Source organism: Delphinus delphis, chromosome 15 (genome assembly GCF_949987515.2).
Source record: "Delphinus delphis chromosome 15, mDelDel1.2, whole genome shotgun sequence".
NCBI lineage: Eukaryota > Metazoa > Chordata > Mammalia > Artiodactyla > Delphinidae > Delphinus > Delphinus delphis.
Window position 1 is genome coordinate 26,594,699 of NC_082697.1, and position 70,862 is coordinate 26,665,560.

Below are 70,862 nucleotides of genomic sequence, written 5' to 3' on the forward strand. Positions count from 1 at the left end.
CCCTATCCACCCAAAAAAGCCTGAAGCAGTCCCACCCTCTCCGGTCTCCCCAACTCTAAGTGCCGTTCAAATGCACCCTTGCCTCAGGTCATGGGTGAGGCTATACTCCACAGATACTGTGACTCAGGTCAACCTCTCAGGTCTTTTAAAAAGTCTTATTATTCTTTGCTGATGCGAAAGCAGAACTGCTCTGGTTAAAAAGGAAGTCCACACCTCAGAGACACTTAAGGAAGAAAGGGGCCCTTTTCCTAGAAGACCGCAGGGTGAGGTCTCTCAGGAAAAGAGCTCTGGGTTCACATCCCAGTCCACTGCTTATAAGCTGTGGGTATGTAAGTCACTTCATTTCCTTGTGTCTCAGTTTCCCCATCTATGAAACTGGGGTCGGTAAGAGTTCCCATCTCTATGAGGATTAAATGAGTCAAGTCACATAAAGAGCTTAGAACAGCGCCTAGCAAAGTCGGCGTTCAATACACACTAGTTGTTATTATTACTGTGACTCTTCCACCTCTCCCAGAGGTAACCCCATTGAAATAGTCCGGTACGTGCTTCACCACTGAATTATGGAACTTTAGAAGCATAAAGTGTCAGCCATTCATTCCGTAAACAATTATTTCACACCAACTCTGTGCTAGACACAGCATTGAAAGAACAAGGTGCTAGTTGGTGCTTTCAGGGAACCAGGTGGTTGGTTCCTGGCTGCTGAGTCCACATGCTGGGGACCCAGATGCCATCGATATGTGAGCTGCTGCCCTCCCAAGGGGCACTTTGCAGGAGCTAGAAAGAGAAGGCCCTTATTTTGAGGGGATGAAGCCTTCCAGGAGCACCCTCTGTAGCACTTTCAGGCTCCTCACAGCCTGCAAACCTGGTCCCTGCCTGGGGAGCTCATGGTCTGGTGGGGCAGGCAGTCAACCCCCAGTTGCCAGAGCTGAGATGGGGAAGCACAAGGGGCTGTGGGAGGCATGGCCTGGGAGATATCCCAGTCAACTAAGGGAGCTCAGGGAGGCCTTCTTGTAAGAAGAGGCGATTTGCCAACTGAGATGAAACAAAGTGAGGAAGGACAAGGCAGAGGCTCCTGAGCCTGAACATTTGCACATCTGGGAGGTACAAAGGAGGCAACTGCCACATCAAACTGCAAAATCTTCAAAATCTGATCATGTAAATTGATGAGGATGTTGGTGACAAATTGGTGACAAAAATTCTCATCCACCGTTGGTGAGTATGTAAACTGGTGTGGTCACTTGCGAGCTCAGTTCGGCGATATTGAGTAAAAGTGATCATGGGAATGCCCTATGTCCCAGCAGTTCACTCCCACGGACATACCCTGACAGTCCTGCCCTCAAGATGCCAAAGACACAGGCAGCAACACCGCGGCTGTGCCGATAGCAGAGCAGATTGAAAAGTACCGACCCATCCAACAACAGGAGGACAGAGAAATGAAGTGACAGTGGAGTGGTAGACAGCGGTTAACAGGAATGAACTAGACGTGTATGTATTCTGCTGGATACATGCAAAAATATGATACTGCTTAGGGAAAAACGCAAAATGATTTTTTTTAAAGTGTAAATCTAAAAAAACCACAATGTTAATAAATTTCTGTGTAGTAAAAGTATAAGAAAACATGGCCTGGAAGAAACATGCTCACGTCGTGTTGTTAACTGGGAGGTGGAGGGGTGGCAGGTAGTCTTGGAGAAAAGGGCAGGGACACTGGTTACCAGAAAGCTAGCACTACCTGTAAAGTTTTATTCTTTATAGAAGATGGGAGGGGGGAATTCCCTAGCGGTCCAGTGCCTTGGACTCCATGCCTCCACCGCAGGGGACTTGGGATCGTTCCCCGGTCGGGGAAGTAAGATGGTGGTGGGGGCTGGTTTTTTCTTTTAAAGAAGATGGGAGGGGAGCAAACACATCAAACTGCCGGGTTGTTAGCTCTGGGCGGTGGGAATAGGGTACTGGAAACAGAAGTCGCTATATTTGTGCGTCATTTTTACACCTCACGAAATGAAACGTTAGGCAAGCAAGGAGGGAAAGGGGCGTTTCCAGGCAGAAGGGCCAGCGCAGTTAAAGGTTGGGGGCTAGAGGTGCAGGGGTGCGCGGGGAACCCGGGGCGTCCGGGGTTGGCGGGAGAGGTGGGGGTGGGGCGGCGAGCAGGTCGTCAGGGAGGCGCTTCGCGAAGAGGCTGGGAGCCCGGGTGCCCCCGGCAGCCCCGGCAGTGACTTTGGGCCGAGCGCGCAGGGAGCGGCCCCGCACCCCGGGCTTTGCTGGGGCGCGCATCCGCCTGAAAGGGGACGTTCTGCCCCTTGCGGCCGCCCGGCGGCCGGACCCGCCGCGCCAGGCAGATGGGCCGCCCCGCTTCCCGCGCTCACCCCGTGGGAACCGACCGGGCGGGCGGGGGTATCGGGAGCCGCCCTGCGGGAGCGGTTCACAGGTGGGCGGGGGCCGCGGGCGGCGGCAGGCGGGTGCGAGGCCGGCCTGGGGCCCGGAGACAAAGGCTAAAGGCAGATGTTCGCAGCCAGATGTTCAGGGGATGGGGGAGCGTGGGAAAAACCGGCTTGCCTTCCCGCTGCCCTCCCACCAAAGCTTCTCCGGGCGGGCGGCGAGCGAGGTGCGGCTGGTGTGGCCACCGGCGGGGGCAACTGGGAAGCGGGGAGCCGAAGTCAGGGTCTAAGGGCTTCTCTGGTGGAAGCATTTTACCTCTAGCTGCCCCCCACCCCAACAGTCCCATCCTCTTGCTGTAAAGTACCAGTGAGACATCTCAGGACTCTGGTCTGAATGCCCCTCCCCCACGTGACCTCCTTCCCCAGGAGAAGGGGCATCTGCGTGTGGAGGTCGCAGCACACACCCCTGTCTGTCGGCATCACTACCACCACCACCACCACCACCACCACCACCACCATCATCATCATAGCAGCAGCAATGCTGGCTGACTTTTATTAAGCTCTTATCAGGGCTTTAAATCATTATCTTGTTTCATTCTCACAGCCACCCTGAATAGAGATGCTCGAGATGCTCTAGGCATCACCTCCAATTAAGGGATGATGAACACGGAGGTCCTGAATGACAAGTGACTTGGCGAAGGAGAGAGTGGCATGGACATATATACACTACCAAACGTAAAATAGATAGCTAGTGAGAAGCAGCCACATAGCACAGGGAGATCAGCTCGGTGCTTTGTGACCACCTAGAGGGGTGGGATAGGGAGGGTGGGAGGGAGACGCCAGAGGGAGGGGATATGGGGATATCTGTATATGTATAACTGATTCACTTTGTTATAAAGAAGAAGCTAACACACCATTGTAGAGCAATTATACTCCAATAAAGATGTTAAGAAAAAAAGAACAACAGTTAAAATTCAAAGCCGCATCTCCAGACTCCAAATAGAATGTTCACTTATCACACCATTTTGCTTCCCTGCCCCACTCACCAAAAAATCAAGGCAACTGATTTGTAATAAAGCTCTATATAAATCCTGGGGAAAAAAAAGGAGGATTGGGTGTAGGGCTAGGGTTGAAGTCTGGGGTTCTCAAAGCCTGTGGGTTCCCGTATATCACGCCTCCTTTAGCTTCCTGTGTGCTAAGTGCTTTGCAAACCTCATTGCTTCGTTCAATCAACAAATATTTGTGGAGCACCTACTGCGCCCCTGGCTCTGGGCCCGCGCTGGGATATTATAGTGAACAGAACAGACAGAACTCACTACCCTGTGGAGTTTATATTTAGGGGAGGAGGGCACACAATGAGCAGGGTAAGTGCAATATTATCTCCTCTGGTGATAAATATTATGGAGGAAAATAAGTCAGGAGACGGGGATATAGGGAGGACTGGGATTAGGGTGGGTTGCAGTCTTGGGTGGGGGTGATCAGTAAAGGCTTCTCTGAGAAGGTGATATCTCAGTAAAGAACTTATTCTCTCACTTCCTTCAGCTACTGGGGGCAAAACATTTCAGGCAGAAGTCACAATCAGTGTAAAAGGTCCTGAGGCAGAAAGGTGCCTGGTATGTTCAAGAGGCTAATGTGACTTTAGCTGAGTGAGCAAGGAGAAGGCTGCTAGGAAGTGAAGGTCAGGGAGATATGGGGGAAGGGGCATAGCTGGAACTCAGAGGCCACAGTGAGGACTTTGGTGAGATAGGAGCCCTGGGATGGCTTTGAGCAGAGGAGGATGGTGGCCCGACTCACTGAGCGGAATCTCAACAACTCTGAGCCCACTGCTGCAGGGTTGCTATCCTCGCTGTACTGGAGGGTTGTCCCTGCTCATCTCCGGCCTTGCGTTTCTCTGTTTGTGTGACAGCAGTCGGTTTAGATCAGAGTTTCTTAACTTTGAGGCTCCTGGTTGGGTTTCGATGTTGGGTGAATTTGATGCATTTTTTGGGGGGGAAAAGCTCCACAGCTTCTAACACATTGCCAAAGGGGTCTGCGAGGAATCTATAAAGTGTTCATAGCAGTCTTGTTCATAAGAGCAACCAATTGGAAACGATCTAAATATCCATCAAAAGGAGAATAGCTAAATACACTATGAAATACCGTGTGGCTCTGGGAAATCATGAGACAGCACTTTCACTTTCAGGAATTTATACTAAGGATATACTCAAATGTGTGAAATGATGTATGTCCAGGAAGAGCAGCCAACTGGAAAAAACCCATATGTCCATCACTAGGGGACTGGTTGAATAAAGGCTGTTCTCTCCATGTAGTGGAATATATACATGCAGCTGTGAAAAAATGAGGAAGCTGCCTTTATCCTGAAATACTAAGGTCTCCAAGTACTTTGTTAAGTAGAAAAACAAAACAAAACCGTTTGCAGAGTTGCAGGGTAATATGCATAGACTGCCACCCCTTGTGTTTAAAAAGAATAAAAAAGAAAATATATGCATTTACTTGTAACTCACTAGGAAACTGATCACCGTGTGGCTGCCTCTGGGCGTGAAAAGGGAGATGTCTGTACTTTTAAAATTATATACCATGAGAGTGTATTACTGATTCAAAAACGAAATAAAATTACAATGTAAAAGGGAGAGGTTTGGACCCAGAAAAGATTAAGGGAGAATGCTTGCTTTGTTTCTGGGGTTTCCCCCAGTCTGAGATTGTGTGGTAAGGAGACATCTGTGAACCAGTCTGAGGAACTCACCTGGACTCGTGACTGGACCTGAGAATCACTCAGTCACAGCCACCTGGAGGTGGGACCCGGGGCTTGGAGGTGGGAAACACCCTGTCAGTGGGCTGAGGGCTCCGAGGTAGGAGCATTTCTAGAATTTACTTTTTTTTCTTTAACATCTTTATTGAGATATAATTCATATATCATATTATACAATTCATCCATTTAAAGTGTACAACTCAATGGTTTTTAGTATATCATAGAGTTGTGCAACCATCACCACAATTAATTTTATAACATCTTCATTAACCCCAAAAGAAATCTATTAGCAATCACTTTCCATTTACCCCTACCTCTCAGACCCTGGTAGCCACTAATCCACTTTCTGTCTCTATAGGTTTGCCTATCCTGGCTCCTTCCTATAAATGGAATCATACAATATTTGGTCTTTTGGGACTGGTCTCCTTCATGTAGCATAATGTCTTCAGGGTTTCTCTAGAATGTACTTTAAAAAGATTTTTTTAAAAAATTTTTTTACTTTTTATTATTAGTTTTTTAAAAATATTTGTTTTATTTATTTATTTTTGGCTGCGCTGGGTCTTTGTTGCCATGCGCAGGCTTTCTCTAGTTGCGGCAAGTGGGGTCTACTCTTCGTTGCGGTGCATGGGCTTCTCATTGCCGTGGCTTCTCTTGTTGTGGAGCACAGGCTCTAGGCATGCGGGCTTCAGTAGTTATAGCACACGGGCTCAGTAGTTGTTGTGCACGGGCTTAGTTGCTCCGCGGCATGTGGGATCTTCCAGGACCAGGGCTCGAACCCGTGTCTCCTGCATTGGCAGGCAGATTCTTAACCATTATGCCACCAGGGAAGCCCTAGAATACACTTTTAAAATGCCCAGAGAGGGACTTCCCTGGCGGTCCAATGGTTAAGACTCCACACTTCCACTGCAGAGGGCACAGGCTTGATCCCTGGTCAGGGTCCCGCATGCCATATGACGCGGCCAAAAAATAAAATAAAATGCTCAGTTACTCCAGCAGGATGCATAGGGGTTGTCTCTGGCGTTGGGATGTGGGATCAGGTCGAGGACTCAGATTGAAGGTGGACCTTCCCCTTTCTGTGGCATGTACTTCTACATGACTTGTTGTTTCATAATAATGTATTCCTTATATTAAGGCTGATTAAAATGATAACACATATTCATTATAGAGAGTTTGGACATATAGATCAGCTCTAAACAAGATAAAAATCATCCTGTCCCCACACCTATAAACGCACAGAGATAACTTCTGAATATTTAAGGATTTGGGTAGGGTGCAGGTGAGGCAATTTCTGCACTGGGGAGCAGCAGTGTGTGTGTGTTGTGGAGGTGGTGTGGTCCAGGGATTTCCAAGATTCCACTTAAAGAGGTCGTGACTTTGATTTTCGGTTACTTGCTGTGAATGCCCTCCCCCTCCCCGCCTTCGTCTCTGTTTACTTATTGCAAGTTGGAACTATGCATTTATTTGGGGAATCATTTATTCATAAGCATTTTGCAGTAGATGCTCAACAGAAGGTAAGAGATAATGAAACAGACTCTATGACCCAGAAATAAATGTGTGTTTCATTTTTCAGTTATGTCACTCATGCAATCCTCAGTTATTAATCACCTACTGTGTGCCAGGCTCTGGCTAAGTCCTGGGGAGACAGAGATGAGTAAAGCCACCCTTCTTGGCTTCCCTAGGGACTTTCATGTGGCCTTTTCCAGGATCACTATCTAATTCAATAATTGTGATGATAATGATGATGGTAATGATCTAAAGTAGTGGTTAGGATTTCAGGCTGTGGGGTGAGGCAAACTGGATTCATGGCTCTGTGGCTTTGAGAACTGTGGTGCTCCGGGCACGAAGTCCATCTTCCCTGGGCCTCAGCGCCCTGTTCTACAAATGGATCCTAGCTGCGCCAACCGCAGGATTGTGATGGAGATGCACTGTGACAATGATGCAACGTGCTGCATCTGGCCTGGTCCCATGTAAACTGGTGGTGATCGCTGAGAGCTTAGCATTGACTCCACTCCCCCTTTGTCTGCAGTTCACTTAGCACCACTCCCAATGGAATCCTTCCAGCCACCAATGACTCAGGTACCACCACCTGCATTTTGCGGATGAGGAAACTGAAGGTGCAGTCAGCTAAGGAGGGAGTGAGAACACAGGCTTTCTCACTGTCTCACTCCCAGGTAGAAGGCGCCAGTGGGCTGCGGGTTGAGAGGAAGGGGTTCTTCTCCTTGACCCTCTCTCTCCCTTCCCTGGGAAAATTCAACAGGTGGTGGGGCCTCCGCTCTGGGGGGCCATTGTGTGGGGGGCCTGGGAGGGTCGGAGGGCCCAGTGTGTGTCTGGGAGAAGATGGATGCCTTCATTACCATGTGAATCCTGGGAAACTGCCTCCCAGGCTGGGTGGTGGGTGGGCGTGGGCCACGGGGCTGGGGGGCTGGGTGTTCTCAGGCCTGGACCACACAGCGGCTGGGAAGGGGGTCTGCGTGGAATCCTGAGGGACCCATTAAAAAAGATAATGGGGTTTCCCCTCTTGTTTAATTTCTTATTTTAGGACATCTCCATCCTGTGGGGCTTAAAAGAGACACAGATTGAAAACAAAAAGTTTTTTTGTTTTTTTTTTTTTCCCCCCTCTCAGTTGCAACTTTCCCATTGATGTGCTGCATATCTGGGCCTGAACAGTTAGAGTAGGAGACTTTCACAGCATAAAGCACAAATCAGCGTCTCTGTGGGGGCATTTCCCAGTGCTGTTCCCTGAATGGCTTTTTCATTCATGGAAAGTATGTCCTAGGTAAATCCAGGGTGATTAGCAAAGAGTTGCTGAGCAAATTGGGAGAAGCAGGTTTTAGGCTTAAAAAACAAGGTGTCATCAATTTGACTGGAGCAGTAAGGACTGGCCAGCATTTGGACAGAAGGCCGGCGGTAGAGAGAGAATAAGGTAATCAGAATCAAAACAGCACCCGGTGACTGGGTGTCCTCATCTGTAAAATGGGGCTGAGGCTTTGGAAGGACCCAGGCAGAGGGGAGCACAGACCATAGCACGAGACCTGGAACACAGACCTCCTCACACACAAGGGCAGAAAGTAGGTGGATCAGCGCACGTTCACCAGCTCGAACCAGCAGAGCCTTTCCGCAAACCCCTTCCCACAGTCACACGGGATTGTCCTCTCTTGCTCTCTCACACACACACCAATGCAGGCCCTGGCTCACAAGCGTTCTCACAAACACACACTCTTAAACATGTCAAGATAGATCCAGACGCATAAGCATGAGTTCACAACCACCACCAGGTAGAAACACATCTGCAGCTGTGCCCCACATAAGTTTTCCACATCCTCACGCTTACCCACACACTTCTACAAACTCACACAGATTCCACAAGAACACACACTCTTTCACCCTCACACACAGGTATAGTCGCACAGAGAACCTCTCAAGCAGAAAAGGGCCTGGCCCCTCCCCCCAGCTCCACATCATGGCAGCTGGCTTGCCGGCCTTGGCCCCTGGGTTTTCTCTACTCTCCCCCCAACCCCATCCCCCACGCCCCACGCCCCATCACACCTTTGACGCATGTGTCTTGTGTGCCTCCACCTCCCCTCCCCACTCCAGGGCCCCAGCTGGACCCTAGGGTAGCCTGAGAGGGGGTGGGCATGCAGCTCTTAGCAGCAAGGGGGGTGCCTACTTGCGGGGCACGGGCACATGGAGAGGCCCAGAATGCAGTGCCGAGGGGCTGGGCCTTCTCTTGGTCCCCTCTGCCGCCGCCCACCCTCCCCAATAGCTTGTCTCAGGAGGGCAAGGGTCTGGGCCCCTCCACAGGAGGGCAGGGTGCAGTGGGGAGGAAGGGCCCGTCACTGACCCCAGCGGGCCTCATCCGCCTCTCAGGCGTCCGCCTTCACATGCAGATGGCTTATTTGTCTCACCTGGTCTGCCTTAAAATGACAAAGAGGTTGGATGCTGTCTGGGTATTACAGAAGATGATGCCTGAGCAAAATGAGAAGGGGAAGATTGTCAACTACGGAAACAAAAGAGATGTCAAAGTAGTTTGCACTATAGATATTATTTGTGTTAAAAAATACATAATAGAAAATAACCCTGAAATCTATGTTTAGCTGTTAACAGCAGTCATCTCTGGGTGGCAGGAATACGCTGCTTTATTTTCCCATTTTTTTAAACACATATTCTAATTTTCTACAAGGCATGGATGTAACTTCTAGATAATAAAAGGTTTTTGTAAATGAATTTTGAATGACATGAAAAATGACAAGGGGGTGGTGGCCTCATGTGAACTCAGAGCTGGGGAAGCTCGTGGTTCCTGTGTGGGCAGCTCCCTTCTCTGTGCCTTTATTTCCTCATCTGTATGATGGAGACTCACCACATGGAGGATGTAAACACTTGGGATGGTGCTTGGCACACACTAAATGCTCAATAATGGCGCTGCTGTTCTTCTTCGGCCATGGCTCAAGGGCCCAGCCACTCCGCGGCATGTGGGATCCTCCCGGACCGGCGCACGAACCGTGTCCCCTGCATCGGCAGGCGGACTCTCAACCACTGCGCCACCAGGGAAGCCCCATCCATGAAGGTTTCTGTTCACACTGCCCAGTACATGTTGGATACCTCCTGGGTGCCTGCAAGGATGGGTGTGCACGAGGCCCCTAGGCTGGTGCACATGCAGGTTCACACACATATAGGTCTGCCGTGCACTTATGTGTGCCTTGGGCACACCCAAAGCTTGCCCATTGCACTAAGAGCACTGCACTCCCATGGGGGCATCAGACATATGCACAAGTGCCTGCAAACAAGATCACAGGCCCTTCCCTCCGAGCACACGCTGGGGTGGAGGAAATGCTGTTTCAATCAGTTATCTACACCAGCATGCTCTCATCCCTTAGTTCCCTTCAGCTCAAAGCTGCTGGGAATTTAGGCTTCTTTCCTGGCACCAGACTAGACTCAGGGCCCCTTCAGGGGTCTTAGGACATTTTTAAGGGTGGGAGTGGTATGGGTTGAACAACCTCCAAGGAAGAGGAAATTGGTAAGTAGAGTTGGGACACGTGGGTTCATGGCCCTGCCATGCTGCTGAGGGATATCTGGATGACCGTGGGTCCACTCTCTGGCCTGCTTTGATTTCTCAATCTCTCCTGTTCATCTGCCCCGGGGCCCTTGCCCTTTTATCACTCAGTGCATCACTCTCACTGACCTGGGGCCCCATCCTTGGCTTCCAGGCCTTCCCAATTTTAACGCTTAGAAAGGACTATGTCACTCCCCGGCTCAGAATCCTTCCTTTGCTTCCAACGCCTCCAGAATGAAGCCAAAGCTCCACGGCCTGGCCTTGTGAGATCTGCTCGCCTTTCCTTACCTCTCACTCTTTTCCACTTTGCTGGCCTCTTCCCTCTACTCAGACAGGGATCCTCTCTTGGAAACAGTAATGAAGGCTAAATGAGCTTCCTTTCCTCACTCCTCTTTGTTTTTAATTTCGAGTCCGACAGATTTGTGTTCAAATCTCATCTTTGCCATTTCCCAGCTCCTTGTGATTCAGAAAGGTTTTGGACCCTTTCTGAGTTTAAGGGGCTTCCTTTGACAGTTGGAGATAATAGCTGATACTTCTTTTTGCCAGGGATGGATTTATTTTTATTTTCAATTGTATTTGTCTTTGAAAAATTCAAAAATTAAAGAATATAAAGTATACAAAAGATTACATGTACAGTAAAAATTTCCTTCCAAGCCACCTTCATATTTTTCTTGTCGTCAAATTTACCCAAATTAGTATCTCTTTTTACACATCTTGTAGACTCTTCCATACATATAATCTATTGGGGACCTGCTGTATGTGCTTTCCATGGATTATTTCCATGGATTATTTCAATTAAATCCTCACAGCCACCCGTGGGGCAGACGAGGAAACTGAGGCTCAGGTACCGGAAGCTGCTTGCCTGAACCCACACTGTGGGTAAGCAGCAGACCCAAGGCAATGTGAGTGTGTCCATTTATGAAGTGCTTTCTATGTGCCAGTCCCCTAGGATTGTCCTAGACCTGGGACATTCAACAAGTCATTCAACAAATACTGAGTGCCACTCTTTAGGTCACTGGGCCAGATGCCAGGTTACAACGGTGGGGAGGAAAGCAAAGCTCAGCCCTCCCAGAGTTTTATCTCAGTGGAGATGGCCCATCGCTGTTGCCCCATTTTCTGGGTAAGAAAACCAAGGAACAGAAGGGAAAGAAACTGACCTGAGGTCACACAGTGATAAGAAAAGAGCTGGGATAAGCAGACGCATTTTACTGGTGGGGAAACTGGGGGATAGAAAAGAGAAGTGACTTGCCCAAGGAAACCCTGATATGTAGGCGGCTGAGTCGGCATTCCACGGCTTACAGGGTCTTGGCCGCGCCTGCGCCTGACCCCTCCCCTCAGGGGCCGGGGCCACTTCGGCCCCGCCTCGCCACTCGCGTCCGCCTTCCTGGCAGCCCTGGTGGCTGTTTCCTGCCTGCGTAGCTGGGCGGGCGGCCGGCCCATCTGGCGGCCCCCGCCGGGCGGCGCGGGGAGGCGGCCCAGACTCGCTGGAGCCAAGCGCCGGCCCGGGCCCCCCTGCCCGCCTGGAGAGACCAGGTGTGGCCGCGGCGGGGGTGGGGGTGGTGCCTTCCTTCCCGCTCGGCCCTTCCTGACGCACCCGGGCAGGATGCTGCCTCCTCCCCAACCTCCGCCTCCCATGACCCGGCCTGGAACGTGGAGGGAATCCTAGCGGTGGGAGAGCCGGGTGGGCAGGGAGCAGCAGGCCCCGCCTCTGGTCTCCACTCCTTATGAGACCCCGGGCAAGTCTTGCCCTTTTTTTGGCGTGGGGCCGGTGGCACCTTTCCTGCCTGAGGTCTTGACATTATCATTGACTTGACATTATCCATTTGTTCAGCCGTTTCAAGTCTGTTTCCCTGATCACAAGGTCAGCTGGGGAACCCGCGCTTGCCCTGTGTTCCCTGCTGTGTCTAGCGGCTTGACCGATGCCCAGCTCATAGATGGTGCTGAAGCCCCAAAAGGGCATCTCAGGGCTTTACTCCCAGATTTGGAGCCACCCAGGAGGGTCTTACCCATTTCACAGCTGAGGAAACAGGACAGAGTGGGTAGGTCTGCCCGTCACATTGTGGTAGGCAGCCCTGCTGTCAGACGCTGACCCTCTCCTCCAACACCACCACAAGACCGGAACCCGGAATTTTGCATCCTGACTTGCAACACCACCACCTGTGGTGAATATCATGATTGTGGAAGCCAGGCACCCTGGGTTCAAATCCTCCCCTTGGGCACTTAAATGTCTCTCTGCTTCAATTTCCTTTACCTGTAAAAATGATAGTACCTACCTCACAGGGCTGTTATATCGATTACATAAGTATTTCTAAAATACATAGCATAATGCTAGACACGTGAAATACAAATGAAATAATGTACTGGAGCTCTCAGCAGGGCTGGCCTTCTCCCTTCCCCTACATTAGACCCCTCCCACCTACCATAGTCAAGGGAGACTGAGGCCACAGAGAGGGACACCTAACAAATCAGGGGCAGAATATGGGGGCTTTGGAGCAGTTTCCTAAGAATCCACTCCCACTCCAGGGTGAGGCTGGCACTAGGCCCACCCAGGGCCGTGCCCACCCCCCCCTCCGGCGTGCGGACCCAATCCGCGCCCGGCCTGGTGCCATTTTTCCATGGGACTCTGGCTGTGGCGGTTCACATCTGGAGTCTAGACTCGGAGGCTCTGCGGGCCGGGCCTACCGCCCGGGCTGGGCCACCGCTGCCCGCTGTTTGCTCAGCTGAAGCTGGTTAATTGGAATTAGAGTGGCCTCTGCGGTGCCGGCTGGCCGGCGGGCCCTGGCCGGCCACTGCCGAGGTCTGTGGAACATCTGGCCGGGCCAGGACGGCCATTAGGTGGCAGGCGCCCGGCGCCACGGCCACCTCAGCCTCCGCCGGGGGCCGGCGGTGACTCAATGAGGCCTTTGTGGGCTCCGGGCTGCAGAACCAACCGTGCTGTGTGCCTGGGCTGCCTGCCCCATCTTCCGCCCTCAGAGTGGCCTTGTTCCAGGACCACACGGCCTCCCCTCTGGAGGCGGCTGGAGTCGGCAGAGATACGAGAAGTCCCTGAAAGGGACCCCCTGGACTGGGAGAGGCTTTTGAGATTTCCTACCCCTCCTTTCCAGAAGGCCCAGAGAAGCTGGTAGGGATCAGGCCCAGGGGTCTGCAGAGGAGTTGCAAAGTCCTTAGGAACTCTGGAATTTGATTCAGATGGCTCAAGGTCAAATCCATATCTATTAGGTAATCTGCCTCAACTCTCTCACTTGTGCAATGGGGCTGATACTAGCACCCACAGCCTGAGAGTGAGAATTAAGGGAAATCCTGTATTGAGGTGCTCGGTACATGTAACAGCTCCCCTTCTCTGCTCCTACCTGTGCTTTAGCTCCAAACTGTCTGGCAGCCCCTGTCATCTTCAGCCTTTAAACCTGAAGGTCAGGCAAGAGAGATCTCTGGGTGGGGTGCTGAAGGTCTGAGTCTCGGGCCAGCGGCCACCCTCCCCCACATCAGTTTCTCCACCCAGTGACCCCACCCTAAGCAGGCAGATGAGGGCTGTGCCCACCCCTGGCTTGGTCCACTGGGGGTTCTCCTACAGGCCAGGGCTGCTGTCTTCAGCAAACCTTGGAGAAACCCTAGCTCTGGGATCTCCAGCTATCGGGCGTGGATGGCCTCTTGGAAGCACTGGGCCCAGTCCCTCCACCCCCACCCCACAGCCCCTCCAGCGGCCCTGGGGGCGGCTCCTAGAATCAGGATCTTCCTGGCCTTATAGTAGTCGTTTTGGGAAGAATCTCAGGAATAGGCAGAATGGGAGCGGTGGGGCCTTCATTTCTAGGGCAACCTAGCGTCCAAGGGCTCTCCAGCTGAAGCCATGGGGACATCAGGATCACAGAGGATGACTTCTGCCATCCTGGGAATAAAATCCAAACTCTTTCCTGGGGCTCACACGGCCCTGCCCATTTCCCTGGCTTTGCAGATAATGATCCCCTTGCTGAGTCAGGTCAGCCTTTTGGTACCACGGCCTCCTCCCTGCAAACCTTTCCGCCAGTAGGTAATGCATCCAGCACCTGTCCAACACCCTCACTGCCCCCAAGTATTGGGAGCAGCGTGGCAGGAAAACTGGATGGCAGGGGAGAGGGCTCGAGGGCCCCCTCTTCTGGCCAGAGGGTATCCTGGGGGCGCTGAGCTGGCATACTGGCCAGGCGCTGGGTGGGCATACAGGAAGGAGGGGCCCAGAGGTCAGGGCCGCAACACAGGTTGCGACGGTCCACAGTCCCCTTCCTTACAGAAAAGTCCCTGGGTGGGAAGGTGAGACCTAGTAAACCCATTGTAAGATACTGGGTAAGAACCTTCCAGAAGCACAGTGGACTGCCTGGGCAATGGGATGAGTTTTTAATGTGAGGCAAAGTCAGTCCACAATACAAAAGTCTAAAAATCAGACCCACTTTTCCCACCTGGCACCTGGGGGGGTGGGGGCAGTTGGGGGCTTCCTTTGCGGGCAGGGATGGGGAGAGGCAGAGCGAGGCCAGAGATGCGGGAGAGGGAACCAGGCCCCGGAGGCCCTGTTGGAGGGAGCCTGCTGCCCCTGCCCCTCTCCTGGAGCTGCCGTTCCCCTTCAGCAGGACTGCGGCCGTGCGGGCCCGTGTGTCTGGCCCTCAGAGGGTCAGGCACCAGCCGCATCATTTCTCCTTCTTCTCCAGCCCCTTCGATGTCGAGGCCTCTGTTCCCTCTTTGGATTCTGTCACTGCTGCTGGATCCTTTGGATTTGACTCCTCATAACTGACCAAAAGAACAAAACAACAACGACGACACATTTAGAGGAGGGAAGAGCAGAATCTTTGTGCCCCACCTCCCACCATCGCGGGGAAACCCCTGGGCGCGCACATCCTCGGCCCAGCACCTTCCAGGACTTGGCCCGGCCCCGCTGTGCGCCCTCCTCAGACAGGCTGCCTGCTCCGCTTTCTCTGTGCCTGGTGGTGCCAAGAGGTGGCAAGGGCAGCGGCAAACGGGAGAGGTTGGACTTGGGCTTGTGAAGGCCAATTTTAAGCTTCTTGAACCTTCCACTGGAGAGAATGGGGGAAAAAAGGGGCAGCCAGGATGAGGCTACGGGAGATGCGCTGGCTCCCAGGGCACACGGCAGGAGTCAAACAGCTCAGCCCCAGGGGTGCGGGCAGGCAGGGGGCTGCTCTACTGGCAAGGGGCAGGGTGCCACTCTCCCAGGCGGACACCCTGCTTAACTCTTACTATGGGCTCCACTTACTGAGCAAGTGAGCTCACGCCAAGGACAACACTCACATTTCCTTACCAGATCGACCACACAAGGCAGGCACGTGCCCACTTACAGACGAACAGAGAGGTTTCTGAGAGAGGAAAGTGACTTGCCCAAGGCTATATGTATACGGTATACGGAGAGTGGTAACAGTGTCTACTGTTGCATGACAAGGGCTGCTGACACCCACTCTCACATGAGTCCCACCATACTGGTGAGGACACCAGGGTTCTGAGGCCCTGCTCCCCCACCCTGCGGCTGGGCACCGTGACTGCCTGGTGGTGGTGGAGGAGCTGCCTCTTGCCGCCTGTCCCTGGCAAACCTCCCTGCCCTGTACACTGGAGCTGGGGTGTCTGCCCTACCTTGGGCCCCAGGGCAGTGGGGGGAAGTGGGCAGGTGGGCACCCGCTGGGCATTACATGGCGCTGGGATTCTGCGGGCGCCGGCGGCGAGGGCCAGCTAGCTTCTGCTGCATGGAGTCCGCCAGGCTGGCTGGGGAGCCCGAGACTGTGGGGAAGTGGGTGAGCCTCGGGGTATGAGGCAGGATTTCCGCTGAGGACTCGTAGCTGTGTGAGAGACAGACAGAGAGACAGAAAAAAGAGATGGAGAGGAAGAGACTAAGGGAGGACAGAGACTTCTCTTCCAAGGAGCAGGGAGCAGAACTGGGTCTTATTTTATCTATCTCTGCACTTTCAGGCTCTGTGGAAAGAAGCCAGTGTTACTTGGAGAACAAAGAGAAAAAGATGCACCTACATAGGGGGACACTCTGCAGAAGAACTAGGATGCCCTAGATGTACACGTGCTGCTGCGGAAACATCTCTCAGACACACCCTTGTGTGAAAAATCAAGATGTAGAATGCTCCGAGAATGCCACCATCTACACAAGAATGTGTACACACATGTGTGCTTTTAGGTGCAGAGATGTCTCTGAATGTCCAGGGACAGAGCTGGCCTCTGGGGGTGGCTGAGGTCTGAGGGGTTGTCCCTCTCATGCTATGGAATTTTTTTTTTCATGCTGTGGAATTTTGACCAATGTGCATGTGTTACTACCTATTTAAAAAGAAGTAAATGAATTTAAAAAAAAAAGGGAGAGTGCCAATAAAAAGAAAAGTAAAACCAAAGATAAGGTGGAGAATTAGGGAGAGAGATGGGCAGAAAGAGAAGAGAGAGACCATTTGCTTTATCACCTCAATCTAAGAACCTCCTGGGGAGTGGGGGACAGAAAGGTGGGGCGCCCATGTGGGCGAACATTTAGAGAAACAAAGCACCAAGTGGTTAAAGGCAGGCACCCTCTGTCCTGGCTGGGGAGGTGGCCCCGAGTGGGGGCTGGGAGCCGAGGGTGAGGGTAGCGACTGAGCTCAGGGCTCAGGTCCACCCCTGCCCCCAGAGCTCCCCCAGATCTGCCCCCAGGTTCACCCCCAGCCTTGCCTCAGAGTCCACAGGGCTCTGCCAGGCCGGGAGCCACGAGCAGGCAGGTTGGGAGCCTGGGGCTCCTAGGAAGGGCAGAGGCAGGTACGGGGGAGGGGTGAGTCACAGGTCCCCCTGCAGGCAGCCAGGTGCACAGAAGGCTCGGCCAGGCAGGTGGAGCTGGTGGGAGGCCCGAGTGGGCAGCTTCAGTTGCAGCCGGCAGCTATTTCTGGGTCCCTGGCGGGCGGGGTCAGTGCTGCTGGGGAGCAGACACCTGTCGGAGTCATGCAGGCCTCGGGGTCAGGGTGGGGCTGATCATCGGTGTGGCAGGTGTGCGGATGGCCATGGGGAAGGGGTACATGTGCGACTGAGACAGAGAGAAAGCAGCTAGCTGTGGGTTACAGCCACAGAGGCAACTGAATGGGGATTGACACCTGACTTCTAACAGGGCATTTCCATCACACTAGGGTCCCCTCTATTACTCACATGTAGAAACTGAGGCCGGAGGAGGGGAAGGACACGCCTGAAGTCACATGGCAGCAGAGTCAGGAATGGGAATGCAGGGTTCCCCACAGTGGGGCCGTCTGGGGGGGAATCTACACCAGCCAGTTCCTTCTCAGGATTCAGCTGGCATCTGGGTGTGGGGGCTGCCTTGAGAGCCCCAAGGCCTTGCCCTCCCCTGGCTCCTGGCCCCCAGGAGGGTTCCGCTGGTGCCCACGGGTCTGGCACCCATGTGCTGGTGGAAAGGGCGAGGGGTGAGGCCGGTGGTGGGAACAGTGCTCCCCTGGAGACATGTACCAACAGCCCTGGCAGGCTCCACTAGCTGCCTGCAGGTGCACCTGTGCCCCCCGCCGCCTCTTACCTGAACATCTCTGTCACTTCTCCCTTGGCCAGTGCCACCAGGACAGGAAAGCCGATGCAGGCGGGGACCAGGTACAGGAGCGCAGGCTGAGAGAGAACACAGGCTGGTGAGGCAGTGATGGGCAGGGCACATGCTCAGGGCTGTGCCCATCACCCCAACCCTCTCCCGGTGTGACTGAGGGACACTGACCGCCCAGGTTCACAGAGCAAGTCAGTGGCTGGGCCCAAACCCAGGGCTCCTGACTCCAGACCAGGGCTGTTCTTCTCTGGGAGGGAACACAAGAAACCCAAAGAAACTCAAGTATGCAGGGCTTTAAGGGCGCCCATGAGTCTGGATGGCAGCATCCCAACTGCCCAGGACATCAGGTTCAAACTTGCAACCTCCTGAGTTGGTCCTATTCCCAGAGACCCTGCTTGCCTAGGTCTGGGGCTGGAAGTCTGCACTTTTAACAACGCTCCAGGAGATGCTGTTAGAATGACAACGATTATGACATAGCTGCTATGGGTGGAGTACTTTCTGTGGCCTGGATTGAGGTCATTGGCTCCACCGGGATTCATGCCCAGGTGGTCTGGGCCTGGAGCCTGTGAGGAAACTCCTGGCGAAGCTGGGTCTGGAGGACGGGACAATTACACTAACAGGCCCTGCTCCCAGAGCACCTACTGTGGGCACCGAGCTCAGCCTCTGGGGAGCGCTTCAGTCCATCTCCACACCCGCTGTGACCATCCTCCTTGTGTACGGAAGGAAGGCTGATGCTTCGGGAGGAGAGGGGGTAGCCCAGGCCTTGGAGGCCTAAATGGCAAACTGGAGGTTGAACTTGGGCACCCCCCAGACTCCAAAACCATTCTCCTTGCAGCATCTGAAAGCCGGACCTCATGCTACCGATCAACCCTCCATGGCCCCCAATGCTCCCAGCAGCCTGAAGTCCCCATGAGATGTGACCCCTGCTTCCTTCTCCAACCTCACCTGCCCTGCCCTACTCTGGCCACACTGGCCTCATTTTGGTCCTCCTTGTCACCTGAAGCTACAGGACCTCTGCATGTACCATTTCTGGGATGTTCTCCCACCTGTGCCTAGGTTCCTCCTCCATCAGACCTCGGCTCAGCTGTTACTTCTGTGGGGCAGCCTTTGCTTGCATGGAGTCAGGCCCTCTTGCTGCACACTCTCAGCTCCCCCACTCCCCCTGCAATTCTTCACAACATTCTCTGGCAACTTGGACTGAAACATCCCTGTGCCGTTATAGGCTGGAGTTTCTCTCCTGTTACGCTGTGAACTCCATGAGGGCAGGCTCCACAGCTGTCTTGTTCACTGCTGTATTCCTGGTACTCAGAAGAGGGCCTGGTAAATACTAAGCCAATGGCTTCCTCACAGATGCTCACAAAATTAAGGGGGTGTCCTGGAGATAACTAGGGTGAGGGTGAAGGAGACATCGTTCCAAAGGCAAAGCCAACACCTGGCTAGAGAACACGGCTCCAGAGTCTCCTGAGGCTGACCATCAGACCATTTCCTGGCTCCTGCCATGGGTGAGCTGTGAACTACCCTACTTCATATATGTTATCCTTGAAACTAATAACACCCTAATCATTTGGATCTGAGTTTTACAGATGATGCTATTAAGGTTCAGAAGGAAATGACTTGCCTGAGGTCACACAGGGTGTTAAGTGGCTGAGTTGGGATTTGAACTTGGGCAGCTGAGCTTCTTCTCCTGCATCAGGTCTTTGCTATGAGATAGGCTTTGGGCCAAGAATGATAGAAATCACAACGACAAAGGCGTGCACCAAGACTTGTGAGAGGCAGCCAAAGCAGTACTCAGGGGAAAATCTGTAACCCTAAGTATATTTACTAGAAAGACTGGAAAGAAACAATCTCAGTTTTCAAATCAGGAAGCCAGAAAAAGAATAAAATAAACACTCCCAAAGGAGGAAGAAAATAATAAAGGCAAAGCAAAAATTAATGAAATAAAAATAAAACAAATACAAACTGATTAAAATTTAATTTCTGAAAAATAGATCACTTTTATAGATGAAGAGACTGAAGATCAGAGGAGAAAAAAGGATCTGCCCTAAATCACACAGTTGGTCAGGATACAGACCCAGGTTCCTCTGTCTCTAAGTCCAGTATATTTTCTTCACCAAGGCCAGGCTGGGCCAAATAGAAGGCTTCCCAGGAGGAGGGTGCGTAGAAGTCTGGTCCCACCATGGCCTGCCTCATTTAAGAGTTGGCAGCAACTGAGGGGCTCCTTTTTTTTGTTTTTCTTTCTTTTTCTTTTTGCGGTATGCGGGCCTCTCACTGTTGTGGCCTTTCCCGTTGCGGAGCACAGGCTCCGGATGTGCAGGCTCAGCAGCCATGGCTCACGGGCCCAGCCGCTCTGCGGCATGTGGGATCTTCCCGGACCAGGGCACGAACCCGTGTCCCCTGCATCGGCAGGCGGACTCTCAACCACTGCGCCACCAGGGAAGCCCTGAGGGGCTCCTTTGGGAAGAACTGAGTTTGCTTAGTGTCACAGGGATACAAACCTATTCTTTTTTTTCCTCTCAAGGCACCAGGGAACCTCTCCAGAGAAAGTCAGTGCTAAGGAGAGGATGGGATGTACAGCTTGGGGCAGTGAGCTGGGGGTCAGGACTCCTGCCTCTCCATCTTGCCTTGGCTTTGCTGTGTGACCACAGATAAACCACTTTCCTTTCTGGGCTTCCCTCTCCGTCCGTATGATGAGGACACCTGATCATCATTAAAGGTCTTTCTAGGAGGCTGCTAGTCCTGGCTTGGAGCGCATTTTTCTTTTTTTTTGCGATACGCGGGCCTCTCACTGTTGTGGCCTCTCTCATTGCGGAGCACGGGCTCTGGACGCGCAGGCTCAGCGGCCATGGCTCACGGGCCTAGCCGCTCCGCAGCATGTGGGATCTTCCCGGACCGGGGCACGAACCTGTGTCCCCTGCATCGGCAGGCAGACTCTCAACCACTGCGCCACCAGGGAAGCCCTGGAGTGCATTTTTGATAGAAGCCAAATGGGAACACAGAGGCAGAAGTGACCCCTACCTAGGGAACTGCTCGCACTGGGACTGCCTATGTCTTGGAGAGGGAGAAGGAGCTCAAAGAACAGGTGTCCCTTGTGTCCCAATCCCCATCCCAAAAAAGATTTTCAGAGAGATGCCCGTGTGGGTGACTGAGAACAGCTGGGCTGCTGCTGGGGAGTAGCAGAGGCCTGAGACCAGGAGTCTAGGGCTCCAGCCAGGTCTCAGCTTGACTTGCTGCATCACCCAGGGAAGGCTCCTTTTCTCTCTCCCACAGAGAGGACCACCTCTCCCACCTCTGCCCTGAGCCTGTGTGAGAGCTCCCACTGGAGCCTTCTCTGAGTCTAGCCCAGGCAGAAGGCAAGCCTGCCACCTGGTGGCCCTCTGTGGAATAGCTCTGGGCTTGGACTCTCACGGGACTGACAGCTGGAGAAGAGACCGCTAAGGAGGCCCAAGCACTCTCTGCGCCCTCTTTGCCAAGGGCATGTCCCTCTTAGCTTGCGGAGCTTCCAAGGCCATTTGGGGTAGAAGTGAATGAGAGGTGCTTCCCCACTGGTTCTTGGTTTCTCTATGGGCCAGGGGACCTTGGACCTTCTGTAAAACATAAGTATCAATTTCACAGACTTTGTAGATATAAAAATATTGTAAGGACTAAATGAGTTAATGAGCGAGAGGGTTTAGCACAGTGCCTGGCACAGAGTAACTGGCCAGCAGCTCTTGTGATTAATTTAAATGTGGCTTCCCTGTGGCCGGTGCCCTGGAGAAGCTGGAAGGGAGGGGGAGGAGGGGAGGGTGGAGGGGGGTACAGTAATGCTAACTGGGCCGGCAATTCTGAGCACTTTACTTATATTAACTCATTTCACCCTCAGACGACCCCAAGGTGGCTACTATTATTTATCCTCATTTTCCGTTTTCACGAATCAGTGAGGAATCCTGAGTATAACTTCAGCAACTTGCCCAGAGTCCTGCAAAAGCAGATGGTGGAGCCTGGATTCACACCAGGGCTCCCTCGGCCTCCACTCCACACTGCCTCTCCCATGGCCGGGGGTTCAGAGCCTGGGCTTGGTCTTCACGTGACACAGGTTTGAATCCTGGCTCCACCACACACTTGCCACATAGCACCTGAACTCCAGTTCCCTCATCTGTTCACAGGATCCTCCTGAAGTACTGAGCAGAGCCTGACACATGGGGAGTGCTCTTACTTCCAGTAGAGAGCAACCTTGTCTGCTGGCTTTCCCCTGCCCAGCTCCTCTTCTCCAGGCCACACGGACAGCTTTCAGCCCCAGCCCAGCCTGGTTCACTCTGTGGCAGCTCAGTACCCATCTAGGTGGGAGAAGGGGGCAGAGCCTGGCCTGCTTGGGGAGTGATGGAAGGGGGGCCCTGACATCCTGTCACTTACCTGGTGGGTGGACAATGGGCTGAGAACCCCAACACCCACCTGATCCTGTTCTTCTGTCCGCTCCCACTACCGAGGCTGAGAAGCCATGGCCACATTACAGCTGGGGCCCAGGGACACTGATCTGTCCCAGGAGATGTGGGCAAAAATCTGCTAAGAGGACTCGGAGAAAGGTGTCATCTTCCTGATGAAGGCGACAGGCATGCTGGCATCCTTCCTCCTCCTCCTTGCCACCAGTGTGCATGTGCTGCCTGAAGGAGGGCGTCACCTTGCAACGACCACAGGTGAAAAGGCCAAGAGAAGCACAGACACGCCTGCTCTACACCACTGGACCGCTTGCATGTGGGACGAGTATGTGCCCGTCACTTGCGGTGAAAGCACTCCCGATACACCGAGGACAGTCATGCTCACCTGGGCGTGTTTGAAGATGTGCATGATGAAGATGGTCAGGCCCAGGCCGAAGATGTAGGCTGCAAAGCTGGTGTAGAAGTAGGTGTGGGTGTTCTTCTTCAAGCTTCAGTGATGGTGTGGGGAGAGAGGAGGGTGAGATTGAGGCACTGCAGAGCAACAGTGAGGAGGGGGGGAGCTGGGGAAGACCCTGGAGGCTGTGTGGGGTGGCTGAGAGCTCTGGGCCGGGGGCTTGGAGGTGAGCATGCACTCTGATTCTGCCCCAGCTAAGTGTCTTTGGACCAGTCACTTTCCTTCTGTCAGCCTCAGTTTACTCATCTGCAAAATGGGAAAACCACGAGCCATCTCCCTAGTGGTTGCTGAATGCCAAGTGCTATAACCTAGAACAGTGGCTAGGAAGCTCAGGCCAGCAGAAAAATCACCTGGACAGCATGTTAAAAAAATAGAGCTGTATGGGAGTTCCCTGGTGGCTTAGCGGTTAGGATTCTGGGCTTTCAATGCCGTGGCCGGGTTCAATCCCTGGTCAGGGAACTGAGATTCCACAAGCCACGCAGCACGGCCAAAAAAACAAAACAAAAACAAAACAAAAGAAACACCCAGAGTTCTAGGTCCAATTTCCAGGGAGTCGGATCTAATAGGTCTGGGGCTCTGCATTTTTTTTTTAAAATTTTGTAATAACTTTATTTATTTTTGGCTTTTTTTAAAAATTGAAGTATAGTTGATTTATAATATCATATATAATATACGATATGATACGATATATATATCGTATTATATATATAATACGTATTATTATTATATGTATAATATACGATATAATAATATAATTACTTTCAGGTGGAAAGCACAGTGATTCAGATATATATATAAATATATATATATATATATTCTTCTTCAGATTCTCTTCCCTTACAGGTTATTACAAAATATTAAGTATAGTTCCCTGTGCTACACAGTAGGTCCTTGTTGTTTGGGGCTCTGCATTCTGAATCTGACACAGGTGGATCATGCTCTGAGGAACACTGATACAGAAACTGGACAGCAAAGTTCTTTTAAGCGCAGAGGAGCTAATAGTTCAGTAACCCTCTGTGAATACTGAATGGATGCTGATTACATGGATAGAATGCCAGTGGCTTTCTGGGCGATTCACCCAAGATCAGCTTCAGAAGAGCTGACCCGTGCAACCTGGCACTGCCATCACTTGATGCCCTTTCACAGTGGCAGCTCAGGACCTTTGCCTGTGTCCAGCAACATCTGTGGAATGAATGAGTACTTCTGATGCCCTTCCCTCCTCACCCTGGCGGCTTCTGGGCCTGGAGCTGCAAGTACACTGAGACCTGTCCTGTTGTGCAGCCTGGAGGGTAACGGATTCCCTTTGGGAATGTCACGCAGATTCTGGAACCATCTCGGAAGGACTTGCTTATCCTGCAAGTCCAGGCCAGGAATGAGCTCCTTCCTCCAAGGGTGCTGCCAGCTGACTCTGTATCTCTAGCAAATGGCCGGGAGACTCTCGTGGGTTGCTCTTTGTATTACCTCTGAACATCTAGGGGCAGAGCAGCTGGCACAGCTGTGCTTCTACTTACAGACTGGCCAGGTCCCTTCCAAAGGCTCCACAGTGGCACTACCCAAATAACCCAGATCTACGTCAGTGAGCAAAAGTTAAAGTTTCACATGCGACTTGGATTTCCACGCACTGGCACTGAGTTTCTCACGACCACTTTCAACACTATTGCTGTTTTGGCAACTACTGGGCACAAGGAGATTAAGAAAAGTTCATAAACCACCTCAAAATTAAGCGCACACACAGCAAGCCCTCCACCGGGAAGGCTGAGCACCACCTACTGGTGGCGGGCCCAGATGACCAGGTGCATTAACTCGGTGTGACCTTTTCTGAGTTTTAAGGGGTGGCTCAACTTGGCCCCCTTCCCTTGCCCTTGTGCTCACTTTCTACAACGGACTGAAAATGTCTGAGTAAGGAGAGGGTGTGGAACAGCTAGAGCAGCTGGAACACGGTGACCTGACCCCGGCTGATAAAAAGCGATAATGATGATGACGGTGCCTGCAGCTGGACTTCCCTGGGAGCCGCTGAGGTCAGCCTGTGCTCAGCACTCCCTCCACATCTTCTCGGTCAGCCCCGGGCAGGAGCTCCTGTTTACTACTAACTTAAGGATGAGAAACCTTCCCTCAGAAAGGTCAGTTCACTTGCCAAGAACACACGGTAAGAAAGCTCTATGGGTACCACCAGGACCCTCTGGGTTTAAATCTCACTCTGTGATTCATACCTCCCCCACCCTCTCCAGGCTCTTTGAACACTTAGAACCTCAAGATGCAAAACGCAGATAAAATTGGAATTGCCCTGGCTGCTGTGGGGGTGGAAGTTGTGGTCCCAAGTTCTCTGTGGTCCCCAGAGAACCTCCCTGCCCAGGGGAGGCCCCTCACTTGTGGAACCTGAGCATTAGGGTGCCTAAGCGGCTTACCTGATGTCAAAACGCAGCAGCAAGGCGATGAAGATTCCTGTGGGGAGAAAGCCAGGTTAGACAGTGGTAGAGGAGGAGCAGGGTAGTCAGCTAATATGCAACTGGGTCCCCACTTGTTCTCAGCCACGGAGCAATCAACAGGGGCCAAGGGTGTGGCTGACGCTGCGAACTGCCAGCAGAAATCCCGTTCCTCTACCTTCAGGCCACCTGGAAAAATGAGACGGGCCCAGGATTTTGCTTTGGTCTGCGACCACGCTGACCTGGCACCTCAGAGCACCATAGTGTGGCACACTGGGCCCACCCTCCCAAACATTTATAGGGTGCCTGAGCACTAGGCACCATACGCAGTACAGGGGGAAGCAAAACCACTGCTCTCAAGAGCCCAGCCGAGGGGGCAGGGCATGCTGACCGAACATTAACAAAAATCAGTGTAAATAAGCGGAAAAGAAGAAGTAAAGCTGTCACTGTTTGCAGATGACATGAGACTATACATAGAGAATTCTAAAGATGCCACCAGAAAACTACTAATCAATGAATTTGCTAAAGTAGCAGGATATAAAATTAATTCACAGAAATCTCTTGCATTCCTATACACTAATGATGAAAAATATGCAAGAAAAATTAAGGAAACACTCCCATTTACCATTGCAACAAAAAGAATAAAATACCTAGGAATAAACCTACCTAAGGAGACAAAAGACTTGTATGCAGAAAACTATAAGACACTGAGGAAAGAAATTAAAGATGATACAAACAGATGGAGAGATATACAATGTTCTTGGATTGGAAGAATCAACATTGTGAAAATGACTATACTACCCAAAGCAATCTACAGAGTCAGTGCAATCCCTATCAAACTACCAATGGCATTTTTCACAGAACTAGAACAAAAATTTTCACAATTTGTATGGAAAACACAGAAGACCCCAAACAGCCAAAGCAACCCTGAGAAAGAAAAATGGAGCTGGAGGAATCAGGCCCCTGGACTTCAAACTATACTACAAAGCTACAGTAATCAAGACAGTATGGTACTGGCACAAAAACAGAAATAGAGATCAATGGAACAGGATAGAAAGCCCAGAGATAAACCCATGCACATACGGTCACCTTACCTTTGATAAAGGAGGCAAGAATATACAATGGAGAAAAGACAGCCTCTTCAATAAGTGGTGCTGGGAAAACTGGACAGCTACATGTAAAAGAATGAAATCAGAACACTCCCTAACACCATACACAAAAATAAACTCAAAATGGATTAAAGACCTAAACGTAAGACCAGACACTACAAAACTCTTAGAGGAAAACACAGGCAGAACACTCTATGACGTAAATCACAGCAAGATCCTTTTTGACCCACCTCCTAGAAAATGGAAATAAAAGCAAAAATAAAAAAATGGGACCTAATGAAACTTAAAAGCTTTTGCACAGCAAAGGAAAACATAAACAAGATGAAAAGACAACCCTCAGAATGGCAGAAAATATTTGCAAACCAAGCAACTGACAAAGGATTCTCTAAAATTTACAAGTAGCTCATGCCGCTCAATATCAAAAAAAACAAACAACCCAATCCAAAAATGGCCAGAAGACCTAAATAGACATTTCTCCAAAGAAGACATACAGATTGCCAACAAACACATGAAAGGATGCTCAACATCACTAATCACCAGAGAAATGCAAATCAAAACTACAATGAGGCATCACCTCGCACCAGTCGGAATGGCCATCATCAAAAAATCTACAAACAATAAATGCTGGAGAGGGTGTGGAGAAAAGGTAACCCTCTTGCACTGTCGGTGGGAATGTAAATTGATACAGCCACTATGGAGAACAGTATGGAGGTTCCTTAAAAAACTAAAAACAGGGCTTCCCTGGTGGCGCAGTGGTCGACAGTCCGCCTGCCGATGCAGGGGACACGGATTTGTGTCCCGGTTCGGGAAGATCCCACATGCCGCGGAGCAGCTGCGCCCGTGAGCCATGGCTGCTGAGCCTGCGCGTCGGGAGCCTGTTGCTCCGCAACAGGAGAGGCCACAACAGTGAGAGGCCCGCATACTGCAAAAAACAAAACCAAAACCAAAACCAAAAAACCCCCCAAAACCAAAAAAACTAAAAACAGAACTACCATATGACCCAACAATCCCACAACTGAGCATATACCCTAAGAAAACCATAATTCAAAAAGAGTCATGTACCACAATGTTCACTGCAGCTCTATTTCCAATAGCCAGGACATGGAAGCAACCTAAGCGTCCATCGACAGATGAATGGATAAAGATGTGGCACATATATACGATGGAATATTACTCAGCCATAAAAAGAAACGAAATTGAGTTATTTATAGTGAGGTGGATGGACCCACAGTCTGTCATACAGAGTGAAGTAAGTCAGAAAGAGAAAAACAAATACCATATGCTAACACATATATACATGGAATCTAAAAAAAAAAAAAAAAGACTCTGAAGAACGCAGGGGCAGGACAGGAATAAAGACGTAGACGTAGAGAATGGACTTGAGGACACGGGGAGGGGAAGGGTAAGCTGGGACGAAGTGAGAGTGTCATGGACATATATACACTACCAAATGTAAAACAGGTAGCTAGTGGGAAGCAGCCGCATAACACAGGGAGATCAGCTCAGCGCTTTGTGACCACCTAGAGGTGTGGGATAGGGAGGGTGGGAGGGAGATGCAAAAGGGAGGAGATATGGGGACATATGTATATGTATAGCAGATTCACTTTGTTATACAACAGAAACTTACACACCATTGTAAAGCAATTATACTCCAATAAAGATGTTAAAAAATAAAATCAATGTAAGACTGCCTGTGAAAGGGTGCTTCCTGTGTCATGGGAAGGTCTATCAGGGGATGAGACCCAGGCTGCGGGGAGGTGGGGAGGAAGGAGGGCTTCTTTGAGGAAGTGACACTTGCCAGGGAGAGGGAACAGCGTGTGCAAAGAGGAAAGAGGGCTCAGGAGGTGTGGCAGGGCTCAAGGAGCCAGTAAGGCTGCAGCCCAGAGCAGGAGATGCTGGGGATGGACCAACCATGCAATGCAGGGCTCCATGGGTACGAGGAGTGGAAGTCAGGGGACACACCGGAAAAATTCTAAGTGGGAGAATAACCTAAAAAGATTTTGAGAAAAACCTCCATGGCAGTTGCTTGGCTGGAGGGAGAAAGAGCAGGAGCAAGCAGCCCACCGGAGGCTCTGCAGGGGCTGAGGCAAGGACGGTGAACTCTGTCCACCCACTGCACTATCTGCACTTCAGAACCGAGCCCAGTCACGCTGGAAACCTGAGTCCCTGAGACACAGCCAGCCAGTCCGGCCTCTGCATGTTGCACCCACGTCCATCTGTGTGTCTGTCTCCCTGACTTATCTTGGGGCTCAGACAGAGCAGGGCTGAGCCTCATTCAGTTGACAGCAGGTTCTCAGTAGCCAAAACATTCTGTGCTCATCAGAAGCACTGACTGGCAACATGTGATTAATTTCAAAGAGGAAAATGAGTTAGTCCCCACTGAGGACTGTGAGTAGGGAGCTGGTGGGTGGTGAGAACAGACAAATGCTGCCGTTCTGGAAAAAAAACTGGGAACCCAGTGGCCCCTGGCAGCTGAATTCTACAACTGTTCTTCAACTAATCCATGGGCCAGAGCTCCCAAGAGCTTTTACTCATAATCATGCAACTCATCCTCAAAGCAACAGCCCACAACCCATTCTTCCCTCAAGATCATCCCCGAGGCTCTGTGAGGGTGCAATAACTCACACTGATTGTGACTGCTGAAAAGACTCAGAGACACAGGAATATGGGGACATGCAGAGATGTCCCATGCAGGCCTCAAGCCCAGAACCACCCAACAAGGACAATGGGGAAGTCTGCAGGTGCCTGTGACAGACCCTCCCCTGCAGGGCGAGACGAATGCTTTATGGGACTCAGTTTCTTCAGTCCCTCCTCCCAGCACCACAAGCTATGGGAACACCTGGCTTCAAGACCATGGCCCCACGGCCTTAGGCAAGTCTCTTTGAACCTCAGTTTCCTCATCAGTGACATGGAAATACCCTCTACCTCATCGGGCTGCTAGAAGTAGCAAAGATAACATATTAGAAAACACCCAGCATAGTGCTTGGCCAACAACAGGTGCTTGACAAATGATAGTTCTGGGACTATCTTATTGTTATTACTGTCATAAAAGCAGTTCTGATAATATAACATTTTTTGCAGTCAGAGAGACCTGGTCTGAGTCTTGGCCCTTTTGCTTCCTAGTGTGTGAATTTACCTTAAGTCCCTTCATTTCTGAGCCTCAGTTTCCTCACTGGCACAAGAGAGAAAGCCTTTGCTTCACCATCATACGTATCACAAAAGGAAGGTATCACAACACAGTGCCTGTACCATCCCAGCTTACTAGCAGAATTGCTATTATGTCCTACACTGGAAAATAAAGTGGCTTTTAATTCGTTCCAAACTTTCTTCTTTTAAGCAAGCACCAGGGGTGCTTCTAACCCTCTGACTCTGAGCCTCTGGGACTAGGGGAGTAAGAATGCTCTTTGGATGTTCCGTGCCCGTCACCAGGCCTGGATCTCGCAGACACACAGAATCCAAGCCTCAGCCATTTCAGCTGCCCTCAGAGAGGGAGCTCAGCTTTGCCCCCAGGTAGCTCGGGCTGCAGGCCGCCAGGGATGTATGTCCAGGCTCAGACCTCCACACAGGGCACCTGTCCCTGTGTCCACAGGTACGCTGACTACCACCCACACACGGATAATGGGCTCAAAGGCCAGCTCGTGCAGTCGAGCAGGTGCGTGCCACCCGTCCCTCCGCTAACACTGCAGACAAAGGAGCCCACAGCCATGGTGCCCGTGTCCACACACAGCGCACGTCCCCCCGGAAGCCCTCCCAGCACTGGGGAGACGAGGGCCTGCGGCAGGTCTAGCACACCTGTGTCACCTGAAAACACTGGGAAGGGGTGTGCACACATGCACGTGTGTGAGGGGGTCAGATTCCTTCAACACTGCCACAGAATGTGCTTGCTTAGAGTGTACTGCAGTCTGTCATATACATTTGTTTCTGTAGTTCCTGAGTAATGTCTGCTCACCCAGTCAGAAGCTCCATGAGGGGCAGTCTTGCTCACCCTGTCCCCCCAGTGTGCAGCCCATGGCCTGGCCCGGGACCGGCACTCCACAATGTGTGCTGAGGTAGACCCCTTCACCAGACCCCTGGGCAGGGGGCGGGGGTATCTCCCAGCCTAATCCTTTCTCCTTCCCTCTCCTGGTGGGTAAGGCTGTGTTTCACAGGACTCCTCCTTCTCCAGGGAAGCCCCCTCCACCCTTTGCACTGTGGCCCCCACCTCAGCGTGGTCACCTGGAATGACGATGTCTCCGAGTCCCAGCATGGCAAAATTGTCCGCTTCCAGGCCCTTCTCCAGCAGATCCTGGGGAAACACCACTGCAGGGGGAGGCAGGGATGCGAGGAGGTGGTGAGAGCCCAGCTCACTCTGACTCCTAGCCCTCCACCTCTGGTGTATGGAACTCACACACTTGCATTTCTGGGTGGGGGGATGGGAATGGGGAGCTGAGAGGATGTCGAAGGGCTGAAGGGCAATGTCTCCATCTGGACTCACAGCTGGTTAGAGCAGGGAAGAATCTAGGATCATCTAGGCTAAAGGTTTAATGCCTTTATTCAGCTGTAACTCACATGTCATACAATTTCAATGCCCTTGTATAGCCAGAACTCTGGTTAAATGGGAATGACCCTAAAGCCTAGTATATAAAAGATGAAACAGCCCACACGGTGCTGGCATCTAATAGGCTATGCATCTCACTGCAGCTGGGGTGTGGACAGACCCTTGTTCTGAAGCAGGGAGAGCTTGGGCTACAGGCTGTTTCTGTATCTGCTGAGGGTGAAGAGGTCACATACCTATAAATTCCTTGCTAGAGCTCCTTACTCAGAAATCCTACTGGCCAGCTTGTTTGGATAAATACAGATTGAGAGAAATGCCTCCCTGTATGTCCAGTTATGGCAAGGGGCAGCTGTAGCTGGATTTCATCCATAGGGGCCTGGGGCAGAGAGCAGTTATGTATGGGCTTCAGGGTCAGACTGTGTGGGTCTGAATCCTGGCTCTGCTGTGTGACTGCACAGTTTACTTAACTGCTCTGGGTCTTGGTTGTCTCACCTATAAAATGGGTATAACAGCTGAACTGACCCCACAGGACTGTGGTGAGGATTAGGTGATTTGCACACATTGTTAACGTCACGCCTTCTTTACTAACCCAGTCCTGCTTTTGTGTGTGGCCGCCCTCCCAGGGGATGAATCAAGTGTGGCATAAGGCTAAGACAATCAGGACAACCTGGTCCCCAAATTCCTGACTTCCCTGGCAGCTAGGAGTGGTCACGTGACCCAGCTCTGGCCACTGGTACGTAAGCAGAGGTAAGCTGGGGGTTCTGGGCAAGCTTGTGCTTCCCTAATGAATTGCAGAGGCCCTTCCTTGCTTGCTTCTTCCTGCCCTGAATGCACAATCAAGTGATTTACAGCTCTCCTCATCTGATCCTCCCAAACCTGGTACCATTCAATTCTGAGTGGCAGATGTGGAAACCAGGGCCCAGGGAGGTGAAGCCTCTTCCCTCAGGCCACGCAGCCAGCGAATGTCACATCTGGGATTCAAGTCCAGGCCTCCTGACTTCAGCATCTGTCCACTTAACCACTCTGTTAGACTGCCTCTGAGCTCCACTCCTAGCAGTGGAGGGCAACGGACTTTCTCCCCAAGCCAGAAAACCAAATTTCAAGCACCAGAAACCAGAGGTGACTGTCATTTCCCTGCTCAGAGTCTTCCAAGGGCTCATCCACTGCCTGCTGGGCAGTGTCCAGGCTCCTTGACATGCCATCCTTGGCTTCCCCATATCCGGCCTCTTTTCTGCTGCTCCCCTAAACTCAGCCACATTCCCTCCCCGATTCTCTGCTCCCTCCTGCATTTTCCTAATTGTAGCCCTTGGCTGAAGCTGTACTCTCTCTTTCAAATGCCCCTACTGCCCCTGCATGCTTGGTAAACACATATTCATCCTTCGTGACCCAGGAGAGCTTTCCTGACACCTTGGCTGGCTTCATCCATCGCAGCACGTAGGGCGCAGCTGCTCTTCTTGCTGGCTTGCCCAGCATCTGTTCTCTTGCTCTGAAGAACTGCCCTCACCGTACACCCTTGGTTCTGGGAGGCTGCTGATTCAAATACTCTGCCCTCAGGCACTGGAGAGGGCAGTGACCCTGTTTCCACCACTCCCGGCTGGAATGCCGAGCTCACGGGCCAGGCCAGCCTCCATGGGTTCATCCGAGCCAAAGCTGGGAGAAACTTGTTTTCCTCTAGGGTCGCTGAGCTGCGACTGCAGCAGCTAGGAACAACGAGTGGCCACCAACCTCTCTCCAGCTCACAGAGAGGACCTGTGTGCATCAGGGGAGAGTCAGACCGTGAGGAGGACAGTCATTTCTTCACTCTTGGGGCTGACTCCACCCCATCGGCCCGCTGCCCAAGCAGCACTCCTTGTGGAGCTGTGATGTCTTCCTGACAGGATCCCCCTGCTTCCTTCCATCATGTCTGACTGATTCCGTTCCTCCTCTTTGGGTCTTGTGATGCCAGGAGGTGATTCCTGATTAGTCTAAGGCTTAAACTCCAAGCTCATCATGCTTTTCCCATTCCCCTTGATGATGAATGACAGAATTGGGCCCGTGACCCAATTCTGGCCAGTGAAATACGAGAGAGGCTACAGGGGAGATTGGGGGAAAAACACCCCTCTCTGATGAAAGAGAGACATAAAGTTCCCCCTTTCTGCCCCTGAACATGTTGAGAATGGTGGGGTGGAGGGCTGAGGTGACCCTGGCTCTTGGCAACGCCACTGAGGGCCAGAAACCCAACTCTAGATGCTCTGCCACGGGGCTTGCTGCAGTGTGAAATAACAACATTTCCACTTTTTTTTTTTTTTTTTTGCCACGCAGCACGGCATGCAGGATCTTAGCTCCCTGACCAGGGATTGAACCCGCTCCCCCTGCAGTGGAAGGGCGGGGTCTTAACCACTGGACCGCCAAGGAAGTCTCCACGTTCTTTACAGATGCTTGTAGGTGGGCTTTCTAATATTTATAACAATGGATACACTGAAGAACAGGATCAGGGCAGTGTGAGAGGCGTGGGGCAGACAGCACCTGAGATTTATGTGCCAAAGGGATCCAGGGAGAGGGCTCCAGGTCTTGGCGTGGGGGATATCCTCCTCTGGAGGCCCCTGCCTGCCCTGCACAGGCTGCGTCAGACACCCCTCTCTGTGCTCACCCCCATTCCACAGAGCGTCCCACAGAGCCATGCACTGTGACCAGACAGCCGGAGGCCAGGGCCTGGGAGGAGGATGGCTGTGCAGGAACACAGTGGATGAATCAAAGGGGAGAAGGAAACCAGGCTGGAGACACAGGGGAGCTTGGAGAAGGAAGAGCTAAGGGAGGGTATGGACCAAAACGGGGACCACGAGGGGATGGGCCACCAGGGTGGGGGCAGACGGGCTCCCCATGGTGGGGTGGTCACTTACATTTTATTGGTGCCTCAAAGGACTTGGCCACTGTCACCATCACATTGGTACCAAATACCTAGGAGGAGGAGAGAGGAGTCTGGAGGGAGGTGAGGGCTGGGTGGGAAGGAATGGCTGTGCTTGGGCTTCTCAACGTGCTGCTGCCTGGGACGGGCGGGAAAGGGGCAGGGAGCCAGGAAGGGCTCCAGCGCAGATGTGAAGTTGAGATGAGGTGGCCACCGACACTGGCCATGTGGACACTTCACGGGGTTCCTTGTTCTAGGTAGCAACGAGGGGCAATTCCAAGGAGTTGGTAAAGGGCCTCTGATGCCCCCGGCCAGGCATCCTATGTTAGTTCAGGGGTCTGCCCCTCCCAAGAGAGAAAGTCCTCCAGCACCACGTACTTAAGGGGAAAAGAGGCTGCCTGAGGCCACGGAAAGGGTGCCTGAGTCAGGCTGCCCTCGATCCCTCAGCGGGGCCCCTCAGAGTGAGTGTGGCACGTCTCTTAGCCCAGGGCTGGCACGCAGCCTACGTTCTCACAGTCAGTACCTTGCTCACCAGCGTCCACTCATCTGCTTTAACCACATTTGCCTCAACGTCTGAGCCTCAGCTCACTTGCCGGAGAGACACAGGATAAGCAATACCCCTGCTGGGGCCACCATGAGGAAGAGAGGGCGGCTGGAAAGCCCTGGGCATAGGGTGGGCTCTCAGCAAGTGAGGACTCTGCTCTCTCATCCATTCCACAGCTGAGGGCACTGGGCCCAGAAAGGACGTGCTCTGGGATCTTACTTCCAGGTCAGGGCAGCTTCCCTCTATCAGACGACCGCTGCTTGGGCCAGAGACAGGGGAGAAGGCGGCGAGGGGGCCCGGTAGCCAGACATCCTTTGCGTCCCTGCCCAACTCACCCAGAAGACATCGTAGATGAAGAGCCCGCCCAGCAGGATGCAGCCAGTGCTGACGTTGTTCAGGTGCAGGAGCTCCACCCCATTAAGGGAGAAGGCCAGGCCGAAGAGGTTGTTGGCAATCCAGTGCTGGGGAAAGATGTGAGTGAGTCCAGCTCTCCTGCCCCCAACCTGCCCCTCAGGTGCTTCCCCCAACACTGCCCTGGGCCCTGGCTACGTACCTTCCTCAGCAGGTACCAGACACCAACGATGCTGCTCAGGCCCAGGCACACCAGGTCCTTGGTGTCAAACTCATAGTTGATGATCTCTGGGCAGAGAGGCCGGGTAAGTCCACTCCCCGGGGCGGGGCTGCCCCTCCCACCTGTCAGCCCCTGGACGGAGGAGGGCATGGCTGTGGGCTCTGTCAGAGATCCACAGGTCGGGGGTGCTCACTGGAGCCCCCCCACCCAGCCCCTCCAATTTCCTAGAGGAGGGAATGGAGGCCCAGAGAGCACACAGGCCTGACACAGGGTCAGTGGGAGATGGCTCATGGTGCTGGAAGCACGGGCTCTGCGCTTGTAGCTGGGCGGCCTCGGGGGAGGCAGTTCCCTCTCTGAGCTTCAGTTTCCCCACCTGTAAAAAGGGGATCACAGCACCTCCCTGATAGGACTGCCGTGGGGAGCAAGTGAGACGGCCCTTACACAGCGCTCAGCATGGAGCCTGCACACAGTGGGTGCTCAATCAATGCTGCCTGCACCGAGCCCAAGGCTTTTGCAAGGTCCCAGTTCATTCAGGAATCTTTCCACTGTGCCACCAAAGGAATCAAGAAGCTTGCTGGCAGTGCTGTGTCAACAGCACAGGAGGAGGAAGGTAAGAGAGGGAGGCCTGGAGAAGCAGCAGGCAGGAGGACCCCAGGGTGCTCTGGTGGGGAGCCTGTGGCAGACGTCCTGATGTTAGACCTCTTCTCCACCACCTCCAAGTGTCCTACTGAGGAAGCTCAGAGAGGCGGTGGAGCTTGCCCAGGGTCACAGAGCACAGCATTTCCTTTCAGATTCCAGAATGTAGCAGACTGCCGGTTGGCCCCAGTTGTTGTTCACTCCTTTGTGCTAACAATACCCTGATGACTTTCCCCTGGACACAAGGCCAACTAGCTCTCGGCCACATTTTCTAGCTTCCCTTTAGCTAAATGGGCCCGTGATACAGTTGTCTCTCCTTCCTCCGGGAGGGCCCGTGGAGCAATGGTGCGCTCTTCTGCATCCGCGGGCCCCCGAGTGTGGCAGAGCACAAGACAGGTGAAAAGACTCAAGTCACTGACTGGGTGCAGATGCCTAGAAATGCACAAAGGAATCCTGCTCTCCAGGATCTGCATATAAAATCGCTGCTCTCCAGGGACGAGGCAGAACATGCTAGGCACATTCACAAGTGCGACATTCGCAAGCTCAGACTTTGACACGAGAGAAATACCTTCCATCTGGCCGAGCCGTTGATAATCCTGTCACAGCAGTAGAACCCACAACCTAACTAACCCACGTGACCCAGGCTTTCCCCAATTCCCTGCAGTTTTCATTTTTTCGAAAGCCACGGAACTTCCCTTTCAAATCGTAGGTGGGGAATAATCCCACTAAAAACTGACATGATCAGAACAGCCACGAGAGCCAACTGTTTACTGTTCACTGTGAGCCGGGCAGTGTGCTGAATGCCTTCTACTCATCACTTACTCACAGTCCTAACAACATGCCTATAAGGGAGGTACTAGATTATGATGTTCACTTTACAGATGAAAAAACCCCAACCAAACCACTCAAGGCTCAGAGAGGTACCGGTGTGCACCCAGCGGCAGAGCTGGGATGTGATCCCAGAGCCCACCTTTCCCATCACTCGCTGTACCGGGGAGTCCCAGTATTGGAGAGACAAAGTTGGGGGTGGGGGAAGACACCCAAAGCAGGGGAAAGTGGGCAGCACTCACCTTCCTTGTTCTCCCCAGAGCCCTGGGTGAAGAGCAGCTGGTACTGTCGATTTGGGAAGTTGGCTGGAAAAAACTTATTCATGAAGGGGCTGGAAGGAAAGACAAAGCAGGTTGGCAAACAGAGCCCCCATGGGCAACAGTCACTGACGCCCTCCCCAGGCATCTGTTTACAAGCTGTTATCTCCCAACAGCCTCACAGCTGCCCTGAGAGGTAGGTGTTATTGTGCCCATTGTACAGATGTGGAAACAGGCCCTCAGAGGGCAAGTGACTGCCCAGGTCACATAGGAAGTCAATATCTGAGCTGAGACCTGAACGTAGGTCTCTGGACTCCTAGAGCTTCCATACTGCCTCCTAGTTATCACCCAAGAAACACAAAGCAGAGGCAGACTTTCACATAAAACAGTTTTTAGGAGAGCAACGGATTCCAAAGTCCAGTTTATGTACCATCTATATCAGAGCCCCTTGTCAAGAATGCATATTCTGGCTCAAGCCTGAGTAGGGCAAGTCCTCATTCTTGAAGGAGACCCACTGAGTCTAGGCAGATGGCAGAGCTGAAATGAGGTGCCAACCAGTAGCCTGGGGTGAGATCTGACTCCTTAGAGGGTGAGCATGCCTGGGCCCCATACTGCTTAGGATGCTGGAAGGCTAGCAGCCGAGAGGGGCTCATTAACCTCAGATGGTCCTAGATAAACCACTTTCTCCTTGCCGGCTCCCCCGCAGCCAGAGGCAGCTGACCTGGCCTGGTCCAGAGTAAAGCAGAGGATGCGCCAACCATGGCCAGGCCCACAGAGGGAAAGGAGATCTGCAGCCCTCTCTCCTGGGCTGGAGGCAGAGAGGTAGATGGGTGAGGAGGCATGAATTTTTTTTTTAAACAAATTCATTTATTTATTTATTTTTGGCTGTGTTGGTCTTCGTTGCTGCGCGTGGGCTTTTTCTTTAGTTGAGACAAGTGGGGGCTACTCTTCATTGCGGTGCGTGGGCTTCTCATTGCGGTGGCTTCTCTTGTTGCGGAGCACGGGCTCTAGGCGTGCAGGTTTCAGTAGTTGTGACACACAGGCTCAGCAGTTGTGGCTCGTGGGCTCTGGAGCGCAGGCTCAGTAGTTGTGGCGCACAGGCTTAGTTGCTCTGCGGCATGTGGGATCTTCCCGGACCAGGGCTCGAACCCGTGTCCCCTGCATTGGCAGGTGGACTCTTAACCACTGCGCCACCAGGGAAGTCCCATGAATTCTGCTTTTGACTCTAGGAACGGAAAGATAAACCCCTTGTCCCAATTCCTCAGAAGTTTCTTGTTTATTCCCAAAGCCATTCAGATGTGTTCAATGTGGCAACTCAAAGCTGCAGCATTCCTTTGCATTTTGAGGCTATTAGAGACTTTCCATTAAAATGTCCATCCAGGGCTTCCCTGGTGGCGCAGTGGTTGAGTCTGCCTGCCGATGCAGGGGACACGGGTTCATGCCCCGGTCCGGGAAGATCCCACATGCCGCGGAGCGGCTAGGCCCGTGAGCCATGGCCGCTAAGCCTGTGCGTCCAGAGCCTGTGCTCCACAACGGGAGAGGCCACAATAGTGAGAGGCCCGCGTACTGCAAAAAAAAAAAAAAAAAAAAAAGTCCATCCAATCACTCTTTCAAAGGTAGCCTGTTAAACTATTTTAAAGTTTTTGAAACCCCATAAAAATCCAGCACATTCCTCTCTCTCTCTAGCAGTTAGCAGACCCAGAGCCAGCCGGAGTTGACTATAAAGTACACTATTCTGGTGATTTGTTTTAACTATTTCCTTTAATTTTCAGTTTCCCAGAACACTTAGCTATGTTGACATGAGGCAATTCCTTCTAGGTGATCCCTTAAATATTATATAAACTATGCCAACACAGATAAAGCATAAACAGTATAATGTGAATTATTGTTACCTGCACCTCTTACTTCAATAATAAGCATGGTGTCAGCTTTGTAATCCAAATAAAAGGAATTAAATATGGGAAAAAAAAGAATGCATATTCCTGGACTCCCTTCCAGACCTATTAAGTCAGATGACCTGATGGACACCCCACTCCATGACCTGTCAGGCCTGGGATTTTTACGAACTCAGCCGGACTTGATGAGCTAGATGAATCACAGCCCCTTGGGTGGGAGCAACCTCACATTCACTCCTTCCGTGAGGCCTCTGTTGCTCACGATGGGCTTGGCCTTGTCTCTGGAAGCATTCTCTCTGATTACGCAGCATGGTCCACTTCCTGGCCAGGCAGGGAGCAGAGACTTTCTTTTCTGGATCACCTTCAGAGAAGGAACAGAAAACTAGGGGCTTCTGCTCAGCCTGGTGCGGCAGCATCGTGGAGTGGACACAAGCTTGGGGGGCCATGTGAGGCCATGTGAGGCCCTGGGCGAGCCACTTTAGTGGCTCAGTCTCCTTGGTTATATGTGGGGATAATACCACCTGACTCAAAGGGTTGCTGTGAAGGTAGGAGAGAAGGTGGGGAGAAGTTTAGCCCAGCACTGGATCCTCAACAGGGGTCATAAGAACTGTGAGTGTCCATCATCGCTGGCACTTGTCCAGAGCCTGAGCTCGAAAGCAGTTGGCAACACCAGAACAGACCGACAACGACTGATGGGGTAGGCAAATCCAGAATGGTGCTCCCAGCTGTAGGAAAATGGACCCAGGCCGAGTGGTACCGAGGGCACGGTGGTAAAGGCAGGGAAAAGGGAGCTGTCCAAGACCCTGGGGCTTGGAGGAAGAAACTATGGATTAAGAACCATCTCTGGGCCTCAGTTTCCCCACCTGTCCAACAGCCAATCCCTCCCAGTCTGCAGGGCTGTGGCGTGAATGATGAGAGGGCTTCGTGATTATGTGGAGACATGGTCAGCACAAGGATGCAATTGGGAGTGGGTTTCTACAAATGGGCTCTGAGCAGGTGGGAGGCAGCAGCTGGGATGGATGAGGCTGGAAGCTACTTTCAGCTCAGTTTGCTGAATCACTTTTAGGGAGTTTGAAGCCAGAGGGTGTGTGCAGAGGCAGAGAGAAGGCCTGAGGCGCTAAGCCCTTCACTCCAGCCTGGCATGTGCCTTAGGAGCTCAACCAGCAGAATGCAGTGGTTACGAGTATGGACTCTGGAGCCAGGCTTCCTGGGTTCAACGCCTGGCCCTGCCACTGAGCTGTGTGACCTTGGCAAAGTGACTTAACTGTTCTGTGCAACTGCTTCCTCGTTTGGAACACTGTAACGTAGGGATATTAAGAGGGTTATACGAATGCCTGGCACCCTGTAAGCTTCACTGCAGCTTCAACTCCAAGTAGGAAGTCTGTAGACTGATGTCTTTGTTATCTCAAGAAAAGAGGGGCTGCTGGGTAACACATGGTAAGAGCCAAGCAACCTGGCCGGTGTGAGCCTGCCTTGAGGGCAGGAGTCCCGACTTATCGCCTTCGCTACACTCATGCCAGGCTTGGGGCCTGGGAGGCAGCTAGGAAACGCTTGCGGAACGCCTCTGAATGCGGGCTTTTGTAGCAGGCAGAGACTCCTTCCGGCCCTCGATGGCTCATGCCAAGCCTAAAGGCCACTGCTTCCTGCTGGGAAATCACATCCTGGTGCACTCCTCCCCTGGGGGTGAAGGCAAGGGTCAGTGAAACAGGTGATGTGGCCTCGCCCCCCTGGGGTGGCAGAACCTCTTCGTCTAAAGGTCATCTGGGTGGGATATGAACTTAAGAGGTGATAAAAATAAGCTGTGGTTCCCTTGGCAGGAAGGATGTTGGCATGGGCTTGAGTCTTGGTGACCGTACAAGGTGAAGGCAGGCTGTGAGCCCTCGCCTTCCTCCAAAACCTCAAGCTGTGCTATCTTTGCAGGGAGGCTTGAGGCGGCCGCGGGAAGTGGAAGGAATCCCACGAGCGTCTCTGCCTGGGCTATGCAGCTCCGGGCTCAGCTTCCACAGCCTCTCAGCAGGCCTCTCCTCTGCCAGTCCTCGGGAGACCACAGGCCCACCAGAGAGGGTGCCCAGGCCCCTGTCTTTAAGTTCCCTCTCCCCCTCACTTTTGCCAGACCGGAAAGACTACCTGGCCGTGGAGTTAGACAGACCTGGGCTCAAAACTTCACTCTGCTCCTAGCAGCTACGAAGCTCTCTGAGCCTCAGTTTTCCTGTCTTGAATCTCCAGACCTTGTTTGGATCCTGAGGCAGGTCTGAGTTTGTGGATACATATAAACAATTCATCAAAATCCTAACAACACTGTAGACCTCTCTGAGAAAATATTTAAGAAAATTCAATTTGATTGAAGAAAAGTCAATTTAATTCTTAGATCAACTACCTAAATAGCATGATTAAACTATGCCCTTCCCCTTTTCTACTAAAATTATTTTCATCTGATTCAGTTCTTTTCCATGTACATTTTACAGTAATGAGTTCTTTCATCCCAGCTTTTAGCCCGTATCAATTTTTTTCAGAGGATAGCTCGGACCCTGAATGGTGAGTTCCCTTTATGCCCATGGCCACCCATTATTTTCATAAGGTCTAATCTTCCCAGGTCAAACTGTGTGCTCTAAATCTTATCAAGAAAATGATTCTTCTGTTAATTTTTAGTCACTAACAAATTTTACCATGTGCAGTTTTAGTTGCTTTGGTTCTATTTTCTTTGATAATTTCTAACAGTAAGAATTATGAATTGGTTAAAAGACAGACAACTGTTTCTTGGCTAATCCACGGGAAATTTGGGACACTGTTCCTCAGTTACTATTCTAAAAGGGAAAAAAAGGTCTCTGGTGCCAAAATGACACAGGCTCAAAATACCCTGCTCGTACTGATCGTAGGATTGTTGAGATAAAGTGAAATGATCAATTCCTCAGCACACGGCTGAACAAAATATACTGGGTTCTTGCACTCTGAGGTGGTGGCTGGGCTGTGGGGAGGACTGGGCTCTTAAGGCTCTTGTAGATGCTGGGGGGTGGGGGGAGATGGGCTAGAATTGGGGGGGGATCCAAACCAGCATGGGAAGTGACTGCTCCCACACCGGTCCATCAGGAAAGGACAGGTCTGTCCCTTGAGGAAGGGTGACTGGGTCTGCCACTATCTTGCTGGGTCCTGGTCAGTCAGGCTCTCTGGGTTTCCACCCTAAAAGGATGGCGGGGCTGGCGGGAGTGGGGGCGCTAGAACAAGGCCTTGTGGGTGAAGGTAGGTGTAGTTGGAGACAACACTGAACTCAGTCCCAGCTGTGTGAACTCGGGCCAGCCGCTCACTCTCAGTGCGCTTGGCACTTGCTCTGGGCAGGTCACAGACGTGCTCGCTTGATCCTTCCCACGCCCCTGCGAGGAGGTGCTCGCAGCATCTCCATTTTATAGGTGAAGAAACTGATGCTAGGAAAGCTTGAGTAACTTGCACAAATAACAGAGCCTTGGTTCCAGGGCCATGTGCCTTTTGAGCCTATGCTCCTGACTTCCAGGGTCCCGCTTAGAGGAACGAGGCTAAACTCCCCCTGGCTCTGCACGCTTCCGCAAGGACCCTGCTCTTTCTCTCTGACTGTTCTGGGAGATCCCGCCTGCACTGTCAACGTGCACAGGCCTTCCAGCTCCTGGCCTGGCATCTCCCTCCTACACCCTCTTCCGGGTTTCCTACCCTTCGGAGTTGAGTCCAAGTTGTGTTCCTGCCTTCTGGAAACTTTTCCTGGTCTGCTGACCACCTCTGTGGTTCTCAGCCCGAGGCTGTACCTCCTCAAGAGACCAGATGGAAATAGACTGGGATGCTTTTGTAGTCACAGTGAGGGGGTGTGCTGGGGGCGCAACCCCCATTTGGTAAGCAGCCCCGCCCGAGGACCAGGGGCTTAGACCCTTCATCCCCACTGAACTGACACAACGTGCGGCAGTCTGAGCAGGGTGGCAGTGAAAAGAGGATGGGCTCTGGGGCCACAGAAACTTAGGTTTGAATCTTGGCTCTGCTGCTTATCAGCTGTGTTGTCCTAGCAAATTTCTTAACCTCTCTGAGCTTCAGTTTCTGAATGTAACAGATAATAATAATAACAACGGCTAACATTTATTGAACACACTGAGTGCCAGACACTGTGCTAAAAGCTTTCCACATGACCCATAAGGAAGGTACTATCAGTTTTCTTCACGTTCAGGTGAGGAAATTGAGCCCAGAGAGATTAAGTAAACTGCCCAAAGTCACAGGGCTATTAAGTGGCAGAGTCTGGATTCAAAGTCAGGTAGTGAAATTCCAGAGCCTGTGCTCCTAACTTCTCTCGATACTGCCTCGCTCTCTTATGAGCTGAGACCACGTGTGAGAGGCCAGCTTAGTGCGTGTGCAGCAACTATGACACCTCGCAGGCGGCAATGGCATCACTCTTCTCAGTACTGTGACAACTACCATGACATTACTGTTCACAAATAACTTTCCCAACAACCGTGGTGGGAAATACCCACTGGATATTCTTACCATTCCTTGTAAAGAAACTGTGGCCCAGAGAGGTTACGGTTCTTGTTCTAGGTCACCCACGGTATAACACAGGGGAAAGATTCCCTTGGATTTTACAGCCAGGATTCAAACCTGGCTCTGAATGACGCCAAAGGTCATGTTCTCATCCGAGACCCTGTACTTGCTCTTGCGAAAGCCGCTTCAAATGCCGCAGAGATGCCTTCTGACCTGATGGTGTGCGACAGGGCCAGGATTCCCAGCACGAAGAAATACATGGACAGCAAGAGGTTGATGTACTCCTGGGAGAATATCTGAGGCAGAAATACAAAGAGAAACAGGAAGTCAGGGTTGCCAGTGGCTATGGGGAAACCAGAGTCCACGCTTCTCTTCTGGAGTTGGGGAATGGTGTCAGAAAGACTCTCAAATGGTACTGGGGGGCCTTCTAGTTTCTATGGCAACAGGGAAAAGGGAAGGAACTTCAAGCCCTCAGATGCACCTCCCAAAGGAGTCTGTAGGTTTGCGCTTGGTGGCTCCATTATTGGCAGACAGGCAATATTGTGTGCGTGTCGAGGGTCCTGCATGGGGGAGGGGAGTCTGAAGTTCAGAGTCCCAAGAGAGCCGTCTGAACCTCAGAATGCACTCTTCCAAGCCTCCTTCTCTCTGCTCAAAATCTAGGGAGCCCCCTACAGCGGCCACACAGTTGAGTCATCTGCACCCTGTTCCATTCTCCATGCTCTTCTGGATGAGCCCTCCCCCAGTGATTCTGAAGCTCTGATGGCAGGCCCTCACAGCTGCTTCTTGGTCCTGTTATTGTTAGGTGAACCCAAGGAACGTTGTCTCTCGCAGGGCTAAAGCCAGTGGTCACATGTTGTTAATTCTGGACTTCAGGCAGGCTGCGCCATATGGCTCCATGGTTGCTGCACTGTCTTTTTTTTCATAAATTTACTTTTATTTATTTTTGGCTGTGTTGGGTCTTTGTTGCTGCATGTGGGCTTTCTCTAGTTGCGGCGAGTGGTGGCTACTCTTCATTGCGTTGTGGCGCGCGGGCTTCTCACTGCAGTGGCTTCTCTTGTTGCGGAGCACGGGCTCTAGGCACGTGGGCTTCAGTAGTTGTGGCACACGGGCTCAGCAGTTGTGGCTCACGGGCTCTAGAGCGCAGGCTCCGTAGTTGTGGCGCATGGGCTTAGTTGCTCCACGGCATGTGGGATCTTCCTGCACCAGGGCTCAAACCTGTGTCCCCTGCATTGGCAGGCAGATTCTTAACCACTGCGCCACCAGGGAAGCCCTGCATCGTCTTCTAATTTGTTACCGTGAGGCTTTCTAACTGGGAGGGAATAATGTGCTGTGGTGTGGGGTCTGGGGCCACTGGCCACTCTCAAGTAGGGACCTGTTTAAACCTCTGTCTGAGCCCCTCGATCTGCTGCTTAATGCCTCTCAGCAGCTTCCCTCTGCTCCCACGAGCTCAAGGCCCACATCCTCCCCCTGGCCTCTCGTGCTCTCGTGGTGACCACCACAGGCCTCCTCAGCCGCTCCTTCTCGTTCTCCGTGCTGTGGCCACACTGGCCTTGTTGTGCCACATTCCCACCCGCGGGCAGCCCATGTACATGCCTCTCTGCTGCCCAGGACGCTCTCCTCTCCTCACCCAGGTTGCCAAGCAGTTTTCCTTGACGTGACCTCCGTTAATTCAGCTCATGTTTACCGACTGTCTGCTACGTGCAGTGCATCGTGCTCAGCACTGGAATAGGCAGAGAAGTCCCTGCTCTCATGGAGTTCATGTGCCAGTGAGGGAGACTCTCACGAGATGAACATGCAATACACTGTCCGGTGGAGATGGGCGCTAAGAAGAAAAGCAAAGCAGGGCAAGGAGGCCGGGGGTGGGGGTGGGGCATCACACAGGGGGCCTGGGAAAGCCTCCGACACTGACTTCATTTAGGAGTAGAGCCCTTAACGAAGTAAGGGAGCGGCTGTGAGGATACCTGGGGGAAGAGCCTTTGAGGTGGAGGGAAGGGTGAGTGCAAAGGTCCTGAGGTGGGCATGCATTCATGTGTGCAGGGGACGGTGAGGGCCTGCGGCCAGGAGCCAAGGTAGGAAGGAGAGTGTCAGGAGACGAGGCTGGGAAGGTAAGAGGGAGATGGACCGTGAAAAAGGCTTTAGCTTCATCTGGGTAAGACAGGCCGGTACTGCAGGGCTGAGGGCAAGGCTGTGATCTGATCTGACGGCCTGAGAGGATCCCTCTGCTGCTGTGTGGAAGGCAGACTCCACAGGGCAAAAGTCAAGGCCGACAGCCCAGCGAGCGAGCTGCATCCAGGAGGATGGTGCCCTGGGCTAGGGGGCAGGAGGGATGTGATGAGCCAGGGTCGGATCCCCGATCAGCTCTGGACTAGCGAAGTGGGTTGTGCCCAGGGCTGCGTGCTGAGAGGAGGGAGGAACCCTCCTAGTTCGGCCGAGCAGTGAGGTGGGTGAGGTGCTACTGTCTGAGACTGGGGCGTGGGCAGGAGCAGATTCTTCCGTGCTCTTCTGGTGCTACAGACCCCGCCTTCACACCACTTTCTAGGACTGTCACTTCGCATTTATCTGTGTGACTGCTTGACCGGTGTCTGTCTCCACCACTTAACAAGAAGCTCCCTGAGGGCAGGGGTGGGCCAGCTGTTTTCCTCACTGCAGTGTCCCCAGCACCCAGCACAGGATCTGGTGTGTGTCTGTAGAATGACCGAATGGACAAGCACATCAGTGGCTACAGTGTGAATGCTGCTACCCACACAGGCGTGTGGACCGTGTTTACCCGTGAAGACATGGTGTCCTCTCACACAGTGTTCTTTCAACGTGGGTCCTGGGGAGAAATTTCTCTCTGGCCACACCTTTGAGCTTCTGGTCGGCTTGACTGTGTGGACTATGAATTGTACACCAAGTCTCACTTCCTTTGTGCTTTGGCTGCTAGAAAATCAGAGTCACGCCTGTGGTCAGAGGCACTTCTGGCAAGAGTACAAGTCTTTAGACTTTAGAGCATGGGGTCTGGGTATGGTCCTCACCCAGAGCTTCACTGTCTTTTCCTATTTTATTTTTTCTCCTTTACCCCAGTTTCTTCCTTTATTATTTTTCTTATGCTGTTGGATTTAATTTTTATAAGTTGCCTCAAAGCAATCAGGTTTAAATGAGGTGGGATAAGGTAAATTTTATGATTTTGAGAAATGCAACCAACTCCAGTGCCCCAACCAGGAAAGGAGGAGGAAAGGGGCAGAGTGAGAGCCACTGTTAAGCAAACCACAACCAGCGGTCAGTCTGGAGTTTGGAAGGGATCTGGTGGCCGTGCTATCCAGGCAGCTGCCTTTCAGACATCTCAACAAGGACACTCTGGTGACTTGGGAGGAGGTATGCTGTGTCCTCTGGCACAAGGCAGGCTGGGGCTTACCTGCCTGGAGAGGAGGACAGGCTGAGCAACAGGCGTCCGAAGCCTTAAATAAAAATGTTCACACCCTCTGCTGCCAGAAAGTCCTTTCTGGGGAATCTAGCCTAAGGAGAGAATCCTAAATACTAAAAATGTTAGATGGTCCTGAAGCAAAGGCCTGGGTGTATATTCCTAGCACTTAGCACAGCAGAGACTCGAGAAATATCTGCCAAAAGCCAAGTCGGAGGCAATGAGCTAGATGTGTACAGAGCCACAGAGAGATCTCAGCAGCACAGGGGAGAGGAGAAGGCACACAGTTCTACTTACGGAAACCAGACTCTCACTAAATACACACAGATACGTTAACACCATATATTTTATAAAAAGAAACACATCCAAGGACACAAATCAAACGCATTAGGGCAGGTGCCTCTGGTGAAGGGAAATGAAGGTGGCAAATGGAGATGGGCATCAGGGTGAAGGTGGTGAAGGAAACAAGGAGGGGCCCTCGCGTGGGCCGACGCCAGTGCGCTGCGAACCAGAGCATATGATAAATTCGCCTCTCCTCCCGAGGTCCAGGGAAAAAATCAGTGAGTATCTAACGTTATTGGATGCACTCTTACTTATAAGAGTAAAAATCAGAACGATATTTTCTGTTTAAAGTGAGGGGGATGCTATAAGTCAGTCGTGGTGTATCTGCTTGTGGGGATATTCTGAAATCATTAAGAAGAGCAGTTCTGATCCAATAATGAGGGAGTGATGGAAAAGGAAGCAGGCGTTAAAAATTATGTTTCTGACTCACTCACAGACTGGTAAAAATAAAGAGCTTTGATGCGAGTCAGTATAGGTGGGAGTACAGTGAAGCCAGCACACTTGTAACTGTTGGTGGAAATGTAAATTGGTACAATCAGAGGGATCTGGCACCAACTATTCCAGATGCTGTTTGATCTGGTAATGCTACTGCAGATATACTTGCCAGATACTTACACGAGGATGCTCATGGCAGCAGTGCTGGGACATCCCACCACTGAATGCCCCTCGGGGGCACATCCACGAAACACAACCACAAGCAGCTGTTATAGAAAATGAGGTAGCTCTGACTGTGTGGATACAAAAATATCTCCCTGGTAAGAACCATATGTTCGATACATATATTTGTTTTAAAATTGTTACCTAAATGTAGACCTATGCATAACAGAATGAGGCACAAGGAACTACGCTGGGGAGAGGACTATGGCTCGTTTGCACCTTCCCTTAGATTGAAAAACATTTTCTTAAACTATGTTTATGTATTTTTAAAATGTGAATTAAAAGTTATCCTTGAGGAGGGATTTCCCTGGTGGTCCAGTGGTTAGGACTCTGCGCTTCCACTGCAAGGGGCACGGGTTCGATCCCTGGTCGGGGAACTCAGATCCCATGTGCCGAGCAGCGTGGCCGGGGTGGGGGGTTGGTGGTGGTGGAAGTTATCCTTGAGGAATTTTCAATGACCAGGAAAAAAGTGCTTGTAATGTATTATTAAAAAAAAAGTTATAAAATGATTACCATTAGGTTAAAAATACGATTATGAAAAGCCTGAAAGGAGATATGCCAAAACGTTAATAGTGATTACCTCTGTGTATTTCCCTCTCTTTAAGTTTTCTGCATATGTTACTTTTATAATCAGAAAACAGTACATGTTATATTAAAAAAAAAATGAGAGTTTGCAGTAACATGAGAAAATGCTCACGATGTAATTAATGTGAAGTGAGAAAAGCAGCTACAGGACTGAATACACCACATGTTCACAGCTATGGAGGAACCATGCACAGGGAAAAGCAGAGGAAGGACACACCTCCAAAGGGACTCTGTGACTGTCTCTGGCAGGGGGGTTTTGGATGGCTGCTGTTTTCCCCTTTTTACTTTTCTGTGTTTTCCAGGTTTTCAACACTGAGCCTGTGTAACTTTTATTGGGAAAATAAACCTCGATAAATTAAAAAAAAAAAGCAATTAGTATGGTAGAGGTATGTCCGAGACATAGCTATACCCCACCCCAATATGAAGAGTACAATGAAACCAAACCGGTATCAGGAAAACAAAACAGAAAGCTCCTCGAAGAAGGGAAATAAAGACTGGTGGGAAGTGGCCCCCGACATCACAGTGGGGTCTCTGGGTAGTGGGCCTAAGGGTAAATTGTTATTTTTCCTGCTCTTTATTTTCTATAAATGAACATGCATGTCTCCTGTGATGGGAAAAATAAAACAAAATCAAATAAAGTTATTCAAACCGAATGCTACAACAGGTGACAAAGGACTTACTTTGAAGAAGAGGTAGAGCCCCAAGAGCGTGCAGCTGGCGATGATGGGGAACCGGGCAGCGTCCCGGCTGGTGATGGTCTCGGGCATGTCCGAGGCATTCTAGACGAGAGAAGAAAGGCCCTGCTGAGTGCGGGGAGTGCTTCTGGCCTCTGAGGGTTGGATGCTGGCAGGAATTTGGTGCCCCAACAGCTCGTTCATCTCCTTCCCCTCCTGCCATCACTGAGTTGCCTCAGGGCTTTGCAAGTGCTGTTCCCTCTGCCCGGGCTGCAGACCACCCAACCTGGGGCAGGACGCTCTGATCCCATCGTCTTGCTATTGAGGAGACCTGCACTCCAACAGGGACAGTTCCTGGGAGGACCCAGGGCACATGCGGCAGAGGCAATGGGTACATAATAACTGAAAGAGAAAACCCTGGACACCGGTGACAAGAGAGCAGTTCTGGGCCTCGCGAGGACTACCTCCAGTTTTCTTATGGATTAGTTGAGATGTAAATATGATCAGTCTTTTATCCAGTAGGCAGTGAATATTATGAGTGGAAATAAACCAACAAAACACAAAACTTAACAATGGCTAAAACCGAGTATGGGAAGACACCAACTGCAAGGAGAAGCAAATCTGGACAAAACTCAACTCAAGAAGTGTGACTGCGAAAACTGAATCTGGTCAGAGTAAAAGCCACCTTTAAATTCACAATGGCAGATGCAATAGTTGGCAAGAATGTGATCTAGGTAAAGAGCTGACGGAGGATAAATATTTACATGAAAAACAACCGAAGGCAATCAAAATCATTTCAGTATTATCAAAATGGAAAAAAATTGGAAATAGAGTAACAGTGCAACATAGAAAATTAAGTCAGCTCCATGGAATTCGTGACAGAAGACTTTCGAATGCAAATCCATCATAGTAGTATGATTCTGGTTTAAATTTATATTAAAAATGTTTTTTAGTCAAGTGGGGAGGCCCTTAACCAAACCCCAACATATGCATGGCTGAGGCGGCCCAGGCCCAGGGCTGAAGGTAGACCCGCCCTTGTGGAGCGACCAGGTAGCTCTGTGTGAGTCACTCTCTGGCAGCTTTGCTGGGAGTGGGGTGGCGGTGGGTGAGCAACAGGGACATGGAGAGGCAGGGTCATCTTCCTTCCCTCTTCTCTCCCAGCCCTTGGTTTCTGCTTTTGGCAGCACTGTGCTGTGGGGTCTGGGCAAATTCATTGCCCTCTCTGTGTACCTCCATAAAATCATTATATTTCCTGTGTAGCAGCAGGGTGGGCACAAAAATAAATGAGCTCCTGACCATAAAGAGTTCACAGGCAGGTAGGCCAAGACCTTGACATGTAAACAGAGTATCACCGCATACTGTGACATGTGACAGAACAGAGACACGCATACTGCGGTGGTACGTGGCATGAGCGCCCAGTGGTGGAGGGAGGGCTCTGATGTCAGCAGGCCCAGCTGCACTCCCAGCTCTGCTTCTTTCCAGGTTTGGGACCTTGGGGAAGTTAACTTCCTTCTCAGAGCCTCAATTTCCTCAGCTGTAAAATGGGGTGACAGGATTTGATGATTTTTTTTCCCCACAGCACTGGAAGTACTTGTGTTGTGCCTTGAGCTTCCTACAAGTTGTATAAACTATTTGTATTATTCTTATGTAGAAGGGATTCATGAGAAAGCAGACAGGACACTACTTTCGCAAGGAAGCAGGGGAGTGTCAGAGGTGGTTAGAGCAGATATCACTTAAGCAAGGCCTTGAAGGCCAACCACAGGGTCTGGTATGTAGTCGAAGCCAGATAAACGCTGACTAAGTTGAGGAGTTTGCTTTGTGTACGAGGAAGGGAAGCGCTTACCAAGCAGAGGGACCTGTAGATGCAGGCAGGGCACATGGTATGAAAACATTCACGGACTCTGGCTTCACCTACAAACCAGTGTTACCGCTCATTTCCACAGTCATTTCAATTCAGCCCAGGATCCTGGGCGGGAAGAGGCTTAATATTATTCGATGACAAACCAGGCTGGACAGATGCTCCATCACACAGAGGAATCTTGTCTCCTCTGTGGGTGGCTATTGGAAATAGCCCACGTGCAATGTTGAGTCAGAACGGGAGACTTGAAATCTGACCAATGATGACAGTAACACGGATAACACTTACTGAGAGCTTTCTAGGTGCCAAGCATTGTTCTAGGTGCTTTACATGATTTCATCCTCACAGTAACCCCAGGAAGCAGGTACTTTTAAGAGCTCCACTTTACAGATGAAGAGACTGAGGCTCAGAGAGGTGACATAACTTGCTTTAAGGTCACACAGCTGACGAGTGGCAGAGCCAGGATTCACACTGAGGCAGTCTGGTTCCAGAGCCCAAACTCTTGGCTATTACCCCCTAGACGTCCTCTACGTTTTCTATCTGGAAATTTCTGCTGGAAAGTTGTGACAAGATGCTCAGGGAGCCTACGACCTTTCTGAGGAACAGAATCCTGAAGGCAACAGAATCTTTGTAGTTGGAAAAATACAAAAAGTTGTCAGGATTCTCCACTGATTCAATTTGGATTTTTAAACTAGACGTTCTTATGCAAATGCAATGGCTCCTGAAATGCAAAACATACTTGGGGGTGGTGGGGGGGGGGTTGGGAACTGACACAAAGAGCAGAAATAAATTCAGCTTCCAGTGACATTCTGCACGCTCAGTTATCAGGGCGGAAGCAAAAGCAGCGAGGGAAGATGGCTCGCTCAAGTCGTTGGCTCAGCTGGAGCTCTGGGAGTTCTGCTTCCAGGCCATGCCCTAGAAAGGATCCGGAATTCGTGGGCCATTCTGTCACCCCAGGGTCTCCTCTCCTCACTGCCACGTGCACTCACTCACCTGAGCATCTCCTGAACTACCCCCCACCCCAGCCCTTTGCCCCTACTGCAGTCTCCACTAGCACCACCTCACCAGCCCCCTTCCTGCCTGTCACCTCCCCTATCAGGAGCTCTTTCTGAAGGACCTGATCGCATCCCACAACAGCTCAGAAACCTCTGGAGAATGGACTACCAAGCAGCCATCACACAAGAACTGAGGTCACTGCAGGTGGGAGTATAAACTGGTACAACCTCTATGATGGATAATGTGATAAAATCCGTCTAAATCAAACATGCACAGAGCCTTTGACCCTGCAAATCGATTTTAAGGAATTTATCCTACAAATACACAGAAAAGTGTAAAGTAACAAATGTATAAGGAGATTAATTTCATCATGGTTTGCGATAGCAGAAGACTGACACACCTAACTGACCAGTGGAGGACTCCAAATCAGGGGCCCTCACACTTGGGCTCGCATCAGAATCGCCAGGAGGGCTTGTGAACAGATCTGCGTTTCTAACAAGTTCCCAGGTGATAACTGATGCTGCTGGTCCTGAGGTTACATTTTGAGAATCATGGCTGGGGGGTACAGGTGGACACCACACAGCTGTTAAAGAACACAACCGTGCCATGTGTACTGACATATTAGATCTCCAACATGTAAGTGGTGAAAACAGCAAGGTGTAAAAAAGAGTGTATCTATAACAAAATGTAAGTTATGTAGCAAAAAATGGGGGGAAGCATATGCTTATTTCTTTGTAAAGGCACAGAGGCTCTGGATGGATAGCCAAGAAACATGTAACAGGGGCTGCCTCGGGGGAGGGAAACTGCGAAGCTGGGGTGGGAGGGAGATTTCACTTTGTCCCCCTGTACCTTTGGAATTCTACACCTTGGGCGTGCGTGACCTACCCTCCCCGCCATAAAACAAGGTACATCTACATGTACTGACATAGGAAAATGACCAAGACATACTGTTAAGGAAAAAAAAAAGAATCAAGTTTCAGGGCAATTATGTACCGCAAAATCCCATTTTTTACATATGTATGTGCACACAGGCGCATACATGTTTGTATATATACAGAAAAAGGTCTGGAAGCTGGCACACCAAACAGCTAACTGGGTCACCTCCACAGAAGTGGTACTGGGGGGGGCTTTTCCTTTATACTTCTGCGTTGCTTGAATTTTTACAAATGCAAACATGTAGTAACTACGAAGATTAACTGGTGCGTTGCCCTCAGGATTCTGGACCTCAGAATGCCCGCAGGATCCTAGAGCATCTTCCTGTTACATCACCCAAGTACCTGTACTGGGCTCACATCAAACTGCTCACTGCCTCCTGGAAAACACCTGTGGGCCCACGTCTCCCTCTCCTCCTGTCCTACCTGCTGAGCTATCCACCCTGCCAAAGATCACTGCTGCCACCTCTAGCAGTCGGCTGGTCACACAGCTGTTTCTCCTTGGTGACTGCGCTCTGTGAGGGGAGGGCTTGGCCTTCTTTGTCTTGGCACCCCTGGTACCCAGCCCAGAGCAGGAACCCAGTCCAGCTGGCTGAGGGGCTCCTCTGAGTTACAGGCCAAAGGCCTTTGAAGCGATGATGAGTAGCTGTTGCTGGGATTTGCCCCCTTCTGGGAACAGAGGTCTCTGACAGGAATGGGCACTGCTCTCAGATGGCTCTGCCCATGGCTACTTCTTCCCAACACACTCCTGGACATCTCCTCCCATGATTTCACAACTCGCCCTGCCTGTCATGGACAACTTGCCCCCAGGGAGAATTCTGTCCTCACATGCCCTCTCAGCTGGCTGTGGGGGGTCTAACACTAGCGGGAAATCAAAACTCCTGGGCCCCCAAGCTAACTTTTCTCTCCTTGGCAAATGATTAGAGAAACAACTCAGGGTAGAAAAAGGGCGTCGTTTGGCCTGTCCTCTCCCTAGGCCACTTGTATGGGTCTTCAGAGGCACCTGCATCAAGGAGAGCCCCGGACTAGGACCAGGGACAGCTGGTTCTGCCCCTAATTGGCAGAGAAGTCATTTCTTTGACTCTCAGTTTCTCTGTACAATGGTGTTAATAAAACTGGCTCTGCCTGTCTCACTCAGTTGCTGGGAGAATCAGAGGGCGAAGGCTTGTAAACTTTAGAATACCCTGGTTACTGGTGGTGGGAGGCTACTAAGGGTCAGGCTGTCTGCAATTCCATGCACAGTCTTCCAGCACCCCTGTCTTGCCGGAGATGCTGGGGAGAGGTATTTAGATGCTTCAGTAGATCGAAAGCTCTCTTCTATCCCTACCCTCTGCTCCAGCCACTCCAGACCTTCCACCATCAACTAAACTGCCTCGTACAGCTGCTTTCCTGGTTTCCTCTGCCTCGAATGTCTTCTGGGGGAAATTCGACCTCTACCTCAAGGCTCCAGCCCACCTCCAGCACAAAGCCGCCCTGCCCTGCCCCAGGTGTGTTCAATCTTTCTCCCTAAAGCCTGCAGCACTACCTGTACCACAATCACAGATCTTGTTATTCCTCTCTCATCCAGACACCTAAACTCCTTGGTGACAGGGCTCTGACCCACTCATCTTTGCAGCACCTGTCTGCCCTGGACAACAGTGGAGGTTCAGGAAATTCTGTTGTCTGGAACGTGTTTTCTGAAGAGATTACTAATCCATGTGTAGATGGTGCCAAGGAGAATTACTCAGTATAGGGAGCCCCTCACATCAAGTGCCCAGCTCACTCCTTGCTGCCCTTCACCTTCTTTGTCCTGATCTATTTCAGAACATCCCCCTGTACCAAGTGTTTGCCCGAAGCAAAGGTAGGGAGGATGAAAGCCACCAGAACTCTGCTTAGAAGAGGCAGAATTGTACGGAAAATGGGGCCACCTAAGCGTGACCAATCCCCTTTGCATCTGACCACAGAGGGAACCAGCCTCAAGTTCTCTGATCTTGAGAAAGGAAGGTGGCAGGCCTCGGCCACTGCTCAAGTTGAGTAATGTTTTGAGAACCTGGGCTTGAGCAGTTTCAAAAGTGGCAGCTCCTCTATGGGTCTGCCCTCTTTGGGTACCACGGCTTCCGCTAAGGTTCAACTTCAGGTCTGGGTGGGGGAGGAGCAGCAGGGAGCTGCAGATCAGGAGGTGGTGGAGGATGATGGGAGAGGCTGCCAGGAAGTGAGAAGTCACTGGTGCAACGGGCTAGAGAGGGCTTAATATCGGGAAGAAGGGTAACAGAGAGGAAGTCAGAAGGTGGAAGGCCCTGGGGTCCTCTTAGGTATCCAATGGGACAGATGTTGAAGGACAGGGATGAGCTCTGGCCCAGTCTCACAAGAAAGGCCTACAGCAGCTCACTTACTCAGCAGGTAAGCCCAATTTGGTGGAAAGACTGTCTTAAGGGGCATGAGAAGAGCTACTTTGAGGTAGGGTCTGGGGTGGGACCAGGGTCAGGGTTAGGGGTTAGGAATAGGGTCTGGGCTCAGGCTCGGACAGGTCCGAGCTTGGGTGTAGTCAGGGAGAGGAAACCAGCAAACCAGGGGTCTATGGCTGGTTAAAAAGAGAGGCACCAAAGTGCCAGGTCCTGAGGAGTTGTGTGACCGGAACTGGTTCCAGAAAGTGATGCAAAAAACTAGGAGCTGAGCTGGGGGTTCCAGGAGCTAATATTCCTGTGTTAGTTTTTTTTTTTTTTTTTTTTTTAGGTGGGGCAAAGGCTTGATCTGGGGGTTCTAGGAGAGCACTCTATGGGTCACAGATTCCAGCTGGGCAGGTATCAGAGTCTAGGGATGAGCCTGGGTGCCAGAATTTGCCCTGGGTTAGGGTGAGGAATGACAAAAGGCTGTACTATTCAGGAGGTGTCAGAACCAGTGCCCCATCAGATACAGATGGATGTTGACCCAGAGCCTGGGATGGGGTGACTGTCCCAGATGGGATGAACAGCCAGAGCAGAGCGTGAGGCTGGTCTGGCTGGGTCCAGCAGGCTCAAAACAATTAGTACCCGAATCACAGTGTCAGGGTCGGCCAACAGTGCTTCCAGCATGGTGCACAGAGGGAGGAATGTGTCAAGGTCCGAACGGGGGTGGAAACCGCTCCCTATTTGAGAAAGGTGTCAGTACCCGGTTCGCGGATCGGTGCCCAGATCCTGGGGCACCTAAGGTCAGCCCCGGGATGTGGGCCCGGGTTGGGGATGCGGTGGTGAGCAATGCTGGGAAGGGTCAGTGTCCGGGCAGAGGAAGTGTCTGTCCCGTCCAGGGCGGGCGGGGGAAGGGTCCGTGCCAGCCGTGTCAGGGTGGGAGGTGGACAGCGCCCGGCTTTGCCGCTGACCCTACCTTGCCGCGGGCGCAGCGCACGGAGCGCAAGGCGCCGAAGAAGATGGGCAGCAGCGCCATGAGCAGGAGGCTGCCATAGGCCAGCGCGATGCCCTCGGGCGTGGAAGGCGGCCGCGTCGTGCCGTTGGTTGGGCCGCCTGCCTCGACACTGCCGTTATGCGGGTCGCTGAGGGCCGAGTCCATGGCAAGGCTGCACTCGGGGTCCGACTCCAGGTCCGGCAGCTGCAGCAGAGACGCAGAAGGGAAGACGGGCTATGCGTGGAAAGCCACGTTCCCCTAAAGAAACAGGAAGTGACGTGCTTCCCTCGCCGGCCTGCGCCGCGCACGCGTGCGCGTTCACGTCTCCCCGCCCGCGCGCCCTCTAGCGGTGGCGGAGGGACAGGCGGCCGGTTGCTAAGCAACTTGCTGGTAGCAGGGAGAGGAACACTGGACCACTGCGGTGGATATCCATCCCTAGGGAGACCTGAGGACCCCATTCCCTAGTCCCAGTCAACCTCCTTAACTCCAGGACACTAATAACTAAGAATTTGTTTACTCATGCAGGCATTCATCCAATATTTAATCATTCCCTCACTCCTTAAGTATTTGGGTATCCCATCATATCCAGGCACTGTCCTAGGCTCTGGGGACACAGAAGGGAACAATATAGGCAAAAGTCCGTCCCTGCCCTCATGAAGCTTGCACTTTTAGTGTGGCGGGGGGTTGTTGGGAGGATAATAAATAAAATGAATAAAATAAATAAATCAAAGTCTATAGGATGTTAGTGTGTAGTTATATGTTACATAGCATGTTTTTTTTAAAAAATTATTTATTTTAGGCTGCATTGGGTCTTCGTTGCTGTGTGCGGGCTTTCTCTAGTAGCGGCGAGCGGGGGCTATTCTTTGTTGAGGTGCGTGGGCTCTCTCATTTCGGTGGCTTCTTTTGTTGCGTAGCATGGGCTCGGGCTTCAGTAGTTGTGGCACGCCGGCTCAGTAGTTGTGGCTCATGGGCTCTAGAGTGCAGGCTCAGTAGTTGTGGAGCATGGGCTTAGTTGCTCCGCGGCATGTGTGATCTTCCCGGACCAGGGCTCGAACCCGTGTCCCTTGCATGGGCAGGCAGATTCTTAACCACTGCAGATTAAGTAATTTAGAGGGAGATTAGTAATTTAAGTAAATTAAATTAAATTAAATTAAGTAATTTAAGGGAGATTAGTAATTCAGAGAGACCTCCCTCTCTAGGAACCTAGTGAACTTCTGTATATGGCTTGGGCCAGGGTGGTTCCAGCCAGTTCCAGAGGACAAAAGTCAGGTGGCTTGCTCTGCAGATGGCCAGCTCTGTCGGGTTCCCAGTGTATGTGTGTCCAGGAGTGAGGAGAGGGTATAGGTAGGAGTCACCTGAACTTGGGTGCAGGCCCAAGCTGTCTGGGGCTGCTGGCTATGCTAATGGTGCTCTAGTTAAGAGCTGGAGAAAGTATGTAGCAGACAAATTGATGAAAGCTGTACCCTGCAGGCACCTAGCACTGGAGAAACCCTGCGCCAAGCAGGGGGAAAAAAGCATGTTCTCCAGGAACCCAGGAAGTGAGGCAACCTCGAACCAGGAAGGGAAGGTCCATTCTCCTCCAGTGTTCCTCTAGTACACTCTACTGAAAAGGCTTAAAGTATGTCAGCTGGCAAGGAAGAAATATTTACGAGGTCAGGCTCCATTATCACAGAGCTGGCAAAAAGAGTGGTTTTAGAGCAGAGAGGCAATAAGTTGATAAGTGACACTGATAGTGTAAAATCACATGGCCTGGTCCAAGCTGGACAGGTGGTGAGGTGGGGTTGGCGTATAGGGTTCACAGTGAGAGGAGACAAAGGCAAGGAGTCAGACTATTAAAGTTTGCATAATGGAGTTTGCCTAGTTCATGCCAGGCACTGTACTGGTAACTTTATAGGTGTTTTCTTTGATCTCAATAACACTGGTAAGATATGATTAGTCCCATTTTGCAGATAAGGAAACAGGCTCACAGAGGTAAACTAGCCAGCCAGGTCACACAGTCCAGCAGAGGAAGAGGAGAGACTTGAACTCAGGTCTGTAGGGCTCTGAAGCCTCTGCTCTTTATAATATTCCAGCTACAAAGAGGGTTAAGGAGTTTGGACCAGAGTGACTTAGTTCTGGGCAGATGGTGTACAGTTTCAGGCTCTGTTTTTCAATAAACTGGACATGACCTGAGTGGATGGGTGAAGGCAGTGTGCCTGATGAATTCATCCATCAATAATTCAGGCCACAGGATTTGCCCAGCAGCTGGGCCTCATGGCTCCGAGCCTCTTCATCTGAGAGCATACAATTGGAAATCAGAGACACTCCTGCTTCACGCAAGGCTGAGCACTTGATTTAGTTTGGTCTGGGGCAGATCTGGCCATCTCCCTTTACAGTCATGGGAGACTGTGAATATGACCCAGGGAACTGAGGGGTCGACTCAAGTTCAGAAAGCTCCCGTCAAGGCTTCTGGAGGGTTGGATTTCTGGCTTGGAACCAGCCTGTCTTGGTATTCTCTGGAGACAGGGATAAGACAATCTTGTGCGTGGGGGGGGTGGTGCCCCGAGGCTTCATCTGCCAAGCCTCCTGTATGGTGTTACTTTCCCAGAGGAGATCTGAGCTGAGGTCAATAATGGAGGCTGTTTAGAGCCTGGGATAGTTAAATTACCAAACACTTGTTCCAAAGAAAGATGCAGACTTACTCCCACCCCATTTCTCTTATTACTGTGTTCAGTCACTGTGAATGGATTTCAGTTTTTCCAATTTTTTTCTCATATATGCACACACACATATACACACACACTTACACACACTATTCCATGCTTAAATAATTCTTAAAATAATAATCAAGGATCATTAGTGGATGCTAACCCTTGGGAGAAAGGTTTTTGAGGGACAGGATAGTCACACAATTTACCCCACAGATTACTAGTTATTTATAAAAGGAAAAACTTCCCTTTAAAGTGGAGTGACCTGGTGGATACTCCCTTAACCAAGCGATCAAATTTAGCATCACCGAATGGGATGGGACAAAATGACTAGACGTGATGCAATGCGGGGGACACATCACCTGCGTAGTCTTCTTGCCAAACATGTTTAACCTGCATCTACTCATGAGAAAACATCAGGAAAAATAAGAAAAAGCCAGACTGTGGCATATTCAGAACAACTAGCCTGAACTCTTCAAAAATGTTGGTGCCATGAAAGAGAAAAAAAACAAAAAATCCATGTTGTAGATGAAAGGACAATGAAGGGAGGGGAAAAGCAAATGTAATCTATCATACTTGATTGGATCCTGGATCACAACATTTTTAAAAAGGCTATAAAGAAAATTTTCGGACACGTGGGGAAATTTGAATGTGGATTGTTTGGGAGTGATAACGGTATCGTGGTTCTGCAGGACCTTGCTAATCAGGGCGTGATCCCCAGACTAGTAGTCGTAGCTGGGAGCCTATCAGAAATGCAGAATCTCAGGCCCCGCCCACACCTACTGGATGTCCCGGTGATCTAAGTGCACATTTAGTTGGACAAATGCTGGTGTAGGAGATCCACTGTATTTGTAGGAGGTATAGTCCTGCCTCAGGAGCCCAGGTGATCCTGTGTTCTTGATTCTTGGGAGAGAATGGGCAGGGAAGCAGTAAAACTGTGTAAATGTTTACTGTTAAATTACCTACTGAGGCTACAGGACCTTTAAATATATGTGCTCAATAAATATTTATATGTGAAGGAATGAGTTTATTGTTCCCTCCACCTAACCATGTTTATCTTTCCTCACAACACTGGTTAACCCCTACTCATTCCTCAAAGCTTGAGTCAAATGTGATTTCCTCAGGGAACTTCAGGGAACTCCTGTATTTCTAGCAGTGTGGAGCCGGCAGTAAGCGCCACAGGGGTTTTACTAAGATAGAAGGAACAGGGTGAAACACTCTCTGTGCCCCTATACCTCCTTACAGTAAGACTGGAATTCTCATTTGGGAAGATTTTTTTGGAGGCTAAAACTGCTCATGTAGCTTGTGTTTTCTGTTCCATCATCCTAGAGAAATTCTCACACAGGTCTATTAGAGAACATGTCTGAGGATTTTCCTGCAGTTTTTTTTTTTTTTCCTGGTGGCAGCAGGAAGTTAGAGTGAACCTAGGTGTGTGTCCCTGAGGAACAAATAGACAAAGTGTGCTGGGCGTATACCATGGGATACTAGGCAACAATGAGAAGCGACAAGCCAAGTGCCTGCTCGGTCAGTGCAGTCAGGACAGTCATGTCTTCTGCCCTTTTCCCTGGACAACTTTTTTTTCAATATATATTTTTTCAATATTTTCAATATTTTTTCAATATTTTAAATTTTTATTTTCAATATTTTCATTGATTTACAATGTCGTGTTAGTTTCTGCTGTACAGCAAAATGATTCAATTATACATATATATACATTCTTTTTTTAAATATTCTTTTCCATCATGGTTTATCATAAGATTGCGCTGGCTGATTATTAATAGAACCCCTTGCATTCTCAAATGTGTACCAGTTTGGAGGATAATGCACGGTCACTCTCATAGGTCAGAGAGCCAGAGATGAGGATTCTTGTTTAACTGCCTTTGGTGGGGAGTGTCCTTAGGAGGAAGGGAAGAAGGAAGGAAGGCAGGAGATAAAAGGCCAAGTGAGGGGCTTCCCTGGTGGCGCAGTGCTTGAGAGTCTACCTGCCGATGCAGGGGACACGGGTTCGTGCCCCGGTCCGGGAGGATCCCATGTGCCGCGGAGTGGCTGGGCCCGTGAGCCATGGCCGCTGAGCCTGCGCGTCCGGAGCCTGTGCTCCGCGACGGGCAAAAAAAAAAGGCCAAGTGAGGATGGGGTCTCTGCCGGGGGACTCGCTCCAGCATGACCTCATGGGGATCTCTGTGGCACAAAGTGTGCCACAGACTTGTTCCCGCCTTGAGGCCTCTTGTAATCCTGTATCTGTCAGTCACTGGCCAAGTCTAGGGGTCAGGGAGGGAGGCGGGGAGTCTCCCTGGCCATTTGGCTTCTGTTTGACCAAGGGCAATTCTCCAGAGAAGGTGGCAGCCGTGAGTGTTTTTTAACCAATACTCACAACAGCTGGTGGTCAGGCCACTATGTCTGGTAAAGGGGATCTGGGTGGGCAGCAACTGCATCTCTCATAATCCCCCTACCCTCATCAACATGTGTAGACCTTTAAAACATAGAGCTGAGCATTAAGAAAAATGTGTGATATGATTTATGTAGATTAAAAGCACATATCAGGAAAAAAATAAAATAAAAAAATAAAAGCACATATCAGGGACTTCCCTGGTGGCGCAGTGGTTAAGAGTTTGCCTGCCAGTGCAGGGGACATAGGTTCGAGGCCTGGTCCGGGAAGATCCCACATGCCACGGAGCAACTAAGCCTGTGTGCCACAAATACTGAACCTGTGCTCTAGAGCCCATGAGCCACAACGAGCCACAACTAATGAGCCCACGTGCCACAACTATTGAAGCCCACGTGCCTGGAGCCCGTGCTCTGCAACAAGAGGAGCCACCGCAATGAGAAGCCCGCGCACCGCAATGAAGAGTAGCCCCTGTTTGTCGCAACTAGAGGAAGCCCGCGCACAGCAACAAAGACCCAATGTGGCCAAAAATAAATAAATAAAATAAATAAATAAAATAAATAACAAAACGTTAAAAAAAGGCACATATCACACTGATAAACCCTAATGGAAAAGAATATGAAAAAGAATGTACACATGTATAACTGAATCATGTTGCTGTAAGTAGAAATTAACACAACATTGTAATCAACTATACTACAATAAAATAAATTTTAAAAGTACATATTACATAGCAACATTGCAAATCTAACAAGGATATTTACATATTAAAGAATACATATTGAGCACACTAGAATGGTTGCCTATAGAGGGATGGGAATGAGGGTGGGAACTGGTAATTAAAACAAACAAAATATGTACATAAGTAAAGTAAAACAAGGGCCTTGGGGAAAAGAGTGATGATGGTCTACTATGAAGGAATGAGTGTGATGAACCCATCCCTCTGCTCCTGACATTCAAAAAGGAAATAAAAGATCTTTGAAGACTAAAGAAAAAGTTGTCACTTACAGTTCCCTTTCTTCCTCGCTGGATTGGGGACAGAGGCTGGGTTTGCCAAGGGAAAGGCAGTGCCTCTGACGGCGAGTCAGGGCGCTGTGGTTGGTGGAACCAGGAAGGCCAGCCGGATGCACTTTAGGCAAAAGCGGGAATGTATAGGCTCCAAGGAAGAGGTGAAAAACCAACCCCTGGACAGGACAGGCAGGGACAGAGCTGGACCTTGGTTAGCCCCCGAAAACCAGGATGTCTATATTGCCAGGATCCTTTCTCTGCATTGTGTCTTTGTTTTCTTCCACAGCATATCTGTGCGCTACAGTGGCAGCCCCCATGAGCTGAGTTAACATGCTGTGATTTGCCTCAGGAGCCCGGAGGCTCCCTTGTGGTCAGGGTGTCCAGTTCTACCGTCCTCTGTGGGGGACGAAGCATCCATTACATGGTCTGAGTCTGGGCTCAGCGGAGATTTTAGTAATCTCAGACCACACCATAGGATGCTGGAATGATGGAATGTTAGTCATAGAATGTTAGCACCACGCTGTACTCAGGTGAAAATGTTATTGTCTTGGTATTGGTGTTTTTCCTGGGGAGGGAACTGTGTATATGTATAGTATGGGAAGACAACCTTGACAATCCGCTTGAGGGGAATGTGAGACCCCAAGAGCCCTCACTGGCAGGTGCCAAATAAACAGAGATGGCAAATGTGCTTTGCATTAGAAATGATAAGGAATTTGTGGGAGGGAGAGAATGAGACAGACAGAAATGAAGGGGAGGATGGAGGAAGGAGAGGAGCCAGTGAGATGGTGAGGCTGGGACACCACGTGGAGAGAGGGGAAAATTCCCGGTGGTGGGCGGGCAAGTGCGTTTGTAAGGCTCGGATATGAGCACCTCTGTTCTCCTGAATCTTCATAAGATTTTCCATGCCTGCAGAGTGCCCAGGGTGGATGGGGCTGTGTGTATATCAGGGATTTCCCTATTTGGTTCAACATTGAATGGTATGAGGAGCTATACACTGAGGAGAAAGGATTTTGGAGTCAGAGTATACCATGAGCACTCTGCCTGCTGAGTGGGAAATGGATTGGGCAGGACAAGAGTGACAGTGAACAAATCGGCCAAAGAAGAGATAGTGGTGGCTTTGGCTAGGGTGTGTCTGGTGGAGATGGAGAAAAGTGGACGTGATTCGATATATTTAGGACATTTCTGATTTAGGATTTTATTCAGAAAATAGAGTCAAAAGGACTCCCTGATGGGGAGTGAGGGAGAAGGAGGAACTGAGTCCTGGGTTTCTGAATTGAGCTACTGGATGATAGAGATTCTACTAACTGAGACGGGGAAGATGGGTGCTGGTGAGGTATTCTCTTTTTTTTTCCCCACAGTTTATAGTACTTTATTTTATTTTATTTTATTTTTAACATCTTTATTGGAGTATAATTGCTTTACAATGGTGTGTTAGTTTCTGCTTTACAACAAAATGAATCAGTTATATATATACATATGTTCCCATATCTCTTCCCTCTTGCGTCTCCCTCCCTCCCACCCTCCCTATCCCACCCCTCCAGGCGACCTTTTCATTGAGAATTGCGCAGCTTTGGGAAGCAGCTGCTCCCCTTGCTCTAGTGCCCTCTTCTGCCAGCAGAGGGCAGCTGAGGCCAGTTAACAGATTCAGTCCAGGTGAAATGGGGGTGTCCAAGATGGGCCTGGGGGACACTGGCTATGGGAAGGCCACTACCTGGCTGATGTAAAAGCAGCGGGTTTGCTTTGAGGCTTAAATCCAGCCTCTGATTTTGAGGCCAATCCAGACTCAGATATCTGGGGCTGTCCACGTCCAAGGCTGCTGGCCAATCCAGGCCACATCGTCTCTCCCAGGCTATTTTAACAGTTTCCTAATTTGTCTCCTGAAGTCAACTCTGTATCATACCTCTTTGCTTGAAACCCTTCAATATCTCCCAATGGCCCTTAAAATAATCTCATGCTCCTCACCGTGGCCTTTGAGGCCCTGCATGCACTGCCCCTGCCTACATATCCGGCTCATCCATTACCACTCTCCTCTTTTGCATTAAGCGCTTTTATGCCTCAGGACCTTTGCATAGGCTGTTCCCCCTCCGCCCACCATCTTCTCTCTTCCTGATTGTTTGTTAAGCTAGCTCCTTATCACAGGTGACACCTTATACATTACCTTCCCCACAACCTTGCCTATTCTTTCTCAGCTACTTAAAAAAAAAAATCCTCATAACACACAGCACTTCAATGTGCAATGCGCTATCTACCAGGATAATTTGATATGTTAATTTTTTTCCCCTCTATTTTCTCCTCCCCTTCCTGTATCTCTTGGTTAGGAGAGGTTTGGTCACGGGGTTCACAGCAGAAACTGCCTCTGACTCTTTCCTTTCTGGCTTCATTTTCTATGTGTTTAAACATCATAGAGCAGATATTGCAAACTGCGTTTCCTAGGCCCTATCCTGTTCATAGAGGTGTTCTGTATGCCCTTCACCAAGGTTTAACAACTGTCTTCACTCAGTTGCCAAAGTTAAAAAACAGCAATTTCAAAATAAAGATTTGGATATTTGGATTTTCTTGAATATTTAGAAGATCTGGCAGTCTCAGCCCTGTATTTTCATGAGATGAGCACTGATAGTTACTGAGTACCTACTAATGTCGGGCACTGTTCAAAGTGCTTTCTCACAGGAAGTTGTTGTACAGGAGGTACGAGTATTATTCCTTATCATGGTTAAGGAAATGGGCACAGAGTGGTTAAGTGACTGGCCTAAGAACTCACAGACAGTAGACAGCAGCATCAGAATTTGAACCCAGGCAGCATAGCTCTAGAATGTGGGGTCCTAACCACTGGGCAACACTGCCTTATGGCTGTTTGGTGAGCTGAGCTGTGCTGCCCCCTTTAAGTGGGACCTGTGCTCTCCAGTCACCAAGTCTCACACTTTATTTTTTGGTTACCAGTTTGTCTCCTGGAGACTCAGAGTTTGCAAACCTTTGGTGTAGAGAGAGTGCTCATTTTTTCTGAGGTCAAGGACAGGGGAGAGGAAGGAGCTCTTGGAGGCTGTGAACTGAAGGAAGATCAGTGGAGTCTGGGGTCAGGGGATCCTCCCCCTTCTTGGCCAGACTGTGGGGATGAATGGACAGGGCGTGGGGAGGCTGGACCCAGTCCTGGTGATCCCAGCCTCCAGCAAGACTCCCAGGTCCCTCCTCGGCTTAGAAGCAGGGGCTGCTGGACTCAGGTGTCCTTGAGGACTTGGGCACTGTGGTTAGAAGCCCCACATGGTCCAGAGCTACTGAGAGCCCCCAGCTTCCCTCCCTGTCCCCTGGCAGGAGCAGCCTCCAGTAAGGATGAAGACTGAATTTCCCTCCAGTCCAGAAGGGTAGGGGAATAGTAGAACTTAACTTGGTTTTTGAGAAATGAATATTCCTTGCCCACCTGAGTTTGGGGGTTAAGATTTACATCTGATTGCAACAATTTGTAATTATTTTTTCTGTTTTTATGAAGTTTTCTGTTTTGTGTTTGTCTCCTCCATTAGACTGTGAGCCCCTTGAGGGCAGAATAATGTAGAGTGTTTACCAGTGTTCACACTGTACATCTACTGTCTAGAGGGTTCCAGGCACATAGTAGATGCTCAATAATCATCATAATTATAACACACATTTATGGAGTGTTATAACACACATTTATTCCTATGCACTGTGCTTAACATCTACATGTATGTATTAACTGACTCATCTGAGCCTCACACCACCCCTTCTGTGGGCAGGCATCTTCACACAAGAGGAATCTGAAGTGCAGAGAGGCCAAATAATTTGCATGAGGTCACACAGCTCAGGTTGTGTCTAACAGATACTCACTGAATGAATAGATGAATGGTTCCCTGGTCTCTTTGCTCTCTTTGCCTCCAGGCTGTCCCTCATCCTACCTAGTTGTATCCCACAGTATTGGAATTACATGGGTCAGACCCAGGCAGGGGACTGTCTCAGAGCACTCAGTGAGTCCCTGAGGTCCATGGGGCAATGTCCTCACACCTGGGACTGGTGTGACTGATCCTTTTCCATCACCTCTGGCCTCTCCTTGTAGCCTCCTCTCTTCATTCCCAGCCTTACACCCTACACTTCAACACACAGACTACTCATACGTTCCTAGATTCTTTCCGGCCTCCCTGCCTTTGCTCAAGCTCTTCCCTATGTGGGGACCATCCTTCCAAACCTGAGATTCCATAATTCTAGAAGAAGATAACAGGAAGGTAGGCAAGTTCTTTAAACCACACCACCCCTTATGTGGTGATACTACGACGCCAAATTTCATCTGGTCCCCAGCAGCCTCAGGATGGTGGTGGTGATGGAGGCGATTATAGGACAGTATGCTCATCCCCATCTCTCTGGAAGGATACAAGTCCCAGAGAAAAGAAGGGACTTGAATAAAGCAAAACAGGGGTCAGACTCAGAGCGGGGAGGGCTAGAATCCAGGCCATTGGCTTTCCAGCCCAGAGCTCTCTCCACAATGAGGCAGCTCTGTCTGGCATCACACAGGACCTGACTGCCCAAAAAGAGCTCCTCAATTCTGAGCTAACAGTGCCTGAAATTCCACCATTGGAGATCATTTCTTCTGGGGGGGGGGCAGAGGGTGTTGAAGGCTTTCCAGTCTTCAGGGAGCCCCAGCTAATGATGAAAACCCCTGTGATGGGGCCTACACTAAGCTCATGTCAGCCTGTTCCCAGGAAGATGAGTGGCTGACAGGCAGCCAAGGGTGAGATGCCGTGGGAAGGAGATCCTGACCGAGGGTCGAAGAAATATGGGAAGCACTAAGGCAGGCAAAAAAACAGGGGCAGGGGTGGGGGTGTCAGCCACAGAAAGGGCGGGGCAGCTGTGAGCCTTGGGCTGGGGACTCAGGAAACCTGGCTTCATCACCAACTTGCTGTGTGATGTTGGGCAAGTTTCTTTCCTACTTGGAGCTCTGATCTGGGTCAGTGCTATGGAACAAACTTGCTTCTGGGTTTATCTTAAAGCTCTTGGTGTCAGGAAGTTGGGGCCCTGGCTGGTGGTTGCCATGACAACTATCTCTGTGGCGATAGTGACCAAGGAGACTGTTGCCAAGACTATAATTACCAGGTACAAGAGTCAAGTGATTGGTTCTCAGTTCTGTCTTAGGACAGGTTCCTCCCTGTCACCTTCTTCCATCACCTGCTAGAGTTTACTGTTTGTGGGGCCAGATGACTTGACACCCAGGGAGTTGTCAGGAGTCTGGAACCTGTGTCCTATTGTCCTCGCTTATGCTGACAGGCTGTGTGACCTTGGGCAAGTCTCTGCTTCTCTCTGGGCCTTAGTTTCCCCATCTGGAAAATGAAGAGTTTGCACAAGGCCCTTTCACCTCTAAATTTGTATCAATTTGCCTTTAAACAAGGGACAAATTTATAAGTGAAAGTGTTGTTTCTAGGAATGATATGAAAAGTGTTAACAACTGTTATGACTGTCACTCACCAACATATCCACACAGTCTTGGACGGCCCTGCTATGGCAGGGATTACCCCTTCAGTGGTTGTAAGTGGGGAGGTCTGCGTGGTCCCAGAGGAAGCTCTGGAGTGGCCATTACTTGGGGGATACTTGGGGGACATTCGGGACAGGGGTTCTTAACAACTAGTAGGAATGTATCTAAATATTTTGACAACTGGTACAGCCATACTTTGCATACTGGCTGAACACCAGCCTTGGTCAAATCTATAATGGTGGAATTGCAGGCACTGTGAGTAGCAAAGGGAGATTTTCCAGGCAGAGGGGCTGCACGGATGAAGCCAATGGCTTTCAAGCCCAGCCCTGGTCAAGATCTCCAAGAGTAAGACCAGTCCTTCTTCCTGGCCACTGCACCTCCCTGAGTCAGCTGTGCACAGTCCCCAGAGAGTCGGGTTTGCCAGTGTCTCAGTTCTAGGATGGCTGATGCCCAGACAAGCGGGCAGGGCACAGCAGGAGCTGGCAGAGGGAGAGAGCCCAAGGAGGAAGTGGGGAGCTCGGGGGACGCCTGCTCCTCCTCTCCCAGGAGACGAGGCTCTGGGCAGATGCCAGATCTTTGGCCTCCCGGGTCTACTCCCCCTCCCCCTGCATTCCCCTCCTTGCATCTCCCAGCAGGACTTTGCAAACAGCCTCTCCGGATGGGGATGGACGCGGCTGCCGCCTCCTCCCTGCACACTTTCCATTCCCAACCCTGAGCCTCAGCCAGGGTTCCTCAGGAAAATTGGCTGAAAGAGACATTTTCCATGCTCTTGACTCCTCTGCTGGGTGGCTGTCCCTGCCTCCACTCTCTTGTCTCTTCTGCAGCTGGTCACCCAGACCTGGAAGGAGGGGAAATATTTGGTCAACTGGTTGCTGCTCGCTCACCATTTAATTTTATATGTTATTTTGTCTCCCTGGACTTCAGTTTCCTAATCTGTGAAATGAGCTAGCTATGCTGGGAAGCAGGCTTGGGAGTCAGACATTGCTGTTTTAATCCTTAGCTCTGCAGGTTACTAACTGAGTGACTTTGGACAAAATACTTAGCCACTCGGAGCCTCAGTTTTCCTCATCTGTAAGATGGTGTTGTCTCTTACTGTTGTGAAGATTAATGAAACAGCTCTGGTATCTGGAAGAAAGAACACCCCTCTACTCCAGGCAGATAATGAAGAGTGGAGTAACCTAGGCTAAAAATTTAATCTGGTCCTTGGAAGCTGTAATTTCAAAGTTTCACTGGGATTTTGGGCAGCGAATAGGCACACTCATTGAGAGAAATATTGCTCAACTTCAGAAGAATCAGAGAAATGCAAAGTAAACGATGAGACATCTTTTTCCCCCCAGCCTTCCCTCATCCTGCCCCTGAGAGAACGTCAAATGAGAAAAGACTGGTCTTTTGGGTTCCTAGACCCAATTCCAACGTGTGTGTGTGTGTGTGTGCTTCCCCATACCAACAAGCAATTCTTGGATACCCTGCTGGTGTCAATCCTGACACCATCTACCTGGAGATAGCATCAGATCTCCTAGGTACAGGGCTCAGTCCCACAAGACAGCCCTCCACTGCAGATGCCGGCTTGTTAGCTGTACTTCTGTCTGACTGGCTATAAATTAGAGGTTCCCATGACCCCGTTCTTGGGTTTGATTAATCTGGTAGAACGGCTCACAGAACTCAGGAAAACCTTTTACTCACTAGATGACTGATTTATGACAAAGGATATTAAAAGGACACAAATCAACAGCCAGATGAAGAGGTGCATAGGGTGAGGTCCTGAACAAAGGACTTCTGTCCTTGTGGGTCTTGGGGCCCAGCACGGGGACACGTGGAAGTGGTCTGGTTCCCCAACTTGGAAGCTCTCTGAACTCCCTTCTTTTGGGCTTTCACCTGGGCATGTTTGATTAACTCATTGGCCATTGGTGATTGATTCAAACTCCAGCCCCTCTCCCCTCCTAGGAAATCACATGGTGGGACTGAAAGTTCCACCCCTCTATTCAGGGTTGGTTCCCCTGGCAACCAGCCCCAATCCTTAGGTGCTTTCCAAAAGTCACCTTTATGAACATCAACACAGTTGTGGCAGAAAGGGGCTTGTTATGGATAACAAGCCACCCATTTCACCTTTATAGCTCTGAAGTAGTTTTCTGGAACTGAGGACAAGAGATCGAATATTATAACAAAACACGCTCCCATTGCTCTTATCATTTATAAGGGTGTTGGGAGCTATGAGGCAAGAACTGTGGATGAAGACCAAATACACATGAGGAATATATTTTGGTTGTCTGAATGACCAAATATATATGTTTCCTATAAATTACAATATACTTGGGCTTCCCTGGTGGCGCAGTGGTTGAGAGTCCGCCTGCCGATGCAGGAGACACGGGTTCGTGCCCCGGTCCGGGGAGATCCCACATGCCACGGAGCGGCTGGGTCCATGAGCCATGGCTGCTGAGCCTGCGCGTCCGGAGCCTGTGCTCCGCAACGGGAGAGGCCACAACAGTGAGAGGCCCGCGTACCGCAAAAAAAAAAAAAAAAAAAAAAAAAAAATTACAGTATAGGAACTGGTAACATCTAATGTGGGGAACTGGGCACTGTTGATATGAATATAAACAAAAAGAGCCCTTTTGGAGGGCAAGTTGGCAGTCTGTCAAAATGTAAAACGTACATGCCCTTTGACTCAGTGAATGTGAATTCAGTAATTTCTCCTCTAAGTGCAAGAATATTCACTGCCTAAAACAAACAAAAAAACAAAACCAAATAAACCCTAAAGGGACTTCCTGGTGGTCCAGTGGTTAAGACTCCATGCTCCCAATTCAGGGGGCCGGGTTTGATCCCTGGTCAGGGAACTAGATCCCACATGCCGCAACAAAGAGTTCGCATGCTGCAACTAAAAGATCCCGCTCGCTGCAATGAAGACCAGGCACAGCCAAATAAATAAATAAATAAATATTTAAAGAAAAGAATATTCACTGCCGCACTGTTTGTAAAACAGTTACACTAACCTAAATTCACTCACCTTCGATTGCTAAAGTATGTAATCCATATTGTGGAATATTTTGCAGCAGTGAAAAGAACAAGTTAAAGAAAAAATGTACAGACTGAAAGGAGAAAAAGACATATCACAATTATAACTGAAGATTTCAACACTCCTTTCTCAGGATAAAACAAGTAGACATAAAATCACTAAGTATATGGACGACTTGAACAGCATTTTCTTTTTCTTTTTTTGCAACAAAATGAATTTTTTTTTTTTTTTTTGCGGTATGTGGGCCTCTCACTGTTGTGGCCTCTCCCGTTGCGGAGCACAGGCTCTGGACGCGCAGGCTCAGCGGCCATGGCTCACAGGCCCAGCCACTCCGCGGCATGTGGGATCTTCCCGGACCGGGGCACGAACCCACGTCCCCTGCATCGGCAGGCGGACTCTCAACCACTGTGCCACCAGGGAAGTCCCAAAATGAATTTTTATAAGAACTTTTCTTTTAGGCTATAGCATTATTTCAACATTTCATTGATTTTTTAAAAAAACTTTATTGGAGTATAATTGCTTTACAATGGTGTGTTAGTTTCTGCTTTATAACAAAGTGAATCAGCTATATGTATACATATAACCCCATATCCCCTCCCTCTTGCGTCTCCCTCCCATCCTCCCTATCCCACCCCTCTAGGTGGTCACAAAGCACCGAGCTGATCTCCCTGTGCTATGCGGCTGCTTCCCACTAGCTACCTATTTTACATTTGGTAGTATATATATGTCCATGCCACTTTCTTACTTCGTCCCAGCTTACCCTTCCCCCTCC

The 70,862-nt window shown here is 50.7% G+C and overlaps 1 protein-coding gene across 4 annotated transcripts; it reads right to left on the reverse strand.

Annotated features, from left to right (window-relative positions):
* Positions 1 to 14,520: 14,520 nt before the first annotated feature.
* HM13 (histocompatibility minor 13) lies at positions 14,521 to 55,800 on the reverse strand. Of its 4 annotated transcripts, XM_060031088.1 has the most exons (14): positions 55,518 to 55,800; positions 48,399 to 48,497; positions 42,948 to 43,030; positions 36,337 to 36,425; positions 34,613 to 34,698; positions 34,395 to 34,520; positions 33,511 to 33,568; positions 30,313 to 30,396; positions 24,971 to 25,007; positions 22,497 to 22,599; positions 17,682 to 17,767; positions 15,832 to 15,978; positions 15,045 to 15,207; positions 14,521 to 14,923 (listed from the first exon to the last, which is right to left on the reverse strand). In XM_060031088.1, the coding sequence occupies exons 1-14, from the start codon at positions 55,698 to 55,700 to the stop codon at positions 14,918 to 14,920; spliced, it is 1,350 nt and encodes a 449-aa protein (XP_059887071.1). In that variant the 5' UTR covers positions 55,701 to 55,800; the 3' UTR covers positions 14,521 to 14,917. The 4 variants fall into 4 exon arrangements, 3 of the variants coding, with proteins under 3 accessions (XP_059887071.1, XP_059887073.1, XP_059887072.1); XR_009522096.1 differs by lacking the exon at positions 15,045 to 15,207 and having other exon boundaries at positions 15,776 to 15,978; XM_060031090.1 differs by lacking the exon at positions 15,045 to 15,207.
* Positions 55,801 to 70,862: the final 15,062 nt, after the last annotated feature.

Bases quoted from the DNA above. Each gene is read 5' to 3' on its own strand.
- HM13 (XM_060031088.1), bottom strand. From the start codon at position 55,700: ATGGACTCGGCCCTCAGCGACCCGCATAACGGCAGTGTCGAGGCAGGC. The intron at 36,426-42,947 runs GTCAGAAGGCAT...CTTTCCTTCCAG, and splicing joins GCCCTGTCGCACACCATCAG to CCCCTTCATGAATAAGTTTT. The intron at 22,600-24,970 runs GTAAGCCGCTTA...CCATCACTGAAG, and splicing joins CTGCTGCGTTTTGACATCAG to CTTGAAGAAGAACACCCACA.